The sequence below is a fragment of the Centrocercus urophasianus genome, unplaced genomic scaffold, assembly GCF_019232065.1.
Source record: "Centrocercus urophasianus isolate 14NV4802_14NV808 unplaced genomic scaffold, USGS_Curo_1.0 seq_14, whole genome shotgun sequence".
Taxonomy (NCBI): domain Eukaryota; kingdom Metazoa; phylum Chordata; class Aves; order Galliformes; family Phasianidae; genus Centrocercus; species Centrocercus urophasianus.
The window spans coordinates 31,090,404-31,158,361 of NW_024884586.1; the positions used below are offsets into that span (position 1 = coordinate 31,090,404).

Here is a 67,958-nt window from a genome sequence, read left to right on the forward strand (position 1 = left end):
TTCCTGCTGCCCACAGGAGGTCACTGGAGAGCAGGCAGAATCCACTTCCCTGTCCCAGGTCTGCCTGTAGGGCTAGGCTTTGTCCTGTCTCCTTGGGGGGGATTGTGGGTGTGGGGAGAACAGGGACCTTTCCTCTATACTCTTCCCCTTTCCTAACCTTCAGGGAAGAGCTGGCCCTGTCAGTCTGGAGCGTGTCCTGCCTAGATCTCAAGTGACTTCTGCTTTTCTGCTGTCCTTCAGGATGATCCAGCGGCACCAGCTGGTGCAGTCTGTGCTGCAGGAGCTGCAGGAAGCCACCGAATGCTTTGGTCTGGAGGGCCTTGCCAGTGCTGCACTGGAGGCAGAGAGGACCCTGTCATCTTTCTCCCTGCCTGGCTATTGCAGGAGGCAATTTCAAGAGGAGCTAGAAGTTGATCGAGTAGCCAGGAGCCTGTACCCAGAGGATGCTCCAAGTAACATGCTGCCTCTGGTTTGCAAAGGTGAGGGGAACCGCCTCTTTGAGGCAGCCAGTGTACTGCTCTGGGGCAACCCCAGCCTCAGCCTGGAGCTGCAGGTGCGCACAGTGGTGGAGATGCTGCTGCACAAGCAGTACTACCTGAATGGCATGATTGACTCCAAGGTGATGCTGCAGGCTGCCCGCTACTCACTCTGCACGGAGGAGACACCAGAGATGACCAGCCTCCCCATGGCTATCCTGGAGGCTATCTTCGATGCAGATATCAAAGCTACCTGTTTTCCTGGCACCTTTGCCAATATGTGGCATGTCTATGCTCTTGCCTCAGTGCTGCAGTGTAACATCTACTCAATCTATCCCATGAGCAACCTGAAGATCCGGCCATATTTCAACCGGCTCATCCGGCCCAGGAAGTGTGGCCCTCAGACCTCCACTCTCCACATCATGTGGTCAGGGCAGCAGCTCTCCAGGCAGGTCTTCAAAGCACAGTACTTTGTGGCTGTAGTTGGTCTGGAGGAGCTGGAACCTACCATACCTTCATCAGAGCCTCCTGTCCAGCCCATGAAGACTCTGGAGCTGCTGAATAGTGACCCCCAGCTGACCTACTCCAACCTGCGTGACAGGTACAGCATCACCAAGAGCACCTTCTACCGCTGGAAGCGCCAGTCTCGGGAACACCGGCAGAAAGCGGCTGCCAGGTTTGCAGCTAAACACTTCCTCCAGTCCTGCTTTCAAGAGGGCAACGTTGTCCCGCTCCAGCACTTCCGACAAATGTTTCCGGAAATCTCCCGATCCACATATTATGCCTGGAAGCATGAGATGCAGAGCATGGTCAATGGTGATACCTCTGATCTGACTGAGGCCCATGGGTTGCGGGAGCTTCACAGGGAGGTTCCAAAGAAGGCTGATGTTAATGAGCCAACAAAGGCAGAGGCAAGTTTAAGGCCCCCGAGTCCTTCCCTAGACCCAGTCCAAGCAGGGATCTTCATGCGAGGAGCCAAATCTTACCTGGAGAAATGCATCTCCATGAACACTCTGGTGCCTTACAGGTGCTTCAAGCACAGCTTCCCTGGCATCTCCAGGTCCACTTACTACAATTGGCGAAGAAAAGCAATCAAAGAGAACCCCAACTTCAAACCCCCCCAGCCTCCCTTGAATAACCAGAAACCTTTACCCATGGAAAAGCCACTTCTGCAGCTGAAACCAAGCAGCTTGCCTGCTAGGAAGAAGCTGAATGGAGATCAGCCGGCAGCCAGGAGTCTCCTGCAGCTCAAGCCCTCTCTGTGCTGGAGGAAGCGGCTGCGAGATGTGGCCCGGAGACAGGTCCAGCAGTGGCAGCTGCCATTCAGCAAGTTTTGCCTACGCTATCCAACACTCTCCTCCACAACCTACTGGTTTTGGAAGGGTAGCAGCCGAGCATCTGGGCAGCATCGCCTTTGCAGCTCCAATCGGCCTTTGAACAGGATTACTTCCCTGGCACTGCAGAGATCTGAGCCAAGTGTCAAGCCCCAGCTCCACATGGAAGTAGCAACCAAGCATCTGGACAAGTCAGCACCAGCCACTCCATACAATGCCACCATTTCAGGCTACCCTGTGTCAGAGAGAGCCAACAGTCAGATGTTTGTGATGGATGTGATTGCCACCACCCAGTTCAAGGCACAAGCCAAGCTGTTCCTGCAGCAGCGCTTTGAGTCGAAGACCTTCCCCACCTACAAGGAGTTCAGTGCCCGCTTCCCCCTCACAGCCCGCTCCACCTACTACATGTGGAAGCGTGCCCTGCATGATGGGCTGACCCTTGTGGATGCATGAGGTCCACCTGGCTGTGGTTCTCCATTGATGTGCCCTGTGACCTGCTGGTGGGGTGTCCTCCAAGCCAGGGCCCAGGTCAAACTTTTGGTTTGTTTTTTTCTGTTTGTAGTCTCTTTTTTTTTTTTTTTTTTCTCTCTATGTGATTGAATCAGGTATGAGAATGCCTACACAGTGCCCGCTCCTGGAGATGGAAGGAGTGGGAGGCAGGTACTGACTGCCCTAAAGGAGAGGGGCGGAAGGGTTTTGCCTTCTTTGCACTCAGGGATCAAGTAGGGGTCATAGGATTCTGTCAGGCTTCCAGTGTATGCTTGAGGTAGAGGGTTTGAAGGCCTCTCTGTCCTGGGAATTTGTGTGAAGGAGTGATGGGGACATGCAGAACTCAGCATAGAGGTGCCCAGCATCCCCTTGGCGAGAAGGAGGGGCTGGAGGAGTGCTCAGCACTGAGGTATAAATCTCTGATCTGTGCTCCTCCTTGTTAAGGAGGTTGAAGGCTTTATATGATGCTGCTTGGGCTTTGTGGCTTTTAATGCTTGTCCTGGCTGCCCTGATTTCCCCTAGAGGAAACAGAGGCAGGTAGAGGGGAGGGGGGGTTGTTTTGTGTCCCTGATGCAATCTATGTTGGGAACATGTTGGGCTCCCTTAGCAAGCCAGAAGCTGGCATCTTCTGTAGGCACTGAAGCATCTTGACAGGACTTTTCTGGTCTTGTAGCAATTACCTCTTTCGTGGTCCTTAACTCTCTCAGAGCTGCCTTATCCTCTGTGTCTCTTCCCTAGTGCCTGTGTGAAGGTGTCTGCCTGCTGTAGGGCAGAGACCAGGTGCTGCAGGCCCTAAGTCTTTGCTTTCCCTGAATCATGCTACAAGTCCAGTGTGGCGTGGCTGTCACTTTACAGCATGCCTGTGGCAGTCATGGCTGTACACACCCAAATTGTAAGAATTAAAAGCAATAAAAACTTCCATTCCCAGTCCTGTGTGGTTCTTCCCTTGTGCATAGGGGATCAGAATGGTCCTGTGGGCACCCTTAGGAGGCCCTAGTGATGTGATGGAACAGTGCTGAACGCCAGCAGGATCTCACCACCATTGATACACCCCTAGAAAATGTTCTTTGTGAGGAGAATGAATACTGTGTGTGGTCTCATAGGAGGGATCTGGGGGTGGTGGGTGCTGCAGGAAGAGCCATGCACTGTGGGAAGGCCCCTGCACTGGGGTGCAGGGAGATGCTGAGCAATGCTTGGTGCCACTGCAGAGAGCTCTGAGCTCTGTGTGTCAGGAAGTAATTGGAGTAATTAGCTGCCAGTGATTTCTCACCAGTGAACTCCTCCAAGGGAGTAAGCTGGTAATTACTCTAGAATGATTATCTGTGTCTCTGAACTGCTGGGGACTTGAGGTAACTGTTCTCCATGGCAGCAGTAAGCTGTGAAGGTGCACAAGGCCTCTAGAGCAAAGCTGTGCCTTCATTCTACTGGACCTAGGTGACAAAGGATGGTTTATGTGACCACCAAGCTCAGGTCCATCAGGGGGCTCTGAGCTGTGGACAGCAGCAGGGATGGGGCTGGGATTTGCATTCAGTATACTGTGTATTTGCTGGGGGAGAGCAGGAGAGCCTGTAGGGACTTCCCAGCCCTCCGCAGAGTGGAGGGATGGTTCATCTTTGTTATCATTGTCTGACTCCTCTCAAAAGGGGATTTTGCACACGCATTGTAATCTACTATTTTCTTGCAAAATGCTTGAGGAGATCCAGGTATTATGCTTTCTTTGTCCTTAGCTGGGTGCCTGGATGGGGAGTCATGTAAAAATAACATTCTTCCAAGAGTTTTACATGTGCACTTATACATGTTACACAGTGGGAAGATGGGGGGTATTCCATGCTTTAGTATCACAAACTGGGACCAAGGTGATTCTTCAGCAGTCAGCACTCTGAGCTTTCCCTTTGCAGGGGGCTGCAAGCTGTGCTGCTCAAGGCAGACACCTTCTGTTCTCTTTCCAGCAGCCTTCACAGATACTTCCCTCCCTCCAGTGCTGAGACAGCAGCTCCTGCATGGCATGATGGTGGTAGAGTGGTAGAACTTGCAGGCTACCTGCTGTTCTCATGCCTAAATGACAGTAGGACATGAATCAAGGCAGTCCTAGTGGCTCTGCCCCGTGTTGCCATGTGCTGTGCAATACATTTCTCCTTCTGCCAACACAGAGAGGTGTTTAGTTCCAGTGTCACTGAGATCCCTTGCAGGTGGACACTTGAAGCACCAACCAAGGCCAAGGTGGAAATGAAAACAGTAAAAGGAGATTGAAATGCAGAGGCTGGGGGCCACGAAGCTTATGGGGAGCAGCCCCTGCCCATGCACAGTTCACATCTGTTATGCTGTGTCAGACTGAGGTAGTGAGGCACTGCCTGGGTCACAGCTATGTTACCAGGGCCAGAGTTTGGCAGGGGTGCTTGGAGTACGGGGACAGTGATGCCATCCTGCCGTTCCCTCCTGTCCTCAGGTGGGTAAGAGCATCATCCCACCTGGTGACAACACAAGCAGATGGAGCAAAGGCAGATGCTGGCTGATGGAGGCAGAAGATCATCCCTGCAGTAAAACTGAATGGGTTACAAGGTGAGTGCTCCTGTTAAACCGGGATGTTAAGTGTGGCAGTTAGCAGGGCAATAAGTCTGCCTCATAAACCATGCTACTCCAAATGACTTAATGAGCGGTAATGGCCTGCAGCTGGGAAGAGCTGGTCTGGGTGCCATTCCTTGGCAGTGCAGGAGCTCTGCTGTTGTGGCTGTGGTGGCCAGTAGTCTCCGCCTGGAAGCTGTCCTTCCCCTGGGCTCAAAAATTAGCAGTCTTGAAATTTAGCTTGCAGCTAGTTAGCAGTTGGCTTTCCAGATGCGTTTTTCGTGATAGAAGTGATCTTTACAAAAGCTCCTGGATCCCCGGTGGTCCCCCTTACCTTCCCATTAGCAGAGCTGCCTTAGGCAGTCCTGCAGTGGGGCTTTGCTTGCCCCAGGCTCCTGCAGCTCCTGGGGGCATGAACAACTCCTGGGCCTCACTGGAACCACTGGGAAGACATGCAGCCACAGGACAGAGAAGTCAGTGCTGCCATTCAGATCCGAGCCGGCAAACACAAAACCAATTAATTATTGAGAAAATGTATGTGGGGAAGGGAGGACAAGATGAGGAGAAAAGGAGATTATCTGGATCTCCATTCAACTCCTTTGCATTTCCCACTGCTCAATCCCATCCCAGTACTGCTGCTCTGGTCTGCTGAGTTGTTTTACTTCTATTCTGTATTTCCAGATCCTCCTGATTTTGTCTCATTAGCAAATGTCACCAGTGCATCCCTCCTTCCTATGCTGATTTGCTAATGTAAATGTGGTAGAAGATCAATCCTCATGCTATTCCTTAAGGACTTTGTCCTCGGGACACACAGATCTTCTGCAATGTTAGTAACCCTTTAAAACCCATCATAGCTGTTTTGGACCAGTTATGCTTGACAGTGGTACCCGGTACAGTACCTTTCAGCCAGAATCCAGGTGCTGCATTCCCTGCTGTTACTTTGCTACACAACAAGAATGCTGATGTGTCATATTGTTTTAGCACAATCAACATCTGGAAAACATGAGTTTTGGAAAAGAACTCCATGAGAGTCCTGCAGAGTGGTGCCCGACCATTCCCAAGCATCCCCCCACCTCGGCATGATGGGGACATGGGGGCAGAAGCAGAGTGGGACAGCTCAGCCCCATGGCACGTTCCTGTGTTGAGGATAGTGGAGGAGGGGTAATGAGCACCCTGCTTTCAGAGTTGATGCTGCAGTGGTGGCCCTTGACTGGCTTTTCTCCTGAAAATCTTCCCCTAGGTCACAGAGAGGTGGCATGGCTGTGGGTGCCCTGCTGCAGGCTGTTTGTGGGAAGACAAGGGGAGAGGGGAGGCTGCCTCAGGGATGTGCTGAGATGCATTGTTTTCCTTGATTATTTTTTTAGCAGGAATAGAAAACGCATCCAATCTCAATTAGCTATTTCCACACTGAATTGATGTGAAGGAAGAACACTGGCTGTGCCGTTAAAAGAGGAGAAGAATGGATTGTGCTTGTTTTCCTCCAGCTCCTTCCTTGCCATCCCCAGAGGACACACGTGGAGTGGCAGTAGCGATTTTGCCAAGATGATCAGTTCCTCCTAGGAAGGGGCTCTGTCTGCCCATACACACAGGTGGGGCAGATGGACACCCTGCACTGTGCCCTCTCTGGCCTTGTGTCACCAGCCCAGGGCAAGGGTTAGAGGTGCTGGTAGGACCACGGTGCTGAGATGGGCATTTTTGAGCAGTGGGCCTGGGGGGCTGCAGGATCCTGCCCATGCAGTAGGTTGGGGCTGGGGGTGCAGAACCTGCAGCAGAACCTGCAGCCTCTGTGGGGAAGGCTTAGTTGCAAATAGGTGTCATAATTTAGATTAATGCCCCATGGGGTCAGGACAGCTATGGAACTCTGCCATGGAGCTGAGGATGCCGAGGGGTACTGGGGGAGAACAGGAGGGAATAATCTCTTCTGTGCCTACTGATTGGGTTTGATTTTTTTAAAATTTTTCTTAGCTCAGTCACATTTCTGAACCTCTCCTGTTCCCTGACTGCTGTGTTCACTGCCTTTCTGCTTGTGCTCCAGCAGCTGCAGCAGACGCTGGGTGTCTGTGATAAGTTATTCAGCAGCAGTCTCTGTGCTGGTCCTCAGATTTCAATTTCCACGTTTCCCTTCAGGCTGTTTCCAACTAATTTCTCCATTTGCATAATACCTCCCTTAGGGATGTGCTTGCTCGGCCCCTTTTCCCCTCTTTACAAGTTCATCAGAGATTCAGGCTATTAGTGGAAAACACTTTAATTCTGTTGGTCCTCCAGCCCAGTCCTTTCCCCTGTGCCTCCAATTAAAGAAGGGGCAGGAATGAGACATGGAAAAGGTTGGGAATGGTCCTGCAGGGACCAGGAGCTGGACCCAGAGGTGTGCAGGGAGATCTTCCTTGAACACATTTTATTTGAAGCTTTTCCTCCAGGCAGAACAGCCTGAACAGCAATCTTCCAGCCTCTCTCTACCCAATTCTTGTCCCCCCTCATGGCTAACAGCCCATGCCATCGCAGCACAGGCTGCTGGCTGTGATGCACACTGCAGCACGGCTCCCCCCCACACTGCCCAGCCATCAGCTGGATGCTCATCTCCATGGGGAGCCACAGAACACCTTCAGCTGTTGGCCATCTCAGCACTCCCACAGAAGCCTGCAGAGCTCACCTCTTCCCTCTGCAGACCTGCGTTAGCGCAAAGTGTTGTTTTGCCTGCTCTTTTATTAGCTCTTCCACATTATAAAACATAATGGGAACTTTCAGAACTGCTTCTGAACAGGTCTCTGATGTGCTTCTCTCCTTTATGGCTCGAGTACAACAGGAATTGCAGATACTAACATGCTTCTTTAGGATGAAATGTACATGTGAGGAGCACACTGTGCTACTTGCAGAGCCAGCGGCAGAGGGGTGAGAGGGCACCAGGGAAGGGGTGAGGAAAGGCCTTTGAACCGAGCGCTTTGGGGCAGTCACTGCCTTAGTGTCCATCCCTGAAGCACTTGGTGTGTCACTAACATACAAATTGACAGAAGTCAGTTGTAGTCATGGATGTACCGTACTTCCTAGTCAGCAGAGGCCTCTGGACAGATGGAGATGCCCCTCTCCAAGATGTGGGAAGGAGTATGTTGGGGTCTCCCCATTTCCTGTGCTCCCCTCAGGCCTCCGCCTCTCTGGATCCTTGCTTCCAGCACCCACCTGAGCTCTGCATGTCATGCCAGTCTTGTGCTCTCCACTCCTGGTGTGCAAACCCCCAGCTCAGTGTTGAGAGTTAAGATCTTCCCCCCACACCCCGCAGTCTTGTTGTGGGCAGCAGTTTCCACTTCAAATATCTCCAGATCACCATGGGATGCCAGCCCTTCTGGAGCTCTGAACTACAGTTACTGGTACAATCATTGTGAATACTGGAAAACCTTGTGGATTTTGCTACCATCTTTGGTGATCAGGTCGACTGTCTGCAAGCACCAGCTTGCATTTCTTCTTGGTTCTCATCTGGAGCAGGCTAGCTACTGTATGTCCATCTGGAAAGGATGCAGAGAGCACCCCAGAGCATGCCTTTTGGTCATGTTCATGCTGCACCCTCTTCCTTTGCTGCAGCTGGAGGGCCAGGTGCCACTCATGACACTGACAGGAGATTGTTGTCCCCATCATAGGAGTCCTGAATCCACACCAGGGCCCCAAATGCCCAAAAGAAAGAGCAGTCGTTCCTCTTTGCCTGTCCCCTTCATGGGCAAAGCCTGGGCATCGGAGGTGGCTGTCCCCACTGCAAGGTTGGGAGAGCAAGTGGTGGCCCTGGAGCAGAACGGTGGCAGTAGCCAGCAGCAGCTTTTACACATGTTCCAGTGTGGTCCTCCTGGCCTCAGCGGTCAGGTCACTACTCAGTTCCCTGCTGTCAGATGGTGTCACCCCACAGTACCAGGGAGGACACAGAACAGTTGAAGCTGGAAAAGGACTTCCAGGGGGCATCTGGTCCAAGCCCTGCTCAAGCAGGACCTCCTAGGAGCTGCTTGCCCACAGCCACGTCCAGGTAGCTTTTGAGTATCTCCAAGGATCTGCTGTGTGTCTGAAAAGGGAAAGAGCTGGCACGGGGTATCCAAGGTCCTGCTATGCCAGAAGCCCTTGCAAGCACTGGCACCCTGTGCTCCACAGGAAGGCTTGATCCCAGGAGGACTGGTGGCTGGGGACCATGCTGGTGTGCAGGCAGCAGTTACACGTGGCCCCCCTTGGAGAGATATGCGATAAGTGCCACCACCACCCCGACGTACACGCCTGTACCGATGGTTATAGAGAGCGCGGCAAGGAAGAGAGCTCGGCGGGAAGCTGAGCTGGCCAAGTGGAAATCTCCTTTGGAGACAGCCTTGCTGGTCTGGAAGGAGAAGAAGCACACACTACTGTACCTTCTCACCTGTGTGCAACAGGCAGCCACACGCAGAGGTATGGATGTGCACGAGCTGGAGCATGCCTCATTCAACTGCTGAAGCTAAAAGTGGGATGTACAGGCACCCAAAAACATGCCAAATTAGAGGTCCATATTCTGCTATTCAAAGCAAGGAGTCTCAGATAAGTGGCCTCACTGTTGTCCCCTCTGCAGATGTCCCTCTCTGTATGAACCTGAGAAGAGCCCTAGGCTAGTGCTGTGTTTTTTGATACTTAAATTTATCGTGGAGTGCATTCTAATGTGGTTATGTCACTGTGCTTTGCGAACAGATTTTGTTGCCTTGAGTGGGCTAAGTGGGAAGTCTGCTGATGCTCTGCATTTTTGCTGATCACTCTGTATTTAAAAAGATCTCAGGACGAATACTGTGACTATGTAGGAGCTGTGGCTTATGTGCTTTCTAAGTGTACAGCTGAATCAGCTGGCTACCTTATCCCAGGAGTGCTAGGAGAGCATCAAACTGAGGGAACAATAGGCCATTTAGAATCATAGAATCATTAAGGTTGGAAAAGGCCACTAAGATCATCCAGTCCAACCAGAAGCTCATCCTCACCATGCCCACTAACCATGTCCCTTGTGCCACATGGACACGTTTCTTGAATACTTTATGTTTAATGACATTTAAAAGATTTTGTTTGATTCTGAATCTGAAGATTTTGAATCTTCAGCTGAAACTTATTGATAAAGAAGGGCCAGTGAAGCCAGCAATGAAGGTGATGTGAGTGCTAGCTCACCGGCTGGCAACTTCCAGCTGCCCTGTATGCTCAGGGTGCACTCAGAGCTGCTGTCAGCATTGCTCATGGCTGGTGCTCTAGTTGATCTGTTAAAATCAGGGTAGACACTGTGCATACATACAGCCAAAAAGATACTCTTTGCCCCACAGAGTGAGCCCAAGTGGTAATTATAGCAGAGCTACGTTTGAATTGTATGAAGCACATTATCACATGGAGAATGCAGCATGCCATGCTGTACCATGCGCAGAAACATGAAATCAGCCACTTTGCAGGTCCCAGTCCTCTTACTGGCTCTGTTCTAGATGCTACTGTTACACACTTACAAAGCTTTCCAGCTTCACACAGCCTGGTGCAAGCACACAGAATTTAATGTGTGAGGAGCAGAAACAAAGGTATGGTGATATGGGGACCAGAGTCTCCAGCATGTCTGGTCTGCAGAGCATGAGTAGCAGGTGGGATCACAGAGCAGGGTCTCATTACTGCTGGAGAATGGGAGGGCAAATGGAAAATGCCATGTTCCTTTGCTTTGCTGTAGGGTGAAACCCAGGAGCAACAGGAACCCCAGTTCCCTGAATTGCACCTGAATGCCCAGGAGAGCAGTTCAGCTGCCAGCAGCTGAAGGACTTGCACTTTCACAGCAGCTATACAGACATCCAGCAGCAAGAAGCACCCCTTGCCCCGGCCCTCAGGGGTCTGGGCACAGAGACGGGCAACAGGATGACCTGCGCCCTGCAGGACCCTTTGCTGCAGGGCTGAGCACATGCAAGAGAGCAAAGAAGCCCACGGCCGGGAATCTCTTACCCCTTGGGAGAAGTAGAATGCAGCAATTCCCAAGGGCCAGAAGCAGCACAGCATGGAGAACAGGGCCAGGCCAAGGTGGTCTCGGGGGGGGAGCATCAGGAATTGGTCCTCACTTTCACTGTCACTAGAGGAGTCGCTCTGCAAAGATAAACAAAGTCAGGGCCTGCAGGGAGCTGCACCCGCACCTCCATGAGCTGACCCGCAGCCCAGCTGGCCCAGCCACTGCTCCCAATGACCCCACGTGCCCTGCAGCCCTGTCCTTCCTCCCAGCTCCTGCTCAGTCCTGCTCCAGGTCCTCACATACCTCCCAGCTCCACATCCAAGGCCTGAGTTTCAGAAATCTTCTGGCAGCTCAGCCGGGTTTGGTGAGGAAAGTCGTGGCTCAGCACATTCAGGCACTTCGGCTCCCTGCCAGAACACTGCTGAGCTCACCGGCTAGGGTCTAGGATTTCCCTGCGAGATATTCTTACACTGAGATATCTGGAGCTTTGGCGGAGCTGGCCGTTTGTCAGCTTAAACAAACTTAAACAAAGTGCCTTAACCCCATTAGGGACCGGCAGATCGATATCCTGCTAAACTAATTTAGAGATTGAAGGAAAGCGGTTGAATTGGAGCCTCCATCACGGTGGCAGTGTGTTCTGCCCTCTTAGCAATCCCATTTCTCACGTCACTGCCATCAGCTTGCCTGTGTTTGGCCACGGCCTGCCCAGCTGAGGTGTTTGGCAGCAATGTGTGCTTTGGGAAGCCACGGAGAGGTGGGGAGAGCCGGGGAAGTCATACTACAGGCCCTCAGGGTAGCAGCAGAGCTGTGCCAGCAGATGGGCACTGGCTCCAGCATGCTCTGGGGACCTGCCAGGTCCTGGGTAACGTGCAGAATGAGGCTGCTTTGCCAGCTTTATTCTTTCCCTGCAAGATCCATCCTGCTCTGATATATTAAGCTTTCTTGCACTGACATCATGCATGTGAATGTCGCTGTTATGCAACAGCAGCGCTGTTTCCCATTACATTCAGCAACACGGTGGCCACAGATTGCCCTTGTCAAAGGGTTCCTGTCACCATAAGCTGCAGAGATGGCCCCGGCTTCCAGGCTGCCAGCAGAAAAGCTGGTGACCTTCTGAGGTCCATGCTTAGGGGAAAGAGCGTGAATTTTAAGCAGAAAGAAGAAATTCTGGGTGCACAGAGAATGAGGGGAAAGGAGAGAGTGGGGTCTGGGAGGGCAGGCAAGCACAGCCCAGTCACCACGGGAGGTATGTTATACCAACCCTCCGCACAAAGCTCACCTCGTACTCCTGGAGCTCCTCCTCCTCCACCTCATAGGACACTGTTTGGATGCGGATGTCACTCTCTACCAGGCAGGACCCTTGTACATCATGCCCATCAGGACTGTCAGACAGAACCTCTTTACCTTCTGTAAAAGTGGTCTCACAGCTCTCTGTCTTGCTGTCCTTTGCCTTGAGAGCAGTCTCATCTTTCACAAGGATGAAATTGGGGCCGTACAAGGCTTCCACAGCCAGCTGCAGGGAGCTGGCATCCAGCAGCTGGTGAGTCCTGGCTCCGCCAGTGTTTTGGAAGATGTAGGAGTACAGTTTCCCTTGGCAGTGGTGGCCGGGGTAGTCTTGGCTGTGGTGCTGGTGGTAAGAATAGCTGCTGTGGAGGTGCCCGTTAGCCTTGGCCAACAGTGGGTCCTGGAGCTCACGCACACTCTCCATGCTGTTGGCAGGGTAAGAGCAATCCTGTGGGAGCAGAGAGGAGAGGGGAGGGCGTAACCTCCGCACGGCAAGGCAGTGGGGAAGCCATTGCCCGTGCAGAGCCAATGTCAAGATGAGCAAGGCAAGAGGGAATAGGATTTGCCAGTGTGAGGGAAAAGAAGAGCCCTCCCCCACTTCCCACAGCTTGAACGCCCTCCCACCAAAATGAAATCTTCTCGTCCCTCCCAGCTGGTAGAAAGATAAGGATCCAGCCATGCAGCAAAGTGATCTGGTTCAGGCTGGATTAAGATTGCTGTGTCCATAACATATCTCGATATGGCCACGTGCAGCCTGATGGGAGCAGTCCCTCTGCATCTTTAGAGCTGGCTCATAATCCATACTGCTACAAAGCATGTTCAGATAGTGGTTTCATGGACACGGGACAGTCTCTAGGGGCTCTCTTGTGGCTGGGCTAAGGCTGGGGTGTGGGGAGGCAACAGCTGAGGAAAGCCAGGAGCCTTTGGCTACCGGTGCCAACACGGGTTTCTTCCTCAGGAAAATTCCAATCCTTACTCTCTTCCTCCATTTCAGAGTGCTGAAACACTCTGCTGCCTTCTTTTTTTTTTTTCACATGAAATTTTCTGAGATGAAACATTTCAACCCTATTTCTTCAAAGGAGCGCTTACTGTTTTGGCTTTCCAGCCCACCTCAGCACATAGAAAATGTGTAGTGAAATATCAGAATCCCCCAGGAGAGAGGAATGATCGCTTTGCGCTGCTCAGTATCCATGTGCTCTCTTTTCCAGCCCTCCCTGCATGCTCCCAGCTGCTGGAGCGTGCCACCCTCCTGCCTTGCAGCCCCAAATGTCACTCTGCTCCCCAGAGACCTCTGCAGCTGCTTCCTCTGCTGGATGCTGCAAAGCAGAGCACACTGCTACCTGCCATAGGGCTCCCTGTGGTGCCCTACCGATGGCAGGAGCATTGCTTTGGCTTCGAATCAATCCTCAGAAAGAAAATATAAATGAAGAAGTTGAAGTTGAGGACTCCAGGGAGCAAAAAGCCCAACTGCTTCCCACAAGGCCCTGTTCACTCGGCCAAATTCTGCCGTACTGCACAGTTTTTAGTGCCACAGCCCGTTGTAAATGTCCCTGTTGATGGGCTTTGTGTTGGCAGCAGTTGGCACATTTTAGAAAGCTGTTTAGGAAAATGAAGCCATTCAAAAGTACTCCCACATTGCTAAAACACTGCACGAGTGCTCTCTACACCTCCCTCCCCAAAATCATTGTCTGCTTTCTTTGCCCTCCCACCTTGCCAATAAGGTACTCAATGGCTCACGCAGCAGATGGCCAGGAAGTATTTCCACAATATTTAAGGGTGATGCACGTTGGTATCACAGAAATTTTCATTTCCTGCACAGACCAAAATAATTATGCTCACCTCAATATGCAAATCAGATTTATAACAACATCATAGAATGGCTTCAGTTGGAAGGGACCTTAAAGAACCAACACCTTGATGTGGGCAGGGTTGTCATCTGCTAAATCAGAAACTAAATCAGGTTGCCCAGAGCCCCATCCAATATGGCCTTGAATTCCTCCAGGGATGGAGGAATTTTTCGTTATAAAATAAACAATTAGGACTGACCAGTCTCTACATCACCTGAGTGTAGCAGCCCAACTAGGACCCCAACTCCAGCAAAGCTGCTGATTGTGGTGAGGCTTCAGCATCTCCAAGAATGTTTCTGGCTGCACTACCAGATGTGGATGCACTACCTCCCTGGGAGGGAGCCGGCAAGGGGATGCTGCAGGTGTGGAGGTTGCTGCTTATCACAGGCGAGACCATCAGCACTGATTTTGAGGAGGGAGAGAGGACTGCTTACAGAACTGGGTAGTGTGCACAGTGTGAGTGAGGGACAGAAAGAAGGGAAAGGGGCTGTGAGGAATTAAGAACCCGATAGCCAGCCTGGGAGGGAGCAGGGAGTGTTTGGGATGGGAGCTCTGAAAAACAAGCAGAGATTGGACACAGTGAAGCCACCAGTAACTCACAGCAAAACCTCAGAAAAAAAAAAAAAAAAAAAAAAAAGCCATGAGAAATGATGGGGCAGAGCAGGAAGAGCACCCCTACACAGCTGGTGGATCTCTGCTGCTGGGCAGAGATCTGCTCACATAGGGCATCTCAGGGGGTGGGGCCAGATGATGAGACATGGGCTGGCTGACTTGAGTCACATCTAAGAGCATCCCAGGATTGTAGAGTGACCTGCACTAAACTCCTTTCCTTGTTGTCTTTCACTCTGAGGAGTATACGATGATTTAGAGCCTAGTGGAGATCAGGGCTACAAAAACACTACAGGTAGGAATTGCAGGAAGAGGGAGGCACAGCGCCAGCTACGCCAGCAGGACTGGAAAGATCTTTCCCAAGCCCTATGTGGTTTATTGGGATAGTACATAAGATTTAGCCACACTAGGACTTCACAGAGTAAGCCTGGTAATAGTTATCTAGGCTTGGGGGAAGAGGAATGAAGCAGGCTGATGAAAGCAAATAAGATGTAAAAGCCCAACTTGGAAAGAGCAGACATTCTCTGTCCTCATTACAAGCATGACAGTGTAGCGTGGAGACCAATTAGCCCTATGTTGCTGGCAGCAGGCAGCAGCAGTGGGATACTATCAGGCACAAGGTGCCCAAATATAGGTGTACACATGGCATAGGGGCATAATACCCTGGGGAACACAGCGCCCCATGCCTCAGCCCTGCACGCTCTCTATAGTCAGGCTGAGCACTGTGGCCAAGACAATGAGTGCTGTCCCTGCAAGCTGCCTCCTCACCCTGAGCACCACAAACATGTTTCCAGAGAAGCTGTGGGAGCCCATCCCTGGGGGCACTTGAGGCCAGGCTGTATGGGGCTCTGGGCAGCCTGACCTGGTTGGGGCAGCCCATGCCTTGGGACCAAGGTGACTTTGAAGTCCCTTCAACCCAAGCCTTTTTGTGATTCTATAAACCATTGCGCTGGGTTCTCCCTAGCTCTCTTGGTTTCCCTGCAGAGCAGGAAAACTGCTTTGAGTACTGCGGTCTTTTCCAACCAGGTATAGAAGGAACCAAAATAAGGCACGACAATGAAAACATACCAAATTGGGATCCGTGCATGACGCAGACCACCTCCGCAGCCCATCCCCTTGGCTGCCCCAGGTTGGCAGTGCAGCACCCGCTGAGACCCTCGCACAGATGCTGCCTGCGATTAGTCCAGTTAATGATGAATTAAGTGGTTGTTCCAGGAATCAATCATCAGCTAATTGCCTTGTCAAGCAAACACTCTGCCCTACTCCTTGGGCTCATTAGAAGGCCGTGATTGCGCTATGCGTCCTCACGTTCCCGAGTGAGAAGGGCAGCCTAGCCTGGCCTAGGGCACCGGGCAGGTCAGAGCGCTCAGGAAAAATGGGGAGAAACAGCAAATCGGGTGGCTCAGCTGCAGCGATTCCCCCCGGCCGCCGTGGGTAGAGGTGGCCGCTAGGTGTCCCAGGCGGTCCACGCAGCGCGGGGGCTGCGGGGTCCCCAGGTGTCCCCGTGAGCCGGGAGCGAGCTGGGGAGGGGCAGGGGGTTGGAGGAGGGCGGCGGCGATGATACGCCTGGCTGTGTGGGTGGTGAGGTGTAAAATTAGCACGTTTGGGCCCTCTCGGTGTCCCCTTTTTTAGCTGGAGAGATGCAAACGAATAAACAACGCTGCGAGCGGGAGATCCTGCAAGATGGCAAGGGAGATGGGGGGATACAGGGGATGCCCCGCTGCTGGAGGCAATGGGGTGCCATGGGGCAGCCGCCTGCTTTGTGCCTGGATGGGGCCAGGATGAGGCTAGGAGAGCTCTCGAGGTGCCGACAGCTGCGTTGGGACCTTCATCTCAGCTCCCAGGACTGAAACGCTTGCCCCCAGCCAATCTTTGCCCCCAGCAGCAAGCCCTAGTGAGCCAGTGGGAGTGAGCTGTGCCAATTGGAAGTGATGGACAGCTCTCACCAGACGCTTCTACACCTAAGGACATACTGTTTGGCTGCTGTCCTCTGGAGGGACGCATATTGGCACCCCTCCCTCAGTCTAATGTCTGCTTAGATATGTCCGTGAGAGCAGTTGCTCAGAATTAGAACTGTGAGCATGGTGCTCTGGCCCAGACAAGCTCTCTGCCCAGATACCTGCATGCACTGTGAGCCCCAGCCACAGAGCATCTCACAGAGTTCCCTGAGGATGTGCTTATTGCCAAGATGTTCTCACTGCTGCAGGAAGGAGAGCAAAAGCTCATGCATGTGGGTTGTAATTTTACTCATGGCTGGTTTCTCTGTGCTAGTGGTTCCAGTCTTCAGTTTCACATAGATTTTCTCCATTGCTGTTTATTCCTAGCACTGAACAGAACATGACTGCCACCCCACATGGCTCCAACTCTTCTTTCAGCTTTCTCATTTCACTCATATCCTCTGCTCCAGACCTATCATATTCACCTCAAGGCTCTCCCTCTGTCTGTGAGCTCCCCAGGGCTATGGCACCCTGACCACGTCCTGTCACTCAGCTCGGGTTGACCTGCAAAGGAGACCCCACTTTTACCCAGGCAAGAGCCAGCTGAGGGCAGAATAAGGACACAACAGGCAGCTAGTGGTTGTCACCAGTGAGGACAGGGAAACATCCACCCCTTCCAGAGGGTTTGAGATGGGATGAAGCCATGTGCTCTCTCCATGTCCCCCTGCTATCCGACAAGGCTGGCAACGTACATCAGTTATTAGGAACTGCTCATTTGTCTCTATTTAAAACACATACGTACAAATGATTCATGAGCTCCTTGAAGGTTGGCGCTGCTATCACCTCTCTTCCTCACGTTGCCTGTTTATGTTATCCTCTATCTGCTTTCATTCAGCTCAGGGGGATTTCCTTCTCCTGGGGCATCACTCTTCTCCTCGCAGCTCAGACGTTTCACTTATTTGCCAATAATCTGCTCTCCCTTAGACTGTGGACATGGCACATGTCTCCTTCACTTTTCCAAACCCAGTTTCCCACCATGGCCTGTGAATAGCATACTGATGTCCAGCACACGAGCACATTGCGCAGACTTCAGCTGGTACCCCGGCCAATAGGTGCCGTGCAAGCCAAATGGTGCTAATATCTGCTACTGCCAAAGAAATGGAGGCATCGGGTGGGGATCTGCCCCCCCTGCTTAGGAGGCTCCCACTGGTGGCAGCTACACAGTTTTTCAATGTCTCTGTTAAGCACTCTGCTCCAGGCTCACCGGAGCACTCGGACTGCTTTGCTGCCTTCTTCACTTCATTGACAAACAGCAGCAGTAAGGACTATTGAGAGGAAACCTATAAAGGGCTTTCCCCCCTCTCAGCACCGTGTTTTGGCTTTTCAGCCAAAAACACCAATCCTTTGCCCATCACTAATTCTACAGACAGAGAGAAGCTGACTCAAAGTCCAGCCTAAAAAGACCCTCTCGGAGCAGTGGGCAGAGGAGTGCCATGAGCAGTGCTGCCAGGCCTGGTTGCAAGGGCCCCAGGGCAGGGAGGGGATCTGCATCAAGCAAAGGCAGGGATACGCTGTGCAAATTCACCGTGCTGGAGCTGCAGCAAATTACTCACTCTTTAATAACGGTGTTTATTACCTGCCTCTGATGGTGGTTCAGGGAGCTGAAGCGAAGCCGATTCAGCTCCCCAAAGCTTTCCATCTGCCAGCCATTTTCATGACAACAGAAACTTTTGCTGGAGAAAAGCAGTCGGTGCCTTTTTGATTGGGTAATTCCTTCTCCTGACAGCCCAGAGTAACCAGCCTCGTCCCCGGGAGGCTGGGGCTGCGTGCCCTGTGCCTGCAGGCAGCCTCAGACCCTGCTCTCCTGGCCGCCCTCGTTGTTTGCCCAGTGCTGCCTTCCACTCGGAGTCTTCCCGTGGAAAAGGGTTCTCCCGGGGTGGTGCAAAGGAAATTTGCTTCTCGGAGGCAAAACAAGCAACCCAGTACAGCGCGTCGGTGCAGAGCAGCGTGGGTCCTGTGCAACCTGCAGCAGCTTTGGAGAACGCATCACCATCGTAGCGATGGTCAGCTCCAGAGAGCACTTCTCTTTCAAACTCCGAGCTGCAGACGCGAGCCCGGCAGGGCTGCCCCGGAGACACGCGCGGAGGCTCAGCCCGTACGGGTCGTGTTCCGCGCAGTTCCGCACTGCCTCGGCCCTTCAGCGCCGAGCTCCTCGCTGCCGCCGCCCTGCACACTCCAGGGCGGCCCGGGCAGCTCGGACAGCCCAGCAGAAGGGAAGCCCCAAACTTCGGAGACCCGCCGGCTGCCTCCCATTCCTGCGGCAGCCCCAGGTGCCTCTGCAGCCCCTTGGCCGTAGACAGCCTCAGAAACTTTTACCAAAACCCTTCCCTTTCGTCCACCCCGGCACCTATGAACGGTAATATCCCCCCGGGCGCCGCCACCCTCTCTCTCCGAGTCGCAGCCCTAACAGCCCCTAACACATTTTCCCAGCCCGAGGCGCTCCCCAGAGCAAACCGCATCCCCCCCACCCTGAGTAGGCTCCCTTACCTCGGCTCAGCCGCCAAGTTGAAGCGGCGGCGGAGCGGCGGCGGGCATGGCTGCGGCGGGGCCGCCCGGGGCCCGGCGGGGCTGAGAGGGCTGCGGGAGCGGCGCGGCGGAGCCCCGGGTGGCGGGCGGCGGCGGGCGGTGCAGCAGCGCGGCGGGCGCTGTGCGGCAGCGGAGCCCCCGGCTGCGGCTGCACCGTGCTCCGCCGCTCTCGGCCGTGCCTTTTCTGGCTCCCGGCAGCCGCTACCGAGATCTGCGCGTCGCCAGCGCTCCTTTTCTGAGCTCCTCTCCTCGGCGTGGCTTCTCCCGCTGGGTTAGAGAGAGAAGAGGAAAGTCGCTGCCTTCTCTGCTCCCTGCCTTTGGCACCGCGCAGCCCCTGCCGCTCCCCTGATCGGCCGGAGGGAGCCCCCTGCAAGAGCTTAAAGGGAGAAGGGAATGGGATTTGTCGCTCTGCCTTCAGCCAAGTACGATCCTGCCTTCCTCTGCAGGGACCCCGGGCAGCGGCAGGATTGGCCTCACGTTCGCTGGGCAGCGCTCTGGTTGAGGGGAGTGAGTCCAGATTCACACCAGTACGACACGAGATGGCACCGACTCTGCGAGTCTTCCACTCCCCTACTCTGTCCAGGCGATGCTCCAGCAGCTCCTCAAGCTCTGCGCTCCCCACCTGCTCCTGAACTCCCCAGAGCTCAGCTCCTCCCCCGGCTCAGCAGGAGCACACGAGGATGAAGAATGGCTCATCCAGGGCTAGGGATTGGGGCACCTCATCGACTCAGGCTCCCAGTGGGGTACGCATCTGTCTAGATGCTACATGGCACTGTATCATATAGGTTGGCAGCAGGACCAGGCTCTGGTCCTCACATCGAGGACTAGCGACAAGTGTTGCAGCTGGCTGCAAGCTCTCTGCAGGCAAAGCGTTTGTCCCAGGCAGCGCTGGGGAAGATTTGAGCCCAGATACCCAGCCAAAGGCAGGTGGTCCCAGCCACAGGAAAAGGATGGCAGCTGGAGCACAGAGTGCCTGCTGTTAATTTAGCAGTCCCCAGAGAAAAGTGTCCCTGTTGGCCAGACCCAGCTGGCATAGCTTGGGGAGTGGTTAGGGGGGGTCCCACACAGCCTTCAGACCCTGAGAAGGAAACAGTGTTCATGCTTCCAGAGTGTGGGACAAATGAGAAGGGGCTTGAGATTCCACAAAGGAGGTTGAGGGGAAAGCAGTCCTACAGCATCTCTGTAGGCAAAGGTCTGCCAGGCCAGGTGGTAGTGTGGGACTCGCTGCTTGTGGGCAAGATTTGGTGGCAGTGGCTTCCTCCAGGAGCTGCTGGTGCCAGTGGGCATGCACACAGCTGCAGGCAGCCCTATCATCTGCCTCCACTGTCAGCCCCTGCACAGCCACATTCAGCCAGCATCTGCTAATTAGAGATGGCCAGGAAGGAAGAACCTCATCACGCATGGCCAGCCCTTCAGCAAGGCCTGAGGGGCTCTGATGCTGCTGGGAAAAGGGTCTGCGTGCTGGAGGGTAGCTGGAATGGTAAACTCAGGAGTGTAAGAACCACCTCAATCCTTGGCTTGCCAAGGCCCAGAGAACTGCTGAGGGGCCTAGATGCCCAGCAGGAGCTGGGCATAGCTGATGGCTGCCAGTGCTGCCTCTGCTGGCGTATGGCATCTCTGCCCCCACGAGAGGCTTCAGCAGTGCCATCCTTCACAAAGGCCGTGTGCAATCACTGGATTAAAATGCAGCGCTGCAGTTCCTCAGCCGGGTGGGGGATTAGCCCTTGCCAACTTTGCGGGCGGTACTTAGCAGCAGAGCTGCTTCTCCTGGCTGCGCGGTGATAAGGCAACATTAGCATCGCAAATCTAAACCTCGCTGACCTCAGGCAGCTCCAAGAGAAACATAGACACTCACAGATATGGGATGTACATGCTTGTGCTAAGGGAGACGTGGTATAAAACAGCCTGGGGGTCAGCTCTCCAGCCTGTGTCACAGCGGGGAAGCGTCCCTGGGAGGTGACAGGAGTGCCATCCTGCCTGTAAAGGCTACATGACCAACAGTCAGCATTGAGCCAGGGCACCCCAGGACAGTGAGGGCAAGCTACCTGTCAGGCCCCTCACCACCCAACAGGGCCAGGGTTCGAGGCAGATGCAGCAACAGTATCCAGAGCTCTTGCCCTGCTGAGCATCACTTTGTATTTATGCTTCCAGTGGGGAGAAGGAAAGAAAAACAGGTATACGAGTGGCCCCGTGCTCTCAGCTGCAGGTGGCAAGGGAGTCCTCTGGTGAGAACGGATCCAGCAGAAGGAAATAAGATGTCATTACATTAAATATTAGCTGATGTGCTCTCACATTGGGCTTGTTATACCAGCTAAGTGATGCTTCTTTTAAAAAAATAATTAGAAAAAAAATGTTGCCGTAGACATAGAATACGAGAGTAAAAGGCTGTGGTAGCGTTCCAGAGATGCTGTGCACAGGAAGGTGGGCCTTTGTTTTTGATTACATTCTATCAAACATTATAAGCTCACTGCCAACGTGTCCTGAGCTTCACAGGCTTCATCTAGCTACAGACATAGCAACAGATAAATATGCCATGACAAATTTGGTAACAGTACTTTATTGACGGCCAAAAACCAGATCACTGCATGCTGCAAGCCTGAACTCCTGCCAGCAGCCACAAGAGGAGCACCGAGATGAAAGATTTACCGCCAGGAATGGACCGAATCTACTAAAACCTGAAATAATTGGAAGATCTCCATGAAGGTGAGGGCTCAGCTGCGGTGCATCCTCAGAAAGCAGTGAAAGCAAGCAAGAGGAGATGAAAGGCAAACACAGCACTCAAGAGGGGCAGCGGGGCCACAGTGGGGACGGGAGGAGTCTGTAGGAGCCGAGCGCTGTGATCTTACGGCCGCACCACAGAGATGGGGGAACGCGACAGAGATTAGCTGATATTTGTGGCTGTTAAAAATGATCGGCTTAGTGAAAGCTGGAATCGAGAGAGGAGCTTTGGAGGGATCAGCCAAACCTAATTAATTGGGCAGCGTGGTGGGAGAGGAAATTAAGTGTGGACAAGTAGAAGGAGAAGCATATTGGAAGGAACGACTTCATCTCTTCATAATTGCTCGTGGTTTCTAAATTAACTGGAAGCATTAAGGGAAGAAAGATGTGGGTGGGTCTGTGGACAATAGAGTGAAAACCATCTGGTTAATGTACAGTGGTGAGGGGAAAAAATCCACATATGTTGTCAGTTTGCTTTCATAAAGGGGTACAGAAAATAATAAAAATATTACTGTATGTGTTGGTAGTGACTCAGCTGTTATGGACGAGTCCAGGTTTTCAATTAGAAGACAAATTCTGATCACTTATAATGAAAAACACAGAAAAGCGTTTTTAAAAAGCCTACTGTAGTGGTGAAGCTCTGGGCCCTGGGGTGCAGAATGAAGTCTGTGGTGTTCCCAGGCATCTCAGAGGGCTCAGGAAGGCAGATATAAGCTACAGGTCCCCCCCCCCCCACCCAAAACATAACAGCCAGAACGAAGGTGTGTCATGCCTCTAATACTATTAGCACCTGATCGCTTGGATACCCCAGTTAAAGCCCAGGAAAAGCTTGTGTCTGCGATCTGTTTGAACACCTTCCTTCTGGGATTAGTGTCATTCTCCTCCTTCTTGCTAAGCAGAAATGACAGCTGCTGCCAGAAGCACTTGAATGCATCGGAGCCTGAGGGGACGTCCCTTTGTCCCCAGCCCCCACGGTGTCTCTGGGACAGGCCTCAGCTCCACAGCTGCTGCAGGGCCCGTGGCAGAAAATGGATGGAGCAGGGAGGCTGCTTTCAGAAAGCCATTCAGAGCACCTGAATCCTGCGGTAATTATGCTCTTGATTTGCATATCATGAATAGCCATTCAGCAGTACCTTCCTTTCCCTCAGCTCAGCTAGGAAGCCCTGCTAGATGCCTGAAGCATGTGACAGTGATGGCAATTCCCATTCTCAAGGATGGTTGCTTGGATCTCTTCCCATATGGGATATGGAGGTCCTTGAGGGAAAGGGTAGGTCCTTATTGAGGAGCTGTTCCTTTGAAGAATTGGATGATCATTGTGGATCCCTTCCAGCTCGGGGTATTTGATGATTCTTATGAGGGTGAGAGACTTCTGTGAATCCCAAACATCCTCTTAGGAGCTGTCCTGAACTGAAGCCACCCAGGGGGAGTCTGAAGAGTGAAGAACAGCATCCTCAGTGCTGGGACATGGTTTAGAGCAATGAGGAAGAGGCAGGGAGCTGTGGGTATGGGCGCGTGCATTCTGGGCAGGGGTGTGTGCAGGAGGACATCTGGAGGAGAAGAGCATAGACAGGGGAACCCTGCATGCAGGCCTGCTGCTCTGCATCGCTTTGGCAAAGCAAAGCAGCTCTAAACCCAGAATAACGAATGGACCATATGCTCCAGTGCTTTCACTGGCAGACAGAGCCTTATGGTGAATCAGGACATAAAAGGTAATATCCTCTTGAAAAAAGGAAGCTGGGAGTGTGTGTCTGCTTGTTAACCATGCAGGGAGGTCATATGGGAAGGGACTCACTGGGGGCTTTCTCCAGCTGAATGCTCACCCAACACTTTTGACCTTGCTGGTTTTAGCCAGATTGAACTGGCCCATAAAGAGGCTGTGTCAGGTGTGGGTGGGTGCGTCCCAGCCACAGGACATGGGAAGGACCCACAGTGGACATAGGTTCCTCAATCTGCAGTAGCCCCTGTGCCACAACATGAGCACAGAGGGCTGCATCCAGCCACAGCTAAATCTGAGACCACCTGTGGTTGCGGTCACCTGCTGGAAAGCAGCTTCCCCACCGACTAATTGCTGAACAAACTGTCTTTGCACTCTGACAGACGGAGCCCCGGGGAGCACCTAGCTCAGATATTGGCAGGAGGCAAAGTCTCTGGAAATGAGGCTTTACAGCACTGTCGAAGCCTGAGATGAAAGGGAAGTAGCAGGGTTGGAAATAAGACATCCAGCGGCAGCAGTGTGAGCACTGCAGGGAGCACCCTGTTTGTGCTGGCACAGGGTGGCGGGGCCTCATCCCCACCCATGTGGTCTGGGGCCTCATGCAGACCCCCAGCATCCTGCTGCCCTGTCCCAGGGCTCACACTCGAGGGTTGGGATCAAGCCTTTTGCAGGGCGAGGTGCCCACCGCATACCCCTGTGCTCGATGACCTGCAGCTCTGGGGCTTTTCTCTTTGTCTCTTTCCCAGTGTCAAGCTCCCAGGCAAACCAGCAGTGGAAATTTTAAGAAAATTCAGCTCAGCAAGCAGCAACAGAAAGGGTCTTGTCCCCCAGACACTTTAAAAATATTGGAATTCACTTGAATAAGCAAAAAAATGGCTGAACTGTCACGCATGAGGCACATGAATCATCTTCAGGGAGGAAAGCGATCCTGGCAATGTCTGGGCTTGAAGTAACAGTAGTTAACATTATAATGACTCATAGCACATATGCGTCACATCGTTTTTCATTAGGAGCAGGATCCTGGTGTCCTGTGACTAACTGGGAGCTGGAACAGTAGTCCTAAAGCATGGGGCCAGGAGCCGGCTCTCCCAAATGTTTTGGTTCAGTGCCAAAAGCATTATCGGCTGTCAGATATTAAATAATAGTAATTCTCAGATCAAACGCTTCATTCAAATGACAAAATGAGATTGGCTTTGGAGCTGCCTTCCCCAGGGAGCGCCATGACTTTAATAGGGAGAAAATGGATAAATTGAGGGCAAGCACCTACAGAGAGGCCCTTCTTCTGCTCTCTGCTCCTTAAAGTCAACCCCTGGCTCTGCAGCCCATCTCTGATCTCCAGACAAGGTCAACATTTCCATTTTTGTCTCCCTACAGAAGGACCTTCAATTTCTTTGCAGTAACCTCATGGACCCCTCAGCATCCTCACAGCAAATCTGACTGGTGTAAACCCTCTCCAAAATGCTGCAGCTCCTGCAGCCCAGCCCCTTGCTGAACCTCACCTCAAAAAGCCCATGTCCCACCAAACCTCTTAGTTCAATGGCACGTGCCCATCTAGGCTGTTCGGGGCAAGCAAGGGAGCTGGAGCCTCTCCTGGGGAGGACAGTGAATGCCCACATGTGGGTGGCTCTGGTACGTGTTAAAGCTTATAACATTAGCTTAAATCTGCTCTTTGTAACCAAATCATCCTCCAGCATAATGGCAGCATTGGACCTAGGCAAGAGCAGAGTAGCCAAAGAGATGTGCTGAAGTTAATGCATCAGTCTGGAGGATGAGAAAATGCAACATCTGGAAGATAACCCGCTGTGCTTTACCTGCCTCTTAGTTGGAATAGAACAAACCAGCCAAAGAGATTTTTTGTCAGACTTTACAAAATATGCCACCTGTGGGCTAAAGGAAACAAGAGAAAATGCATCTCAAAGGGTAGCATTTGTACCAAGTGACGAATTACCAAAAGTAAGTGCTTATAATTGAAGCTCTCTCTCCAGTCCTTGCAGCAGGACCAGCATGGTGCTCTTCTGACTGAAGACTGAGTGACCACAGAGGGCACTTACGCACCATCAGAAAATGGCCAACAGTTAACAGATGCTCACATCAGATGCTGAAATACCTTACAGAGAACAGGATAATGGGAGGACAGGGCTTTCAGACCTTCGGAGGCAAGACTGCCTGGAGCTAGAAACAAAAATACAGTAGCAATGGGATGCACTGGTCATGTTAATTACCATCCTCTCCTTGCACCTGGGATACCTCAGAGCTCAACCAGTGACAAGTTCAGCATCTGCAGCCATTCTGGATCCATTCTGGCTCAGATGGGCTCTCTGAGCTCTCACAAGCAGGCAGGGAGGGGCAGGGAGGCTTACTCAAAGAAAACATAGCCAATGTGTTTGTTTTCTTGTGGATACTCAACTACAGCAGCCAACTGTACATGAAGTCTGTGCAGCCACTTGTTTTTCACTTAGGTCTGTTCTCGGGGTTATAGGTTTAGCTGTAGCAATAATGGACTCAACCTCCAACGAGGGATCATTTATGAACAGGAAAATATTTCAAGTTTTCTTAAAGCAGGGCTGTGATATAAATGGGAACAGCTTGCAGGAGTCCAGCCATAATCCATTGGCTCAAGATACTGTTATCTGTGAGGTACTCTGCCAGGGCAATCCTCTCATTTCTCTTCTTTCTGGAACAGTGCCCAGTTGATGGTGGTCAGGTGGTTGGTGTGTTTTACTTACAGCAAGATGGGGATGGTCCAGCATGACCTACCACAGCTCTCTCAGCACCCCAGAGCTCCTATAATTTTAAGAACAGGCTCCTGTTCCACACATGTAAGCTTTGCTAAGGTGCCTTGACTGGCCTTTTCACAGCCAGGAATCACCCCCAGCCCTGCACACACAAAGCGTGAGGGATCCTGCAGCAGTCCTTCCAGTCCTGCAGGCCTTGTGGCAGGGTTACCAACGTATATCCCAATTCTGTCCCCAGTTGAGCAATTTGTACAGGCTTTACATCTTATTGACTGCATCCCACAATGACCTTGCAAGAGCAGCAAACACCCACACGGCCATTAGGTTCAATTATTGTAATTCCCTCTCCACAGGGCTCCTCCACCATGCTTTACAGGTTATTCTGAAAGCAGCAGCATGTTGCTTGCTGGCTTGAGCCGCATTGATCATATTATCTTCACTTCTGCCATGAAAGCAGTGGATTGACCAACTTGGCTTCACCAGTCCTTAAAGTCATTGCTAGTATTTTCCTGATTGCTTTAAAGTCCCTTTCTCCCTTCTTTGTAAACAATGGAAGTGCCTGCCAGACCGACACCTGGGCTACAGCAAGGGGTCTTCACTGGGGGGAAGCCAGGCCCCATTGGAGGCAAGCACAAGAGATGAAGCCTGGGTGAAGGTGCCGTCACTGCCATCACACTTGATTTGTAGGGAGAGGGACATCACAAAAATACTGCTGCCCCACCAGAAGATTTTTAGTATTCTGCTCACCATCCCATTTTTCCCTCCTGCTCTGCACCAACTTCCTTTAATTTGCTCATTAAAGGGAGCTGGGTTATTAAAACAAATTGTGGCATTTTCGTGAAAAAGCTGGAAGGGCTGAAATTGCCCTGACACTAATGGGTACAGCCCTGGCTCAAGTGAGTTATCGGCAAGCTGCCCGCTGACTCCTGTGGAGCCAAGATTTTACTTCAGACGGAGCCTATCTTTCAATTAAAGGTATTACTTCTAATATTCATTAAAATTCTGTTTAATCCAGGCTCTGCAAGGGGCAAACCATGGAATTCATTAAGAGTTTTGTAAAAAGCCACTGCAAAAGACCACAGTTGGGAAAAGTGGCTCCCAGGGGGAGAGGAGCAGGGCAAGAGCATGCCTTCACCTGGGGAAAAACCAGCACCTGCAGCTCTTTGATGGAGCGTGGGATGGTTTTTAGCACCTCTCTATTTAGCCTATTGATAAGGGTGGGTAGGCAGCAGAAGGGAGTCTGCTCCTTTCCTATTGTGGTGCTCTGGCTTCTGATCTTGCGGTGAGAGAGCACCCAGGTGTGGTATCATGCTACTCAGATACCCACATAACTCTGATGAGAAACAACAAATTGAGGGTTTGTGTTCCACCCGTATCAGACCTACCACCATTTGCATTCATTGCACACTTGTGCAAAACCCTGTTGGCTGCTGTTGATTTACCACTGATGGTGCATATGACAGAGGTCTTGTGGGCTTCAAAATCAATCTGGAGGCCATGCTCTGTGAGCTGTTGAGTGAGCACTCTGCTAAGTTGCCCAGAGGTCTGCATCTACCCGTCCCAAGATGCTGCTGTCAACAAGCAGCCAGCTGCCTTGCAGCTCTGACATTAGCGGTAGGGATAAAAGCGCTGCAGATCACTGAAAACAAAACGGCTCAGAGGCTGGAGGAGAAAGGAAATAGCAGGATCTCCAGGTGGAGGCTGCAAACAGCACTCAGGAGAGCTGGTACCTCTGCTGGGACTGAGAAGGGTTTGCAGATGTGGACAAAAAGCCAGAGGCTTGTTTCAAGCAGGAAGTAGTGCTCTGAGTTCTTGCATTGCTTTATGATCCACAAATGTGAGCTGAGATAGCTTGGGTCTGTGTTTTACTTCTCTCTAGTTTCAGTGCAGCCATCTTCTTTTCTCTGTCAGTATTTGCAAATGCAGTTATTCTGTACCAAAATATTTCTTCATCAAATAAGCGTTAGTGCATTTTTCCCAGGCTGCTGCCTTAGGTAGTGGCTTGACCTCTGTGAGAAGATGCATCTGCTAGGCAAATGACTTCTGCCTGTCTCTGTGTTTCTCTGCATCTGCTAATTTATTTATTTTTAATTTTATTTCCAAACGCCATCCCACAGGGTTGGATGACTCCTAAATCCCTGTCCCTGTTCTGTGCATTTGGCATTCTGCAGCCCAGGTTTAAGGCTGTGAGGCTGCTGCTGCCTGCAGCCAGAAGGCAGCCTGCCAGGAACCCCATCCCCTGTCCTCTCAAACATCAGCTGCCTTTCCCAGCAGTAAAATACTGCTGTATGAAATACACTGGGTTCCGAGATCAATAACCTATCAGTACTCTGAACTCATGGGAAGAGCCAGCTCCTGCCTCTGCCAGCTAATTCTCTGAGAACCTTTCTTCTTTCCCACGTTGTCCAGTCAGACCTTTTTGTTCTCTCTTCCTCCATTTTTGCTCTGTTGCTTTCAAAGTCTGCCCCTGCTCCTTCTTTTGTATGTTTGTTGTTTCATTTTCTTAAACTGTGCACATATTTATCTTCTTTCTCTCCATCTCTTCTCTTTTTCTTCTTCCAGCCTCTCCCCTCTGCTTCCTCATTCTATCTCCTTCTATCTCCTGGCAAATGGTATACTGTCATTTGCAACTGTAATGATGATGAAATACCTGAGATGTGGAAATAGCAGGCATCATTTCCCTCTCTGCCCTTTCCCTCCTCCCCTCACACACGAGGCATATTTCATTTCTCCTATTCTGCATCCACAGCAGTGGAGAACTGGCATGCCTGGGGAGCATCGGCGTGGTGCCAGCAGATGTGGAAGTGATGAAGGATGGCAGGAAGGTCCAGTTCCCCTGGCTGATCTCCTTCGGAGACCCATTGCACTGCAGATGGAGAAAGGTGAGGGCTGGCTCTCGGAGTGCTTCCCACCCAGCTATCTCTGAGTGCTGTACTGCAATAGGCAAATCGCTTTATCTCTGTGGCACAGATGGAGGAGCTGAAACAAATCACTGTGCTCCACGATGAGTGAGAGGGATACAAGTAGAGTGTCCCTGCTCTTTGTGCTTTGAAGGGAAATATCTCTGAAGAGGACTAGCCTCAGGGACCAGCCATACTTGTGCTTGAATTTCCTGGTGGGAACAAAGGTAACAAAGCTTTTTGCTGCAAATCTGGAGTCTGCAATGTAAAATTTAGACAGAAGTTTGATGTTCCTCTGCTTCCAATTTATTCTTCACATGGCAGGAGACAGACTAGCAGTGACTGTACGCAGGGAGCAGGGCCTCTGCCACAGCACACTGAGGAAGACAAGGGGAGCAGTTCCATAATAGGGAAGGTGATGGAGCATAGCTGCACACAATCACAGGACAGTGATGGTGGGTACAAACATGGCATGGCAAAGTCCATGGGAGATCGGCACAACTCACAGACCCCCAGATGGAAACTTTCCCACCTTCACATTATTCTGTCATTGGGAGCAGTTGTCCTACTGAAAGTTTGCCCCTACAGCCCCTGGACTGCCTTGGCCCAGCATCACACCTTGGCCTGAGCTATAGTGTCCCCAGAGCCACCAGCTCTGCTTCAGCTTACTCTGTTTGCCCTCACTTTAAGTGAATGCCTTTTACTTGTCTCTCCTGTTGAAATGCCTGTGCTGTTCCTACATCGTCTGTGTCATTCTTGGTGATCTCAGTAAAACAAGACAGGCAGCCAACTGTTGACTGCACATTAGCTGTGCTGGGGATGCTTTTCCAGTGGTGAAAGCTGTTTCTATAAGATTATGAGAAATTAGTCAAGCGTTCATGAACAGATGCTTTTCCTTCTGAAGAATGCAGGGCTTGCTTCATCATTGAAACAAGCCTTTCCAGTAAGCCACTGCTAGCTATTAAGGTGCTGATGTGATGTGACAAAACATGTGCCATTTGTCTTCAGACAAATTTCCACACTGGACATGACGAGGTGAGGTTTGCTGTGCTGGTGGGCTTCTTTGGTAGAAGAGGCAACTGAGCCAGAAAGTGAATTCTGGGATGAGAAGGAAACCCGTGTCCCTGGCCCATGAGGCCACTGCACACTTCTCATTTCAATGCCTTTCAAAACAAATTCAGATGTGAACTTAGTGATGGACTTCACGGGGCACAGAAGACAATTACATGGAACAGAAATAGCCTACATACACAGCGGGAAGAGCTCTTGGATTCAGAGCCCTTATTATAGATCAGAGTTCATAAGATTCAAAGTCTGTATAGAACAAAGTCTGTGTTGCCTCTGGATTTCCTCTGAATCATGGCTTGGCAAGTAGAAAAAGACCTGTCTGTCATAGAAATAGATTTATTTAACCCTTGGTAGTCCTGAGGGAACTGTGTAGTAGAAAGAGGGCTGCCTGAAGCTGGGGCCACATTAAAGTGGTCAGATTGGTTCAGAGATTTTGTTTTGTTTGTTTGTTTGCTTTTTCACTTCTGGATTCTGCAGCAGCAGATGTCTTGATGGGGATCAGTGGGAAAGCTTCAGAGCTGGCTGCACTAATTGTTTCTTGGCCCTGAAAACTCATCCCCAGTCATCTTCAGAAAATGAAGTCATTTCGTTCTGTCCACAGGCATCATCTTTCTCACTGGTTTCCCTCGTATGCTGGTGAGACAGACTTCAGGAGCAAAGGACTTCATCTGTGATGACACAATCTGAAAGCCATTTCTGATCAAAGCCATTGCTTTTCCAACAGCAGGATTCCTTTGAGTTATTGGGAAGCTTCCCATGCTGTGAAAATGTACATGACTAAGTTGCTCTTCACTGCACCACTTTCTGCCTGACAGAGGTAGGGGGTACTTACTTCATCTGCTTTCCTGATTCTGTCTCTGTCCCCAGAGCAGGAGCCTTGCTTTCCTGAGATCATGTCACCAGGTGTATGGGAACTGCTGGGTCACAGCCTGAACCTCTGATTGATCACGTGAGGCGAGCCATGAGTCAGCCAGAGGAGCACAGGTGAAGGCAATTCACCTGTGCTGCCGGAAGAGGTGGCTCCACCCCTCCTAGACCTATTTAAGAGCTGGCTATCAGTGGGGAAGGATCTCATCTGGAGATCCCTTCTTCTGGTGCTTTCTGTAGGTAAGCCTTCCATTTATTCTCCTTATTGTTCTAGTCTATTTTGCCTAACTCTCTTGTGATTATAACATCTTAATATCCATTGATTATACACCAGGGCACTCAGAATCATGTCCTGGACCTGTTTTCCATGTGTAGTTTGTAACCGAGATCATTGCACCGTTGTGATACCTCTTAACCAGCCATCCTGGCAGCTGAAGAAATAGTTCCTCCTCTGCTCTCCCACTGGATGAAATTTACGTTTGTTGTTTCCTCTTTGCTTTATTTCTTTGGAGGCTTTTGCACACTTTGCTGCCCAGGCCCAGTAGCCCATTGGTGCTGCGATACACATCTGAGGCACCTGAAGATTAGAGCCTTTTCAAGCCACCAGTTTTCTGCTGAACATGTCCCCAGCTTCACCGACAAAACCGCAAATGCCACGACTGAGTTTCATCTCTCTGCCACCCAACCTTAGACAACAGCGTGGGATTTGTGCTCCTGAGTGTGAGAATGTGCCTGTTATCAGTGGCTGACAGGCCATCATGTAAACATTGCTGTCAAAGCAACGAACCGGCAGTGAGCATTTCCATGAACCCCTGCCTGTCTGCAAACAGCAGCAAAAGTGCAGCTCCTGCTCACAAAAGAGAATCTCCAGGTGCTGTTGGGCACTATGGTCCCCTGACCTGGGATGGGATGCAGGGCCCAGCTGTGCAGTGTTTCGTGGAGGATGAGCAGCTCCTGAGATGGGTCTGCACACTGCCATGTGTGGGAGGAGGCCCTGGTATGTATCTAATGACTTTTTTGATTGCTGAGGTTAATTGTAGAGATGGTCAGTGTGCTGTGGCTGCCAATGAAAATATTTACCTTTATTCCATAGAACTGTAACACAGCTCCCTTCATGTCTCCTCTCTCAAGTGTGCAGCCCAGGCTCTTGCCTCAGTGCTGAGTGACTAAGAAACCCTATGCAGCGTCCAGGGTCCTCAATATTTGCACTGGCATCTTGCTGCTTTCCTCTTCATCCTTTTGAAGATTTCTTTTTAAAATTCAGCACCACCATTCTTGGCACACTGTTTTTGTCAGTGAACTGTGGCCCCAGTCACTCCAGATGAGGATGTCACTGCTAGCAGCAGCTGACAGGCCATCAAAACCCAATGCTTCTGGGCTAACGTGTGGGGGGATGCCAGCTGTGATTCTGAGGAGCAGCCCGTGTGCATTATTTAGAGCAAAGTCAGGGCAAACACCTCCCTTGTGTGCCCTAAAGTCTGCTGGTCTAAAATGCAATTGTTTAAAATGTCAGGAGCACCTCTGCAAGGAAGCGCTGAGCATAAGAACACACGTTTGGGAAACATATGTGTTTTATCTCTTCTTAGGGGCTTGTCTCATGGATGATGGGCAGTCTGCATCAGTTGGTGTCTGTTTTCTGCAGGCTGAACCAGTTCACAGCTGTTTGATCACTTCTCATAACATCCGTGGGGATTCCATCTGATACACAGCCCATAGCCAGAGTCCCTTAGTGTTAGCCCATCCCTTGGCATTTCAAGTTCTTTCTCACCAGAGGAGCCTAAATTTCCAGGGGACTTAAATGCTCCATTTCCTTCACAGGCATTTTTACTCTAATAATGCGTCACTAAAAGTAATGAAAAGACTGGAAAAAAAGGCCTAAGTCTTTCTTGTGACGCAAATAGTCACAGCCAGAAATTAAGGATGGGTTTTAGGATTTTAGTACCTTACTTTCTCCTCCAGGAAGACACTTCATCCCTTAGAGGAGCTTTGGTGAAATGCCAACAAGTACTAAAGGACCAGAGATGATGCAAGACCCCTTTTTTGAATGAGTCCCCTGGCTGGAATTTCAGAACAGAAATTGGGAGCCTTTCTGATCCAAGAACTTAGATTGTTGTCAGCCTGCATTTTCCATTCAGGTGGTGCTGTGCTGTGGAGGGGCTGGGGGAACAGAAGTCTGTCTTTCTAGTGGGAAAGGAAGTCCTGTTAATCCCATTCAGACTCAAAGACCACCATCAGAGGAAGGCCAAGAGCTCACTAGAGAATTGTTCTGCATATCTGCATTTTTATTGCATTAATTTCCCTGCTGCTCAGCCAGAGCAAACTGAGGATGAGGCAGCTGTGGCTAGGTAGGGGCACTACATGGTCTTGTGTGCACATCTGCAAAGGCCTCATCGGCTCCCACCCAAACCCTTTCCCACCAACAGACTCCAGGTGGCTTTGGCCAGTAAAATGAGTGCTTAAGAGTGTTTTCACAGCCAAGGCTGTGCCCCTGCATGCTGCTGAGTTGGTGACATCCCCACAATTGGCACCTCAGCCCTCATCTGCAATCACAGAAAAAATAATTGGATGGATTGAAGTGCAGCACCCTTTTACTTCACAGATAGGAAATTTCATATCTGCCCTGATTAGTGGCTGAGAGATACCAGCTCTCTCCGCAGCTGACCATGAAGGCAATTTCATTTCACTATATCTATTTGCTGATATAGGACAGAGTTTGAGGGGCTGAACACTGTTGGCTATGTTAATAATCTGCCTCTGGCCGCCTCCTGCCCCAGGGTTCTGCCTGCACCCCTCCATCTCTGCTCCTCTGTCCTGAGTACAAAACACTTAGATGGGTGAAGAAGTTTATGGTGGCATACAGATGTGTTTAAGCCAGCAGCAACCTGACTGTCAATGAGACGCCTCCACATCCAGTGCAGCACTGTTGTGAAGTCTTTGGTGCCTCATCTCAGCGCAACATAACATCTTTACCAGAAGCATTGCTTAAATTCCTTGAGACTGGCCTTCTGGTTTCTGGTTGTCTAGCCTAGCACCAGGCAAACCCCAGAGCTGGGGCATGAACGCACGTGGCAATGAGGCCACATGCTCTGGATCTTCTCTGTCTTCAGTGGTGGTTAGAGGCACCATCAAGTCCATGTCCCCACCAGGGGAGATTTGGGGCAGGCTGTGTGCTGCTCATCTCCCAAAATACCAAGGCACGGATGGTGGAAAGCACCAGGTTGTCTGGTGGCACAAACGCTCAGCACAAGACAGTGCCCTAAGGCCTCACAGCTTCATCACTAAGCTGATGATGTTTGGCAGCCCTCTCGGGGCCCTGCATCCCCAGACAGGTCTCCATGAGCAGAGGGAGGTGTGGTGACCAGTGTTAAGTCCTCTGTGTCAAGCCAGACAGATTTCCCCCTGCTACAAAACTGATGCTTTTAGATCAATAGCCTCACCTTCTAAAATGTTCCAGAAGAGCCTGTAAAGATTTTTAATCTATTCTAAATGTCAGAACAAACAGCATTTCCTTCTGAAAGGCTTTGCAGGAAACCACACTGGCACAGCTTGGCCTCTGCCCAGGGTCAGGCATCTCCACAGCACCTGCACTGTGCCCAGCTCCGGCCCCACTGCTACCAGCCCACCAGCCCCTGCAGGGATCTGCAGACTGCTCAACTCACATCTGCCAGCTGCTTTTGCATCTCTTACCTTTGCAGATGTATTTTTCTTCCTGTTCCCTCTGTCAGGCCCCTCCTCCAGGCTGTGGGAGCAAAAGTGGTGGAGACAGGAAAACGCTGATTTCATGGAAATAGGTCAGCACTGAAAAACTGGCTGGCATGGGAAGGGGTGGGAGATCCTGAGGTGTCTAGGTGTGCCAGAGCAGGTCACCGAGCTGCTTAAGCAAGGAAATGACAGAGAGGTTCCTGGTTGACACAGGCTTTAGTGACCCTCCTGCTTCAAGGGCATATCTTGTAAAGGTCTGTGTTACCAAGCTTGAAATAAGCCCAAATATCCTGGCCCTGCTTCCTATGGGCAGTATTGAGAACTGCACAAGCCCTTCTCATAGCATGGTCGGGGTAGCCATGCTATGCCACAGCAGTTGCCCATGGCAGAGCTGCTGTGGGAGAGGTCTCCAAGGAGCTGTGGAGCACTGCCCTCATAAATGGCAGTTTCCTCACGACATCTAATCTTGCTGCCGAGAAGCACACTCACTTGTCACTACAGCAGGCAGGGATGCAGCATCCTGTGCCTGTGCTTGTTTGTTCCTCTTCTATCTGGAAATAAAGCACTTAGTATCTCCAAGAGTCTCTTTCGGAGACTTGATCATACCAGAAATATCTGTTTCTCTTCCATGCACTGCATGAGCTATTTAAGGACTGCTCTGTCATATTTGTAGTTCCTTTCCCCATCATCATAAGCTGAAAATGATCAGGGCCTCAATTCTCCCCTGCAGCTGAGCTATGGCTTAATCTATCTCGCGCATGGCAAGCTGGTCTTAAGAGTATAAATGTTCAGGTTTCCAAAGTCTGCAGTTAACACGTTTTGTCTGAAAATGTACTAGTGCTTTTTTTTTTTTTTTGTGAAAAACTTTGTAACATTTTGTTTAGATGTTTTCTAATAATGCATTCTGGCTTTGTTTCAAGGTGACAGCTGCATATCAAAGCTGACCTGCTTCTTAGTTTCTTTTCTTTTTTTTTTTTTTAACTGCAAAATACAAAACATTTGGGTTTTGGATTGAGTTTTAAATTTTTTACTTTGTGAAAACCTTCCCTCAGTTTTCTGTTTGTTTGAAAGGGGAAGGTCTGCCCCTTCCTCCTGTGTGTGGGGAAGGGTAGGGATGGTGAGCACATGATGGAGCCTGCTCTTCCCACAGTGCTGAGCACCCCAGGACTCCCCCTCACTTTTCGCTTGGATGCTCACCCTCCATCAGCCGCCTGAGCCCTCTCCCTCCCTGAGATTTGTCTCCCGTGCCCCATTCCCCTATTACAAATGCTGTCATCAAGGACACACGTACTTCTCCTGCCCCCACACCTTGCTTTCTGTTAAAGGCAAAGATTAATTTCTGACTTCATTGGTTGGAAAAGTACCAAGAAGGGAAAAATAGAGCAGGCTGCGGGGAAAAAGAAGCAGAAGAGGGCAACCAGCGCTGGTATCTCCTCAGCATCAGCTCTGCTACTCCAGAGGGTGCCTTCCCAACAAGGCAGGACTTGCACAGGACTGGCTGGGGAGTACCCAAGTAATTGCCCTGTGAGGTACAACGCCCCACCTTGTGCTCTGGCCTGGCTGAGGGTGAGCTGAAGCATCTTCCCTCCCCTTTTCCTCCCAGCACACACCATCCCCAAACACAAAGAAACCTTTGTTTCCCTCCATTGGCTTCCCCACCTGGATGCCACCACCAATTGCTATGGAAACCTGGGGGATGCGGAGAAGGGCTGCCTTCCACTCTGCTGTTGTAGGAAGGGGCCATGCAGAATGGGGATGATGTGGTGAGGGCGGGTGCCCATGCTGAGGTGACCTGGAACCAAGCAGCATTGCAGGAGCAGAGGATGAGCACTGGCTCTTTCTCCTCATCTCATTGTTTTGAAGGTGCTGGTTATTGCCTCCCACTACCCCTCTCACTGTTCCTCCATCAGAAGGGACAAGAGCTCCAGGCAGAGAAGCAGACCCTTCATCAGCTGGGGACTGTTGCCATAATTCAGCTTTGCCAGCCTTTCTTACCTCAAAAGTGCATAGAGGCTTTTCTTTTACATGCAGCTCAAAGACTCTTCTGTTTCACTTTCTTGTGAGGACTATCAAAGCTCTTGTGTGTGTGTGTGTGTATATATATATATATATATATATATATATTTAGCTGCTTTTGAGAGGGGTACCAGCACAGGTGAACTGCCCTCACTAGACATGGGTTCTACCTCTGAGCAACACAGATTGAAAGGCAACAGGGGGAGAAAGTCCCCTAATTAGAGACGTAGTGGCCCCTTCTGTTCTCTCCCCATAGAGCCCCAGCAGGCCAGGAGCATCCGTCTGGGCACCAAAATCAGCTGTTGTCACCCATACTTCCTTGGGCCAAGCTCATACACTTCTAGCAGTTCCACAGACACTTGGGAAAAACTTTCAAGCTACATTCTTACCACACTTTCCTCTCGGTATCTCTTGACTGTAAATGTAGGCAAGCTCCTGCTGCAGGATGCGCTCTTATCTCTGTATTACAGGTCATGAAGTGACATGAGCAAAGGTTGAGTGCAAACCAGAGATACTAAGACAAGGTTATCTGTGTAGGCAGTCTCTGAAACAGGGCAGCGACAGTCCCAGGCATATGCTGGGATTGTCAGCCAGAAACATATCAGAGAGACACGTGTCCAAATGTTTCCTCCCACTTCTCTCCCACTCTCTTTCCTCTGGAGTGAATTCATAGAGTGAATCCCTTCCAGTGCTGCCAGCTCTGTCCAGGATGCATGTGAGGCTGCTTGCAGTCAAAATAGCCAGCTCTGAGCTGACTCTATTAATGGAGGGAGACCTAGATATGCTTCTTGCCTGAGACAGGACTTAGTTAGGCTGCTATAATTAACGACTGTGGCTCCCCTAAGAAAGATTCCAGCTGCTTTGCTCGGCAGCCTGCTCCATCAATTTTGCTCTCACATACCGGACACGCACCAAAACCCATTGCTGTGAGGAAAAGAAAAAAGATGCATAAATCAGATGCATATGGGAAACAGGAGCAGGAGCAGAGGAGGTGAGACTCCAAAGAAAGTGATACTAATCAGCAGAATAGAACTGATTCTCAGGTTCCCCCGTGTCAGAGAAGCTTGCAGAGTCACATGCAGCAAACCTGGCAGACCTCGGCAAAAGGCCAGAAGCATAAGCCATGTCCTCAACTTGTGTTAAGGCGAACAATTACCTTTGCTGAACTATTTCATTTGGAATACTTCATTTCCCTCCTCAGGGGAAGCTCAGTGGAGATATGCCCCAGAGCTCCACGTCAGCCACACTGTATCCTTTCCCATGTTCTCTCCCCAGACCATTCTCCCTTTCTGCTGTTTCAGAAAGCCTGTGGTTTCACACAGGTCACTCATCCGCTTGTCCTCCTGCCCCTGTTGTTCCCATAGCTGCTCACTCAGGCTGGATACTCTCTGAGCTGCTTGGGGTTATTCACCCTTCTCCCACATCAGGTCTGTTCTCTCTTTCCTCTGCCATCATGTTGGAGTTCTCTTTGATTTGCAGACACAATTTTCTCCAATGTAATTCAGCTCTACCCTGTGAATTGGCTTTTCACTGATACATTTTTGCTTTGCTCAAAGAGGATTAAGTAACTTCTTTCACCACAGCAGTCCTATTTCTGTCCTGTACCTGTTATCTGGGAACCTAGGGCAGCAGCAGCAGGAACAGTGTTTTATTAGTGGGCTGTGGGATCTGCCACACAGCCCTACCGCTCCCCACAAAGCTTACGCAGGTGTTTGCAGATAGAGTTCTGCTAACAATAGCATCTTCCCATTATTTCCACCAAAGACAGCTACTGCATTCTCTTTTCCAAATGCTATCAGCTCTTCCCTGCCCCTCAGTGAAAAGTTTCTATATTTAACACATCTACCAAGTCTGAAGTTTCTACAGGTGTGTATGGGTAAGCACAGAGCAGGGGAAGCCTGCAGCAAGTGCTGCTGGGACACACCAGCCAGGGCATGGACACCCTCACCCAGACACAGCGTAGGATGCTGGCAAGGAGAACCAACCCTGTGTGTCAAAACAGAGGCTGCATGGCCCCGTGCCCCTGCTCAGCTTTGTCGCATGCAATCAGTGCTGTGGCAGACTGCAGCAAGGGAAATAGCTGTGCTGGAGGAGCTCTGCCTTGCCTGCTCTGAGGATCACCTCTGCCTACATGCTAATTCCCGAATGAACGGAGTTTATCATCCTCTGCTTTAGCATCTGTGAAAGACCAGTGGGGCAAATACAGAAGGAGAGCTCCACTACATCCTGCACATGGATGACTCAATCACACCAGGCTAGAACAGGGCAAGACACAAGCTTTATCTCTCAGTAACCAAGATTAGACTGTGAATAAGAGGAATTAGCTAAAGGTCAAGCCAGCTAGAACAAGAATAATGAACACAGGCTTAAGGAACAGCTGTGTGCAATTTCTCAAAGTACAGCAAATTCTCTTTCTTTGACTCAGTAGCAGGGGGAGGCAGAGCAGTTCTGGCCAAGGGACTGCAAGCCCCATCGTCCAGCAAGACCTCACCTTCTGTGCACACCAAGTCCCCCACAAAGCTGTAAGCATTGCCTTTGATCCCAGCTGACAGTCACAACCTCCCAGAGCAGTCTGTGTTGTCGTTGCAAGAAGGTCCCTTGCTCCTCAGGTTAAGGTGATGCACCCTAGGCCTCCAGGCCCAGTGGACAAAGGCTTCTCCTCAGAATCTTTGACCTTGTAATTAACACCTGGCCTGTCCGACTGGGAGGAGCTGGAACACACCAACCTTTGGAACCTTTGGAAAGTTCAATTAACTTCAAGGGCCTTTTCTGGGAGCGTTGGTTGAGGAAACAAAGAGCTCTGAGAAGTGCTGGAGCATTGTCATCAAATCGTTCTGAACATCACTATTTTTAGCACGGTGAGAAGGAGAGAAGGGAGCTGAAGAGGATAGGCTGGAGCCCCAGCGCATGGGATGGTGGCAGCAGGAGGGCCTCTCTTAGCATACACATGCCTCAGCCCCATGCCTGACCAGAGGAGGGAAGGAGCTGTGGTGGTGGTGATAACACACTTTTAAATTTTATTTATTTTTTTTAAGAGAGGAAGCTCCATTTTCATCACCCCACCCCCATGGTCAGAAATTGAGACCCACAGATAGAGCTGGAGATAATGGCAGGTTGCCATGGAAATGTGCATTTAGTCTCACTGTTTCCATGGCAACTGAAAGACATACCATTCTGTTCCTCTGAAGGATGCCAAAGGTAAATGAGCACTGATTAAAACAGGGGCACAAACTTGGGCTCTAATCAACCACAAAGAGTAGGGCCATAAACTCTTATTGCTCAAGCAGGAAATATTAAGAGCTTTATAGTGATGGGAAGGCCAGAGGCAGGGAGCCCTGCACACAAACTACTCCCTGCAGAGCCAGGAATTACAGCCCTGCTGTATTGGCCCAGCTCAATGCCATGCCCAGCTTCAGCTGCCTAACTATGGTCTTTCTGTTTGTAGTGGGATGCTAAAACCACCCCAAATCCATGGTCTGCCAGGCTGTTTCCTGGCTGGATATCTGCACAAATCAAAGCCAGTAACAATCTAATCCTGGAAGTCAAGCAGAGCAAGCATACTTCTCAGAATCCAGCAAGAGCCAAACCACACCATTAATCCTATGTGCCTAGCCCCTGATGGTGCTTGATTGAAAGACTCATCCTCTTCTAAAACAAAACAAAACCAAAAAACAACAGCAATAAAAAGATTACTCAAATGGAAGCTGTGTCTCCTTGAATCCTGGTCCTTCTTCCATGCTGGCTGACATTCAAATCAAACAAGCCATTAGGCAAAGTAACCCCTTTCTCTACTGCCAATCCATCAAGGAGCTGTTGATCTGGCCTGTTCCAGAGGACAGTGGATGTCCTGAGAGCCCCTGCTGGTGTGTGTGGAAGAACAGGCAGAGAATGAGGCATCAGAATGTTGCGTATCCTATTACACACAGCTAATGAACCCAACTGCTGCGTTTGCGAATGGAAGCAGCATGCAGTTCAGTCCTCAAGCACACGATGTAACAACACAGCCTGGGAATACAGAGAGCTTGCCCTCAATTTAGAGAACTCCTCTGGCCAATCCCAACTAAGGGTGTGAATAGGGGGTTTATACCACTCCAGTTTCTACTCCATGCTGCCAGTGGAAGTTCAGAATGCTTGCAAAGCTGAAGGCAGTTGTGATACAAAAGTATTGCCTTCATAGCGTGGGACACAGACAAGAGAAGACTTCTGCTTGCCTGTCACTGCCTTTGAGTGAATCCTCCGCCATGCACTGGATTCAGGCAAGTCCTAAGAAAGCAGGAAATTATACTACCGTGTAGAGGAAGCAGAAGCCCAGTGGGGTGCCTCTGAGAGGGAACTGGCTCTTCTGCCCTAGCCATCTTCCTGACTCATCCCACAGGTCAGTACAGATGTAGAATATTACAAGGAAGACTTGAATTTAGTTAAATTTTACACAAGAATATGTGGGGGTTGTTCTCTTAATACCGGCCCTTGGCTGATTGTCTAGGTGCCACCCAGACCAAATGCTCTGTTTAGCAAGCAATACCTACAGCAGCCCACTCAAAGCAAGCACCGTATCGCCACGCGTATCCCTAAAGCACTATTTCTCCACCTCTCTCTGGAAGAGGTGCAAGTTGCCCCAGTTAATAAGTGGCAGAAGCTAACAAGTTTTAAGAATGGAGTTGGAATGCTGTTCTTAGAACATGCTGGTTATCTACCAAGTCCCTGAAGAGCCAAAAAGCCCTGACCAAAGCAAGGATTTCTATGACATCTGTCTCTATCCACCTGTCACTGGCACTGATGATTGTGCCCTTTCCCTTGAAGTTTTATCTTAACGTAGGTTTCCATAACTATCTTTCTTGATCATTCCTTGTCAGGTGGGCGAACCGAGAGAGAATCCTTCATGTGAGAGCAGAGAAAAGATTTTCCACTGCAGCTTCTCATTTGCAATGAATTTGAATTTGCCAGCATCTTCAGCTCCACACTGCTGTCCTAATCTCACAGTTTCAGTACAAGGGCTGCAACACATTCCCACATTACAGGCACGCAGTCCCTCACTCTCCCGGCAGAACTCTAGTCCTCTGCATCCTTTACTTTGTACAGTGGTGAAATCTTCCCCCCACTAAGAGTAGCCCATGTACAAACCTTAACTTTTTTTTCTTTTTAAATTTCTGCCAGAGCCAGAATCCAGCCTTTATTGCCTATATAGGCAAAATTCACCAAGGTCACCTTAATTCCAATTCTGCAATATGACCCCCTTGCCAGCTTCCTAGACACAGAAGTTTCCAATTTATAATGTACTGACATGGGTTCCTTTCAGATATACTTTTTTAAGACAACATGGTTATAGAGATAACAAAGCCTTTAGCATCCATTCCATACTGGGTACAGTAAAACTAGTAGTTTTGGCCAGTAGATTTTAGGTGCTGACAGGAAGCAGAACTAGCAGGTCAAGAGCAATGCACTGTACAGATGAAGCCTCTCCAGCTTTGAGCAACTTCTCTGACATAAAGACTGAGTCTGGAGTTAAGACAAAATCAGCTCTAGCCTGCCTCCACAGAAACTTTTGTTCTTGCATAGGTCCTGCAAGGAGCACATTCAACCTTACTCAAGCTGCAAGTCTTGTCCAGAACAGCCAATCCTAAAGAGTAAGGGGTCCACCTAGTGCAGTTACAGCAGTACTACCAAAAGTGCAGACAGCAAGGCATGCATGCAAGCTTCCCCTGAGCCCAGCAACAGGCTGCTGGTGACACTAGTATGAACACAACATTTCATTTATGGTTGGACCAGATAATCTGGGAGGTCTTTTCCAACCTTGGTGATTCTATGATTCACCCTTCATACAGTCCCTGCAATGAAGGAGGCAAGTTATCTGAAAGTGGTTGCACTCCATGCAGACAGCACTCGCTTGATTTACTTGAACAGTGGAGAGTGGGCAAGTGGCACCTGGTTAGGTTCTGTAGACAGAGCCTGTACACATTTACTAAGTACAGTAAGCCAGGTGGAATACTTACAGGGGCTAAAGAAAGGTTTTCATTTACAAAAACAAAAACCAACCCTTGCTATTTGCTGGTTCCCTCTTTTCCCTTCACTACTCCTGCACTTACATTTCCCATTGAAAAGTGCCAAAAGAGACTTGACCAAGGTCCAATTGTATGAAACAGACCAAGAGCTAGATTACATACCTTCTACTTCAGAAAGCAATTTTTCATTGCTCTGCTATCCCACCTGAAAAAATATATATATCTAATGTCTTCTACCTACACATGTTTTTAGGTCTTCTATCTTTTGAAGGCATTTTTGGCAGACATTCAATTCAAGACCTAGGAGATTGTGGTATCCTGCAGGGATTTAGGCAAGTCTTTTCATCGTATCCTTTGGCTCACTACAGCACTACATCCAGCTCTGTTTGATAGGGACATAAGCATGTTGACTGCAGGGAACAAATCAAAAGCACCAGACCAAAGGAACTGCTGCTCTAAAACCCACCCGTATTCCTCAAGTGACAAAACTGCATAGTTTATGGATGAAGCAAACATTGTCTGGCTATAAACTAAGCATGAGAAATCAGCAGGCGGACACAGAGTATATGTATGTGCTGCTGACTAGCTTAGAAAGGAATTCTGTAAGCTTAACAACAAGAAGAATGCCTATGGCATTGGGTCCTCAAAACCTCATGGTTTGCTTTAAGCAGTTCCCCTGAAACCAAAGTCAAGCAGTCCTCCCAGACTCACGAGAATGATTCAAGTCTTCGACAATTTGGTTTTGATCAGATAAAACACAAGAGAGGGAACAAAAATAGTTGTTCCACCTCTCACCCAGAAGCACGTGAATCACGTGATTTAAAGATTTAAAAGAAGCACGTGATTTAAAAGACATCCCGTGGGAGACAAACATACAGAAAACTAATCAAAACGATGTTATCTTGGAAACCTCTATTTTTCCCTTTTTTTTTTTTTTGGAAATTTCAGAAAGGAAAAGAGTTGTTTAACTCTTTCATAACACCAGACAGGATAAATGGTGAGGCAAATTATTCTTAGTTAAGTCACAATGACTTAAGGTCACTCATCAATATTCCAGAACTTTGCCTTTGTCACCTAAACTTCCTTTCCTGTTAGGAAGACAGTGGATTCACTACGAAACTTAAGAGATTGTATGATATAAAAAGCCAAGACATGTTTAGGAACAACCTAAAACAGCACTGGGGATAGAAGGCTGTGTATTTTATTTATATAGATATGCACATACCATTTTTTTTTTTTTCTAAAATAAAACAAATAGCTATTAATTCTTCCTACCTCAGTCTTTGAGCTTCACTTACTTTGAACAAGTCAAAACTTTCATCACAGGGACTGAGAGCAAAACTACTATGGGCTCCTGGGACTGAGACCAGCTTGAAAAAGCTAAGTGTCCAGAAAAGCCCACAGAACACTGAACAGCCAGCAACACTGGTAGGTATAAATCCAATTCAGATGAAAAAAAATTGGTAAACAGTCCTAGCTGGAATGAACCCAGATTCCACCCACCACAAATGCATGAGTAATACCAAACAACCTCAAATACATATGGTTTTTTTTTTAGTAAGAACTCTCAATAAACACACACATATATACAGCCATCTCTTGTAGAGACAAGTGGTTCCACATTCTGGAGAAGGCAGGGTGAGTCTGCGCCACTGAGCAGGTGATTCACAAAGCACTGAAGATGCTTCTGTTTGCGTGATTATGGCTACTTCATATTTCTGAGAGGAAGGCCGAAAAGTCTTGGAAACAGGCTCAATTCAGACACATACAGCTGGTGTCATCTGTAACTGCTATGTTACAGGGTTAGGAAGATGAGAAGGATCAACAGGGAAAAGATCAAACAAAACCCTCTGAAGACTACCAGGGAACATCTGCAGCCAGCAGTCATCCATAAGAAGTCCAATCAGAATTTGACAGAAAAGGAAGTCCCACAGGAGCATCCCTTCTCTGCCTGAGGATTGCTCACCACCTGGAATGAGCTGCGAATCAGCTCCTGGCTGAAGTCTACCATGGAACCTTTCACAAAGGCCAGGCTGTCCACATCCACAACTACACGGGCACCACCTTGTTCAAAAACCCTGCAGAAAAGCAGCATATTTAAACATCAGTTGTGCTACAGATACAACCAAGAAGCACAGCCTGAGCACCTCCCTCATCTTGCAGTCTTTGTCCTTCCAAGATTTTGTACCACACACACACCCATCTTGCCCCCTTTGCACAGAACAGCCCCTCTGTCCTTGCCTGTCATCAGGATTTATAACCGTGTCCAAAGAAAACTTGTACTGGAACCCCGAGCAACCACCTCCTTCCACCTGCAGCCTGAGAAACTCTGATCCTTCTGCAATCTCCAGCAGCCTCTACAAAACAGAAAAGATTAAAAACAAACAAACAAAGGCTCAAACCATGTTGAACGAACAGGCAAATGCTGCAACACCTCCACTGTGCACTCACGGCAGGCCGGACGCTTCGGGAAGCCCTCTTGGGGCCATACCTTCACGCAGCTCTCGCTGAGGTAGACCTGTCCCTCGTTGGAGTCGCTCTCCGTCGGGCCCGGCTGGGAGGAGGACGATGCCCACCGCAGCGAGCGGCCCAGCGCGCAGACAGGGGCCGGCGGGGGGCCGAGCGGCGCTCGTCCTCTGTGCGACGAAGCAGAACACCAACTGCTTCAGGGAGAAGGAGGGGAAGAAAGGGCGAGCCTCAGCGGGGCCACGCCGAGCCCCCGGCCCCGCACTCGCCACTCCCTGTCACAGAGAGAGGCGCTGCCGAGTCGGTACCTGACCCGACCGCCCCGCGCCATCCACCAACAGCGCCTCAGCGCCGCCATCTTGCCTCTCGCTCCCTCCTCAGCGCCCCGCCCCATCCCGCCCGCCCATTGCCTGTCCGGCGCCGTTATTTCCGGCGCGAGGCGCCGTGGCGCGTACCGAGGCGGAAGCGTTCGGTGGGGCGGGTTGCTAGGCGACGTGCGGGTGGGTCGAGTGAGCAGTGGCGGCCGCCGGGGTCTGGCTGTGTCCCGACCTCGGCTGCGGGGGAGCGGTGGCCCACACATAGGGAAGACGTAGACACCGCTGTGTCAGCCCTGTTCTAGGTTTGGGAACGTGCTGTGGCTGAAAGCACGTAATTTGTATTTGTCCTTGAAAGTGTTTGCTTTTGAAAGCAGCAAAGAAAAATAACTTTGTAAATAATGCAGCGCTTTTCAGCAGAGTGTGTTTGCGGTGGACTTAGCTGTGAGGGTTATTTGCACTGAGCAGTGCCCTGAGACCCTGACAGGGATCAAGATGTCATTGCAGGGGGAATTACGCAAACAGAAGAACAAACACAGGGCCTGCTCTGAAGGATTTCTTATGATTTTTCCCGATAACTGACTTTTCTGTTTTACTTTCTTTATCAGGGAGGAATCTCTGAGTCTCTAAGCTCAGCGCTCCCTGCAGAGGCCAGTTTTCCTTTGGGTTGGGATTCATGACCCTGGTACTGCAAACACAGACATGCTCAGCTTTCTGCATGCGCCGCAGCTCCGCGCGGCCCCCTCCCACTCCTCACGTCTCTGTGAGAACAGGATCCAGCAGGATTGGGCAGATGTGCAGCCTTCATCCCCGCACTGGGTGCGTATGGCGCAGTTCTCAGACGCAGTCTCCATGGTTTCACCACCGAGCCTGCGTTAGCACCAGCACTTGCCATCTCCCAGGCCCCCTCTGCTCATATCTCCTGCCTCGCATTTCTGCGTGTGTAGGTGTTTAATGATTCTTCAATTAACTCTTCACAATCAAAGCAGGGAACTCATGCTTAATGAAAGGTTACGTGCATTTTGTTAAAGGTGCTTTTTCTCTTCAAAAACTTGTATCAAGGGCTTTGTGGAGGATGAATCTTCACTCACCTGATCGAGTCCAGAACTTGGCTGCCAGCCTGAAGCTGAGTGGCTCTGCCTCGTTTCTCTCCCTTAAACCTGATCATTTGACATGTGACACTGGTCCGGCCTGTTGCTCAAAGGTGTGCCTACAGTTAAAGGGTTGCTTATCATTTACTCACGTGCTTCGGCTGGAGGAATTCCAGGCTGCAATCCTGTTCCCTCACCTCCAGTCAGGTTTGTGGAGAGTCATACAGTGGCATGACAGAGGAAAACCAGTCATCCCAGTAGGAGGGGATCATTTAAAGTCAGCACAGCTCAGGACTTGGTGACTATTAGCTTTCTCACACATCTCAATCGGAACAAGGCAGTACCTAGAACAGCTTGACCTCCTTGCAGCACAGTGGAGGCAGAGGAAGTACTTAAATCCAAGATGACATCTGCTTGACAAAGTTATTGTCCATTAAGCATGTAGTAGGCAGCTCCATACAGAGATTTAACAACTGCAGGAAGCAAAAGTATTTTCTTTGGCATAGGCATAGGAATCAAGCACGTGGTGGAGTGCTTGGAGTAGTAAACATGTAGTTAATATTATGTGTATAAATCCTAAAAGGCTCACTCCCACATTATGTGTATAAATCCTAAAAGGCTCACTCCCACAGTGAATGTGGCTGCCAGGCTGAGGGGGCAGTGCTTTAAAGAACTGCAACCACATGCTTTTGCTTATGTATACCACCTTGCACATGTAAATAAAGACTGGTTTGAGCTGTTTAGTTTTTCTCACTCTTGGATTAACTCTGATAATGTTCGCATAAAACCAGGAAAGTATCACAGGTGGGGTCCCAGAGGAGCTGGTGCTCATCCAGTTAGCTGCAAACAGCTGGATCCTCAGATTAGGCGTATTGGAACAGTTGATGCTTTTAAACACATATAGGGGGTGTTTTTTGAGTTATTATCAGTGCATCTCTGCATTTGGAGGAATGAATCAAGAGCTCCTGGGAAAAAAAGGGAGAAGGATGGTTCTACTTCTCACACTGCACTGGCTTTTCTCTCTCTTGCAGGATTTATTGTGCTGAATGCTGGCATTTCATGGCCTCATGTTGCATCTATATTCACTGCAATCTCTTTTTGGATATTTGATGTAGCCCGCTCCCTTAAAAAAAAAAACACTTGTACTTTCTACATGCCCTCAGTTTTACCATCGTTAGATGTCTGAAATGGTACAAGTATTTTCAAGGCATTTCTGGATGTTGTTGCATTACTTTAGATTGAGAAAATGAGAGAGTTGGCCTCAATCCGAGTTAATTTAGTCTGATTAATAATCCATTGCTCTGGCGAGTGATTCATGTGCTGGAGGCAAATGTTCGGAGTAGCCAGGCCATGTAAGGAAGGAGAACAGCTGTTTCTTTCCACCTCTCTATTACCAGTGATCGTTTTTTCTTTCCGCCATCTATGTAGACAGGGGGTGTTTTTGTCTCATCCAGAATTAAAATCCATGTTTTCTCCCTTCCTAGGCTGTGGCTTTGTTGGTCTTGTGGGTCTTGATAACTTGATATAATCTGATTGTACTTTTTTTCCCCCTCCTCATTCTGCACACTGTATGTTTTGGGGAGTTCCTTAAGCTCTCTTTAAGCCTGCTGAACTGATGAGGTCTGCCTGCAAGCTGGGTTCTCTAAGTATTCCGCTTGTTTCTACAGCGTGTGTGTTTAAGGCATTTTATCTCAGTGGAAAACTGGGCTCGTTTGAGTGATTCAGAAACTGATGACAAGAAACCACTGCCATGGCTGTTGAATGTGAGTGTCCCGTGGTGCACTCATTGTGAATGCTGGTGATCTGCAACAAAAGGAGCATGTACTGGCTGAGAGAGCAGGAGAAACTGATGCATGATGATGATGATGTGGATTTTCTCTAGAATACCGTTTCTGTATTCACTGCCACTACAGTGCCTGAAGGTCTGTGTGTTTACCAAGCTGCAAGTGCAGTGCTGTTACAGGAATTTACATTCATTGGGCGTAGCTGCTCATCAAGCGGAACTTCAGATTTTTTCCTCGGGTAATGGAGTTGGTGGGATATGTAAGTGCAGAACGCAAGCACCAGTCTCGGATGAAAGTATCTTTTCATTTTCTCAGTGAAACGGTGGCTCCAGAGTGACCCAGAGGCCCACGGATTGTACCAGCTGTCACAAGGGGCACGTCCCTGACAGCAAGGTCTGCCAGCGGCTGTCTGTTCTGCTGAACGCTGCCTCGGGGAGTCTGAGCAGCAGCAGCGCCGCCGCCGCGGAACCGCCGCGGAACCGCCTGCCAGCCCACCTGCAGCCCACGGCCCGGCCCCGCGGGCGGAGCGGCGCTCAGCTGACCGCCGGCACGGGGCGGGGCGGCCTCGCCGCTCTCATGTGACGCCGCCGCCGCCGCCGCCACCGCCTCCGCAGCGCAGCGCAGTGCCGCCATGGTGCCGCCGCCTCTCGTGCTGCTACTGGCGCTCGCTGCCGCCGCCCTGGCCGAGCCGCTCCGCTTCGTGGACTGCGGTGAGTGTCCCACGAGGCGCGGGGGCCCGGTTCCTTGGCCGAGCGGGAGTTGCCCTCCGGGGTCCTGGCACCGGTAACCCCTCGCTCGTCCTTCTAGGTTCCAAAGACGGAAGCATTCAAGAGGTGAACGTGAGCCCCTGTCCCACGCAGCCCTGCCAGCTCGTCAAAGGGACCTCGTACAGCATCAACGTCACTTTCTCCAGCAGTAAGCATCGGCTCCGTGGGGCCTGGGGTGCTGGTGGGATCCTGTGAGGAGGGATGAGGTGGGCAGAGGGGGTGACAGCGTTAAGTCTGTGCCTTTGTGTCTGGGAATAACTGGGCAGAGTGGCTGAAGGGTGCCACGGAATGGGAAGAGGTAGCCAAGGAGGAGAACTGCTTAGTGTGCTCTCTGCAGCCTTCAGGCAGACTGTCCTCCAGATACACAATCATAGAATCATAGAATGGCCTGGGTTGAAAAGGACCACAATGATCATCTGGTTTCAATATGTCCAAGGGAGGTCACAAAGTGGAAGTGTTTCCCTGCTCTGGTGCTGCACTCACTCTTCCCATGTCCTGCAGAGATCGAGAGCCAAGGCAGTAAGGCAAAGGTGTATGGCGAGATGCTGCATGTGGACATACCCTTCCCCATCCCCGAGCCTGATGGATGCAAGTCTGGGATCCAGTGCCCCATCCAGAAGGGCCACTCATACAGCTACCTGAACAAGCTCCCTGTGAAGAGCGAGTACCCCAGTGTAAGTAAACAGGAACCCCACCTGCGCTTCGCGGCTGCCCTCCTTCCTGGGGCAAACCCACAGCCCATCTGTAAAGAAGAATGCTTCATCTCGCAGTATGGGGAAGAGGTCAGAAGGATCTTCAGCTGCTTCTCACTTCTGCTGTGAGTGGGATTCTGTCCACAGTTCCTGTTTTGGGACAAACACGTGAAAGGAAGCAGCCTGACTCCAGCTGCTAAGAAACTGCTTCAGCTATCCCCATGTGTGTTCCTTGTGTGCTGTGCCTGCATGCAGCCCCACTGCCAAGGCTCTGCTCCCGGCCAAGCACTCAGATTTGGGGCAGTTGGCTCCAGGTGCCATTCAGCGGGGACGTGCTGGCTGTTTCCTCTGCACTCTCAGATGGGGGTTCTCAATGTAGCATGTAGAAGTCTCCGTGTTACACAGCAGTGCCCTCCAGCCACACAATACTGCAGGAGTCACCGCAGGTGGCCCAGCTCCTTCTTCCCACAGGATCACCAGGACCCCTCTGCTTCACAAACGACTGAAGCTGCCTGTTGTCTTTGCTTTGGTCTCTCCTAACTATTCTTACTTCATTGTTCTCTTGCAGATTAAGCTGATAGTGAAATGGGAGTTGGTGGATGACCAGGATCAGATGTTGTTTTGCTGGAAGATACCAGTGCAGATCACCAGCTGAGGAGCTCTGCCATGAGTTCGGCTCGGGGAAGAGAGAAACAGAGAAAATAACACAAGCCAAAATCTTTTATATAAGTATTTCTTACTGCTTCCTTCAGAACTCTGCAGCCTCTGGGCAGCCAGTACTTTGTTCCTGCAAGGCCAGCTGTGGGCAGAAGGCTCTCGCCCCTCTCCACGATCCCTCTGGCATGTTCCCACAGCAGCTCATGGGGGAGCAGTGTCTGCTGCTGTCAGCAAGAGAGACTGAGCATTAGGACATTGTCTTCCACATGCTCTGTGGAGGCACTTTAGATGTTTGAAACAGAGCTGTCTGTCCTCACAAAGAGATTTCTCTGCAGTGAACCTGGCTAGTTTCTAAGCTGCTACCTGATAACCCCTCAGTGCCTCTTGTAGAATGCTGGCTCCATCCACCCTCCTGTGCTTTTTCTGCCCTGCTGTGACTGGGATGCTCCTAGGAACTGCGTTTTCCATCCTTGCACCTGAAGAAGAGGGGAGGAAGCTTTCCTGAGCTGGCAGCAGATTCTGTCCTGGGCCCCTGCTGGAGCCTGCAGGACTGCAGCTGGGAAAAGTCCTTTTTGTGGATGCAAAGCCAAATGGCATTCAGTGTTTCTGCAGGGATGATTCTTTCTCTAACCAATGGTTTGCACTATCAACTAACTTGGAGCTGCTGGGAGCTCCTGAACCTCTTTTTATAACTTTCCTTTTAATAAAGGCTAGACAAAACCAGCTTGCGTTGTCTTCTGGGAGTAGATGGCTGGAGGACAAGCAGAGTGTCTGGGCATCTTCTGGCTGGGTGTAGTCATCCAGCTGTTTTTTTTTGGCTGAAGCTGCAGGTAGTGGCTTGCTGGTCTCAGTGTAGGTGAGTTGTGAGCAACCATGCATCTTTGCTGCTGAATGCTGGGGTGTCTACCTGGCAGCATCAGGCTCTGCATCAGCTCTGCTGGTCCTGCACTGTTCTGGAGCAGTACACCTTACGGAGATGGCTGTACAGAACACATCTTTGCTTACTGCAGTGTGAGGCAAAAGCATTCCCAGCAGGGGCTCTGGGGTAGGAAAAGCAACTCCCGGACCTGTTCAGGGGTTCCAGCCAGCCACAAGGATTGTTGAACTGCAAGCAAAGGGTGTGTGAAGGAAGCAGGGTGTTAGCAGCCATATGTGCTGTGTAGCCCCCAGGGGCAGGAGTTGGCTCCAGTTGGGGCAGGTAAGTGGGTATTTGGGCTGGCATGGTTTTCCTCTGTCCCAGGAGTGGGGAGGCTGGTGGTATCCCTTGGCAGAGGGAAGACAAGCACAATTCCGACCCAGCCCCAGTGTCATGAGCCACAGGGCCCAAAATAAATGTTTTATTTAACAACATGAGAGAAGTTTCCAGCAGACTCGGTTAAAAAAAAGTCACCAACTTTACAGAAACTAAGCTGGAACCCTGCCCACTCCCCCCAGCCAGCGCGGGGCACAAAGGCACAGCGCAGGGGTAGGGAGGCGCCTGGGACGGCTGCAGGGTGAGCCGGCTGTGGGACCCCCATCCTCTCCACCACACCTTGAGGTTGGGCAGCAGCTTTAGGGAGCCGGGGTTGCTCCCCCAGGGCTGTGTCCTGGGGCAGGCTGCATGGTGCAGTGAGGCTCGCCGCTAGGTCAGTGCAGCAGTGATGCTCGTCGTGGGGAGGTGAACCCAGTCTCTCTGCAGGGTGCAGGGAGGAGCTGGGGCTGCACGGCAAGAGAAAGTGTCCTGCGAGCCCCCGTGGTATGTGGCACTGCGGCAGGTGCTGGGGGCCGGGCTGGGGAGGGCTCTGCTGTGGCAGAACGAGGAGCTGGAGGTGAGGATGGGGGTACAGAGGCTGGGAGCTCAGCCCTGGCACTCACAGCCAGGAAAAGGTGGCAGGGGAGTTGTGCGCTTTGGAGGTGAAGGGACAAAGGGTATAGAAGCAGCCACAGCCCCGGGGACCCTCTTCCACACCACCAGGTCCCGGAGAAGCGTGCCACCAGAGGGGGGTATCCCCCACTGCCACTCCCTTAGAGCTATGCTGCTGCCGGGCTCTGGGCTGTCTGAGGCACACAGTGGTGGGGCTGGGCCAGTGCCACATAGCCTGGCAAGCAGTGGCAGCGGTAGGAGCCTTCTGTGTTCTCACAGGTGCCGCCCTGGCATAGGGGCACTGGGACATCCACATCCTCACACTCATTGATGTCTGCAAGAAGGAAAAGAGGGGGTGAGATGGTGGCACAGCAAGCAGCCCCAGCATGTCCCTGTAGCCCAGGGGAGCCCTCCTTTGTTCAGGCTCCTCAAGCTCGCTTGTGTCCCCCTGCACATCCAGGCTGCCCACTGTGCCCCCCCAGCCTCTGTCACACTGGGTTGCACTTGACTCCTTTGCTTTGATGCTGCATTCAGCACATCTGCAGAACCCCCCCAGGTATGGCATCCAGCCACAGGCTGGAGTCCCAGAACAGGCCCTTCCCATGCTCTTCAGCTGGTGACACCCTGGGGGAGCAGAGCAGCTTCTCACTGACAAGTCATGATAGCCTAATATCTGGGAGAAAGGCCACCTCCAGCCTTAGAATATGTCCTTTTCCAGTCTGACAAGGTCAGGAGGCAGATGATGCCGGCCCTGAGAGGCTGATTATCACCTCCAAGACCAGAACACAAAGGAACCTCATGCTATGCAAACAAGGGCTTGTTTTATTAACCTGCAAACTGTGCCAAAGAGCTCATGTGGGAGCCCTGCAGGCAGCCCTGTGCTGCAGCTCTGCTAAATGCAGCAGCCCTGAACCACCCCAAACTGTGGAGAGGCAGCAGTGGGGCTTTGTCACTCTGACCATTGTGCTGAGCCTGAGCCCAAGCCCCTTGACCACAGACTCCAGCCTCGTCAGGGGCACCCAAGGGTGAACAGCAGCAGAGCAGTGTTAGCAGTGCACACAGAGGCCTGGGCTGGGCAGGGACAGAAAGAGCAACAAGAAAAGGCGCCATAAATACATTAACAGGAAACAATGGGGAATGTAAGTCTGGGCCTTATCAGAGGAGGAAACAAAAGCCAGACAATGACGAGCTGGCTGGTGTAGCCAATGCAGGCCTTGTTCCAGCCACCATAAAAATGCTCCTTCTGTCCAGATTCAGTATGGATGTTTCAAGTGTTTAAAGGAGCTCTGGGAGCTCCACATCTCACTTAGCTTGACAGTCAGCTAAGTAAAGCTGCTGCAGCTCATCTGCAAATACTTGGTACTCCAGCACTGAGAAGTCAGAGTTCCCTCTGAGGCAGAGGATCAAGGAGGTCCCTGAGGAATACAGTGCCTCCACAAATAGAGAAGGGGGATCTGGAATTACAGACTGCTCACTTAAAGCAGGTTTCTGGATGATTAGGTCACTGCCCTCCTTCCCCCGAAGGATATAGGGGCTGTTAAATAGCTGGAACAGATCTTTTCAGGCCTGATTATGTCAAACAATCTGGTTCCCCTTACTGACCCGATAAGCAATCTGTGCGATAAGGGGGGAACAGTGGGTATAACTCTTGGCCAGGATAAGGATTTCAACACGCTCTCACATGACATGCTAAAGTGGACTGAGGAAATATGGGCTAGATGAAACCGCGGCAATTGCACAATGGGTCACTAAGCTGCACCCAAGAGATAATGATGAATTCTTGGCTGTTAAAATGACAGCCATTCAAAATGTTGCCTGTGAAATCGATCCTGACCCCTGCTCCAGCCAATGCTGTCATCTGTGTGGACAAAGGAAGACTCTTTGTGCTCATAAGACCTATGTGACGCCAAACTGTGAGTGCTCTGATCCCTCGGAGAAGTCAAATTCACTGATGACAAGTGCAAAGCATTGCAGCTGAGGAAAAGCAAACTGCACAAATGCAGAAGGGGGAGCAAGAGGCTAGGCAGCTCTGGGGAAGGAGAGGCCACAGGTGTTGTGTGAAGCAGTTGCACTACACTGTCATGCAGAAAGGATGCTGGGGAGTGGAGTAAGTACCCTGTCTAAGGAAAGAGCATCTTCATCTGTTCTGTTGGGTGCCTGGGGCTGGCCTGTGGAGTTGCACTTTTGAAAGAACGGATACAGAGTGGGGATGTAGAGCAGATGATGAGAGAAACTTTAGAGGCCTTCACTTGTAGGACAGGCTGGAAAGTCACGGTGAGTTCAGAGGATAGAAAACAGAAGCACAAAACCATCTGTGCGCAGGAGTGCTACACTAAGAAGGCAGTGACCAGCTGTTCCCTGATGCCCCCAGGTGCTGTGACGCAACATTCCCAGCTCCAAGGCCACAAAGCACCCAGGAGAGCAGGGAAGCCTCTGACAACCATCCCAGGCAGCACCACCAGAGAGCGGCAACAGATAAGGGAAGCCTGGGCCACCATGTCGCTCACGGGACTAAAAGCCACTTACCCACACAGGCCATGAGGGTCATGTCCAGCTGGTAACCATCGAAGCAGTCACAGGTGTAGCCCTCTGGGACGCGCACGCAACGTCCGTTCTCACAGCCATTGAGGATGCCACATTCCTCAGCCTGCAGTCCCTCAAAGCCCTCGTAAAGACCTGGAGGGTGGCAAGGATATGTCAGAGTGGGAAGACTACTTGTCCGACCACAGAGGGGACATCTGGCATGTGGTGAAATGGTCCTGGTGGGGCTGGGAAAACTGAGAGCATCCAGAAGCATAGCCAGGGAGAGAGTTTGCTGGAAGCCTGGAGCACTCCAGCTGGGGTGGATACGGGCTGGGTCAGAAAGCACCTATTTGTGTAACCCAGTACTCACCGGGTTGGCTGGGCAGGTAGCGGGGTGGGGGCCGCCCTGGGCCATGGTGGAAAGGGCTGCCGCGAAACTCGCTGCTCGGTTCTCTCCGAGGGAAAGCCGCATCAGGGTTTCCATACTCTGACTCCAGGTAGTTGTAGTAGGGGCCCATGTCTGGGTTGGGAAGGCCGTAGTGGGGATCTTCCAAGCCTGGTCCATACTCATACCTAGGTCTTTCTCGGACTTCAGACCCTCTGTCACTGTCTTCACTGGCTCCATTACAGAGGAAAGCAAAATCAGCTGTGTTGAGAGAAAAGTAGTGTCAAAGCTCAGCAGGGCTGCTATGGCAGCTAGAGGGTGCACCCACAGTGGGCCAGCAAAGACTCAGAAGGCTCAAGATGCAGCTCCATTTTTTGCTGATAGAAACCCATCTTGGAGGAGATCAACTTCTTTTTGGGGAAAGCAAGTCCTTGAGCAATGAGAACCCAAATCCCCACCGTGCTCCCATCTCAGGCTGAGTGCCTCTCCTCTCCTAGACTGAGCAGGCCTGGTGCTTGCAAGACCTGAGGGAAGCAGTATGAAGGATGGAGCAACTCCTCCCTCCATCACCTCAGACCACTTCAAAACAGCTGGAAGGTACATTCTGCCCCATGGTGCTGCCCAGCCCTGGACAGGCAGGTAGCTCATTTGGGCTGGCTTCAGCAACAAGGATGGCAAGCGGAGACCTGGTTGCAGCCACGAAATAGCATGGCATAGCATGGCACGCACAGCTCCCCTGAGAAGTGCTTCCCTCACCACCCTTCTCACCAGAGGACCTGTGTGGACAGAGCGCACAGTTCTGGCCCCAGGCTTCACCAAGGCGGCAGCAGCATTCGGTGTAGGTTGTCTGCTCGCCGTGCAGCAGGTCTTGGCAGATGTAGTCAGAGACAGTTTGCCAGCAGACGTCCAGGTGGATCTCATACTCCTCCAGGGCATCTGCAGGTGACATGAGCAAAGAATGCTGCGGAAATCATTCAGAATAGAGCCACTTGTTGTCCTGGCAGAGATGATCATGCACCCCAGCCCCAGTCCCTCCTGCACCCTCAGGGATGACCCTGCTGCAGGTGGGATGGTCCAAGACATGCCAGAGCTTACCTGCCCTGCCAGAGAAGTTCACACAGCGGTTGCCAGTGGCATCCAACACAAGTGGGAGGCTGCAAAAGCAGTGGTAGGAGCCGACCGTGTTCAGACACTCGCCATTGATGCAGTACACCTCGTTCTGGCACTCATCCTGATCTGCCCACATGCAGGATGGAACAGTGTCTCAGGCTGGCAGGCAGGGGCAGCAGGGCTCATTCCCTTCCCAAATGCATCCTGCCACCTCTCCCATTCCCTGGAGGATCACAGTTGAGCTTCTTGGCCAGATCTGGCCCTGCAAGGACAGCTCTGCTGTATCTCCACTCAGTGGTGGCGCTGCTGCTCTTTGAGGTCATCTTACCTATGCATTCAAGCCTGCCAGCATCATAGAAGTAGCCTGTACGGCAGAAGCACTTGTAGCCTGGCACCGTGTTCAGACACTGTCCATTGCGGCAGAACTCAGAGCCGAAGGTCTCGCACTCATCCATGTCTGAGAGGAGCAGAGAGAGGAGAGAGCACGTCTCAGAGGTTTCTCTGACAGGATGTCAGCATACCGCACCGCAACCCCAGGGAGATATTTCTGGGGCTCAATCTCCATGCAGGTCATTGTACAGTGCCTTCCCTCTCCCCACTGGGAGAAAAGAGAGAAAATGGTGCCTGCTAGTACCTGTGAAGGAGACTTTTCCTGAGAGTGGATCTTCTTGAGGAACATAGCCCTTCCCAAGAGGGCAGATCTCTTGATACTCCACTGGCCAGGAGGCAGATGCCAAGGTGGGAAGAAAGCAAACAGCTCTTTAGCGCAACCAACCCACTGGGCAGAGAATGGGGCCTGTTGGGAGTGCTGTGGTCACCGTCCTACCTGTACCCAAGATGGGGCAGGGGAAGGTCTCACAGTTGTCACCCCAGGCTGCCCCCACGGTGCAGCAACACTCCTGCTTTGTCACGTTCTTGGCCAGGACACTGTCACACAGGCGAACGTCACTGATGTGGTAGTAACACTGCTTGCGCTCCATGCTGTCAGAGGGTTGGTCCGTGTGTCCTTCAGGGCCCTCTAGAAAATAGTGGAGCAGGAACAGGATGGAGCCCTTGATGCCGCAGCACAATACCTTCCAGCCACAAGGTCCCAGAGCAGGCCCATCAGTGGCCTTCTCATTTTCACAATCCTTGGCTCTCCCCAGAAGGCGGCTTTCCCATACCTGCACGGGCTCTTACAGCCCAGGCACCTCCTGCAACCTTCTCAGCTCTCCCCACCCCAGCCAGCACCGCCACATCCCTGCCCTAGTTGCTTCTCACCCACGGCTGCCCGTGGCCGGCACTGCCCTGCCTCTGTGTCGTATTCCTCATGGTCGCTGGGGCACAGGCACAGGAACGATCCCTCCACATTTTCACAGAGTGCGGTCCCACACACGGCCACCATCAGCTCACACTCGTTCACATCTGCAGAACAAGGGCAGTGATGGGTAGCAGACCACAGGTGGGAGGTCAGAGCATGCTTGGGAGCCCTGCCTCAGCATGGGCAGGCTCTGTGGGTCCACAGCAGCAGAGCACCCTTTGGTGAGGTTGGAAGTTGCTGGGGGAGAGCTGGAAGCTCTCTTGGCACCGTGGCTCAAAGCAAAGATGGGAAGAGCTTCCTGCCCTGCTCTCAGGGGATCCAAGCAGCCAAGAGCTCCAGCTGCTGCGAGCAACAGCACCACAGGATCAGTTTAGTTTGAGGGGGGTCAAACCTCCATCAGATTAAGGTCTCTATCTAGGCCAACCTCCTGCTCAAAACAGGGTCACGTACGGATCTAACCACGTGTCAAGGGTCTGCTGTGCTAAGGGAACAGCACAGGAGGGTTGTTTTTTTTTCCTCCAGAAGGACTCTCCTATCTGTGTCTGAAGTTCTCAATGCATGGATGTAGACCCCGCTCATGCTCTGGGAGTCATCACAAAGCAGGGTCACTGCCACACCAGTCATGCATTGGCTGATGGGTCTTCTTCACTACTAATAGAGAGATAACAGGGGACAGGGGTCCCAGAAAGTAACTCACCAACACAATAGTGGCCAGAGGGCGAGCTCTCATAGCCACGGTCACAGAGGCAGCGGAAGGAACCATCCGAGTTCTCACAGAAGCCATGGCTCCCGCACAGCGTCTCATTGGCGCACTCATCTATGTCTGCAGCGGCAGGAATTGCAGCAATTACCCTGAGCCTAATCGATGCCCTCAGCCCAGCCCCTTCTGCTCTGACCCCGAAGCCTGGAGATCAGGGCAAGCATCACCTTGATGTGAAGGACTGGATATGGCTCATCCCCTGACTATGAGTCTGAGGGTTAGAGGGACAGGAGCAATGACACAAGCATAAAGGGCTGAGGATGAGCATCCCGCAACCCTCCTGCTGCTGAACTGGGCAGATTTCCCTGCAATGCACAGAGCCCAGAGCCCACTGGTCCCACTCACTGGTCCTGAGCAGAACACTGAACCCAGAAGCAGCTCCTCCTTGCTGCAGCCTTCCCTGAGCTGGGGGAGACAGGGAAACTGCAGAACTCCTCTTGCACTTTTCCTTTTGCCTGATACTGGAGCTGGAAATGCTAAACTCAGCCATGCCTAGTACAGCGAAGCAGAAGCTTTCCCTTCATCCAGTGCTGCCACGCACTGGGAGCTCCAGTCCAGCCCCGAGCCTGGGATGGCTGTAACCTGCCCAGGACTCTCCCCAAGCGGAAGACAGCACAATGTAGTGTCTGTTCCAGATGCCAGGAAGAGATGTCTAGACACAAGCAGGCAGCTCAGCCAAGAAAACAAACTCCCGGCATTATCTGCCTCCCCACTGGCCACACACTTCCTCTTCCTCCTTCTTCTTCTCTACATCCCTGGCAAAGATGTTCCATAGGCATGTTGTCCCTGCCAGGAAGGGGATGGGGACACAGGCTGAACTCACCAATGCAGTCACCCAGGGGTGTCCAGTGGAAGCCAGGCTGGCAACCCATGATACAACGGTAGGAGCCCAGGCTGTTCTGGCACCTCCATGTGCCACAGATGGCATCCCCATATTCCTTACATTCATCCACATCTGCAGGGAGAGCGGCAAAGGGACAGGGATGGTCAACTGGGGTCCTGCTTGCTCAGGGCACAGCCTAGGTCAGGCTCAGTTTGCCAGATCCTCAGCCTTGCTGGTCCTCCTTGCAAGTCACCAGCGAATTTGGGTGCTGGGAAGCTCTCAAGATGATCTCCCCAGCAATGAGCTCTCACCTACACAGTCATCGGTCTCCTGGGAGTGTTTGAACCCATTTTCACACAGACACCTATAGGAGCCTTCTGTGTTCAGGCACTGGCCTTGTGAGCACCGGGATTTCTCTGTGCATTCATCCACATCTGCAAAATCAGGCCCAAATCATCAAGCTGGATATTGTAGCAAGTGAGGGAGGAAGGTGCAGGACCCGAGCTATGTCTCTACCACCCACCAGCTCACCTTGGCAGTTGACTCCTCCAGCTGAACTGGAGAAGCCAGGTGCACAGATGCAGAAGTAGGATCCATGGCTGTTGAGACACTCGCCATTGGGGCTGCAGATCTCACTGTTTAGGCACTCATTCACATCTGCAATGGGAGCAGAATCAGAGACTCACCCAGCCCTGAACCACATGGATCTCCTCTCCATGGTCTCTTACAGGGCTCCAGGTCCCTGACTTTCTTGGAGAGAGAGACCTTCCCCATCCACAGTGATCCTGCATTTGGCTACCATCTTATGGGTGTGCCATGTGTGGTGGCATCACCCGCTTTGGCACAGGCATTCTCCCTGTCAAGAAAGAAGGGGATCCATAGGGAGTATGCATGCCCTAGACCCCAAGGGTTGCAGGTATGGGGTTTGTACCTTGGCACACGGTGCCATTGATGAGCTCGAAGCCAGCCTGGCAGCGGCACTCGTAGGAGCCCAGCGTGTTCCGGCACTCTCCTCCCAGGCACTGAATAGCAAGGTCTGCACACTCATCCACATCTGCCAAGCAGAAGGGTACAGCACAGAGTGAGGTCCCAAATATTGCCAGCACTGGAGAACATCCCCATCCAGGGCAGCTGTCACACAGCTGTCAGCCTTCAAAGTGGGACTGGGCTGCCATACTGGAGTAATCAAACACAGTGAAAAGTCAGTCCACATCCTTTACCCTCCTCTGATACAGACACAGGGCTATAGTCCCACTGTCCATCTCCTGCTCAGCACTGCATACCACCACCAAGAGGGCAGTGCAGAGCCTTTCTCTGGCCAACTGCATCTGAACAGACTTCAGGAAAGTACCCCAGCATCAGCCATGCATCCTGTGGCTCTGCTTTCCTATTTGCCAGCCTTGCTTTGATGTCCCTTTGGAAAAGTTGGCCAGACTCATGTAGAGCCATCATTCAGGACTGCTCCACTCACCTGTCCCCACATTACAGGCTCTGCAGGTGAGGTTCAAGGGCAGGAGGCAAGTCCCCACATTGAGCCCCAGTGCAGCAATGGTTCTCACTGTCATTCTGCTGGGCTGTTACCTAAAGGGATTTTGCTCTCCTTCTCAGAAACCATGTGCAAGGCAGAAAGAAGGTGGTACTTCCCTTTATAGGTACTGCACAGGCACTGGAAGGCATGCTAGTGGAAGAGGTCCTGCTCTGTTCTTCTCCCCTGCCAGGAGCTAAAGCACTGACTCTGGCAGCTTTTAAAGGCAAGGAAAGGACCTTCTCTTTGTCTCTGCAGAGCAATGAGCATGCCACAAGCGTAAATGAGCATCACTCTCTAGCATTTGAGGGTAGGAGTACCCAGTTGTTCAGTTTCAAAAGGGTGCAAGTAGCATTTCCTTTGGGAGATGAACCATAACCTAATTTATTTATCACAAAACTATCATGAAACCCTTATCATTTTTCAAATATGAAACCCATATCCACAGACAAGGCCACCAGTGAAGGCAGGAGAACATGCCATACTGCCATTGGGTCAGTGTGATCCAAACAGTATCGAACCCTGATAAGATGCCCTTGTGACATGGCTGGGGCAAGGTGGCTGAGAAGGGTGCACATGAAGTCTTGGGAAAGAGGAATAGCATGCAAAAATCAGATGGAATGCGACTTTCATTTCACTCTGGGTTCCTCAGACACCTACACAGAAGAGAAGCAGGAGAAGCTTCCCTCTTCTCTCCCACTTCTGAGTTGAACCACACGCAGCTCCTCTCTGCCCATGTTTTCAAGCTTCTATGTATTCCTCCAGCCTTAGCGAACATTCCCCAGGTCACCATTAGTCCAGGAGTCTCATCTATGAGTCCTTCCTTTCATCTCTTTCCTGAGTGAGGAAAATCTCCTTCCTGCTGCCCTAGGCGGCATCCACTTGCAGCCCCCATGCTACCTGCTGACTGGGAAGCTGAAGAGCTGTAGAAGGATCTTGATGTTAAAAAGGTCCCCATGCCCTACCAGCAACCTAGGTATGGCTATGCCTCTCCTCCTCCTGGGTATTTCTTTCCTCTGACACCCACTCATCTGTCCCAGGGAGAGGGATACCTTCACATGTGCTGCCATCTCTAGAAACGGTGTAGCCAGCATCACAAGCCATGCAGGAGTAGGAGCCCTCGGTGTTGAGGCAGAGCCTGGAGGGACAGGCAGCCTGGGCTGCGCACTCATCAATGTCTGTGTAAGCAAGTGAGGAAGAGTGAGGGCATGAAGAAACCATGACTAAGGGCAGCTGAGCTGAGGGAACTGGCCAACACAGGCTCCAGAGAGTCAGCACTCAGGTAGAAGCAAAAGGTCCCCTGTACCTTCACAACTCTTCCCATCAGGTGCCACCTCATAGCCCCGGTAGCAGGAACATCGGAAGGAGCCATCCAAGTTGATACATTGTCCATGGGCACAGGTTCTCTCCACCAGGCACTCGTCCACATCTGTGTTACACAGCAAAGGGCAACATGGCACAGCAGGATGCTCAGGTCTGTCCCCACCACCCAAGTCAGGAGGGCACTGTGCCAGACAAGTGTGTTGCATGTGCTCCTGGCTCTTTGTAAGGGTAAGAGCGCCTCTCAGAGGCAGTCTGAAATCCTTACCAATGCATCTTCCATTCCTGGGCTGATAGCCATCTGCACAGCTGACACACCTGTAGGAGCCTGGAGTATTAACACACTTCCCATGGGGACAAAGGCTGGGATCCATGCACTCATTGATATCTGCCAAGAAACACACACCTTGTGGACACCTCTAGGATGCCCCCTGCAGCTGGGTCCTCAGAGTGCCCCTCCAAGACAGGGATGCCCAAAGAGTGGTGAGAGGGATTTGCAAGGGCTCAGGCAATGCTTTTCATATTGTCTCAGGATCCTACACCCACACCTGAGGGCTGACATAATCCAGCAGCAAAACTTGCTGCCAGAGGATGTTGCCAGGGCCAGGAACGTGCATGGGCATGGAAAAGGTTCAGCCAACATCTGCATAGGGCTGCTCTGCCAGGAGACTTTCATAACTATGATTAAGAGGCAGACTCTAGTTCAGGAAGTCCTTAAGGCGTGTGCTTTCTGGAGGCCGTGCGGGGGTAGAGCATTCTATGCATACCTTGTTTCCTCAGTATTCCTAAAATATACTCCCAATAACTCTGTTGGAGACAAGCTACTGAGGAAGGGGGATCTTTGATAAGGCACAATGTGTATTCATGAGGTCAAATTCTCTGATGGGCCTGGATCATGCCAAGCGAGAGGGATGCTGTGGGGATAGGTGGACTGAGCCATTGTAGCCTGCTCTCCCTGCAGATTATTGGCCAGCAGAGGTGTCTGGTCACAGAGTTAAGCTGGCACAAAAATGCATAGGCATCTCCTTCCAGGATGGGAAGTGAGCACTGGACTGGTCCAAATGCTCTGCGGGGATTGACCCTGGAGAGGACATTGGGAGAAGTCCCCTTTGGCTGCCCAGGAAAGCTTGTCCCTCTCACAGATAGAGGAGAGGACAGGCATCCATTAGGGAAGTACAGGACTGGCAAACATGGATTGATCCATCATCCACTCCAGAAAGAGCAACCCTGCAGCAAGGTGGACAGGCAGAAGCTTCACCTTCACATTGTCCTCGGAGGCCCATGGCGAAGCCCTCCTTGCACTCGCAACGGTAGGAACCAGGGGTGTTGACACATCGCTGTCCTGGGCAGGTAGAGGGCTGCTCACATTCATCCCGATCTGGCAACACAGAAGGAGACAAGTCCTAGCCCTACAATTCTGTGTGATTCTGTGAAGTTCTGAAGCCTTCCCCTTCAGAGCTGGGTGCAGCAGAAGAATTGCTCCGTCTGCTCAAATCTGCCCAGGGAACACATGCCAGGGCTCTGCTCTAGATCCCATTTATCCCTGACTGCCCCAGCTTTGCCATGAAGCAGTGAGCAGTATATGCATGCACACTGAAGAGCACAATGGAGGAAGGATGTGGAGGCCCTAAAGAGGTGGCAGTGCACTGCCAGGTAGGCACCACTTACCCTGACAACTCTGCTTGCTCTCCAAGAAAACCAGAGCGTACCCAGAATAGCAGAGGCATGAATAGGAGCCCATGCTGTTGACACAGTGACCTTTTCCAGCGCAAGGATCTTGCAGACACTCATCTTCATCTGTGCTCAGGCAAGGAGGGAAGACAGATTGTCACCACGAGCAGCTCCTGCTGTTCCCAACCAGCCCCACTGTGCAGTGGCTGGGCAGAAGCTCAGCAGCAGAAATGCCAAAGAACCTTCCTCCAGGAGGACCACAGAGTGTACCTTGCAGGGGTCCCTGAGCAAAAGGAATGGGGAAACTGGCCCCAGCCTCAGAGCTGCTCTGGCCCCACTTGCCCTTCTCACTCTTGGCAGCAGAGGAGGTGCCAACATACCAATGCAGTGCAGACGACTGGGGTGCAGCGTATAGCCTGGGTGGCATGAGCAGCTGTATCCATCTGGGGTGAGCACACACACACCAGCTCCACAGGCAAGGGATGAAGAAGCACAGCCGCTGGCCCCTGGGTGGAGAGAGCATGCGGTTAGGGGCTGCAGTCGCCTGCAGTGCTCACCGCAGCCCCAGCCCCACAGAGGGGTGGAGATGAAGAGGGTGGGAGGCCTTGGAAGATGGGGGTGAGAGCAGGCCCCTCCCCTGCTAAGTAGGGTGCAGATGGTAGTGGGTGGCAGTGGGGAGCAAGGAGAGGGCCGCAGCATGGCCTCCCAACCCCAAACAAAAGGCTATTGAGGGAGGCGCATTCCTTAGCAAGGTGCCTCCTCCAGCCCTGCTCCCAAAGGTGCTCCAGCCCCAGGCGGCGGGCTGGGGCTGCACTCCCAGACACTTAGACAACCCTGGAACAACAGCCCTCTTGTTTTCCATGCAGTAAACAAGCCGCCCAGGCAGCCACATGCACCCCTTCCACCCAGCTTCCTGGTGACTCAGCTCACGCTGCAGCCACCAGAGCAGGCGTGTGACCCCTGACCGGGCGCTCGCTGCCCAGCGGATGAACAGCTGGAGGAAAGGGCCCTGAAAGCTGAGCTATGTGCTCCCATATAGAGTTGTCCTCAGGCCTCCCCATTCTTTGCTTGTTTCCCCGGGCTGGGACACAACAGCAGGGCTGGGATGACACTCCCAGGTGTTAGATGGCAAGAGGGCTGAGGAAGAGAAAGAGCTCCAAAATAGAGCTTAGTTCATAATGTCCCCATAAGGGCAGGCAGTAAGGTGAGGAACACACACCTGAGCCCTGCGCAGGTATCTGTGTTGGAGCAGCATCAGCCCAGGTGGTAGTAGGGCCAGGCTGGGGAGGAGCATGCCGGGACTCTTCTTCCACTGCTGAGGGGAGCGAGCAGGAAGAACAGTGGCTGAAGCAACCTCAGCATTATGTTGTTCAACCTCATCCACTCACTCCCTGCAGAACCAGCGTGGCCCGCTGGAGAGGCACCATCCCCGCATTCCTGTAGCCCTCCATCATCCACCCCTGCCCATGCCATGCAGAGGAGGTATCTCAGAGCTTCTGTGCTCTCCTTGCTGCCCCTTCTTCACCACTCCCACCCTGCCTTCCCACCAGCCAGGTATTTACCTCTGCGTGCCTCAGGCTCTGGGGTGGTATCAGCAGCATCCTGAGATTGAAACACAAGACCGCCTCTAAGCACCTGTATGTTGCTGAGATGCAGTGTCCCATGTCCACCAAGGTCTGACAGTGGGGAATGAGGTTCTACGCTTCACTCCTCAGCCTGAGATGCAACCCCAGCCTGAGCTGCAATCCCAGCCCCAGCGAATTGGAGGTAACACCGGTCAGAGTATCCAGCTGCTCCTGCTGTGAGCTAACAGCCTTTGAGCAGGTAACTGGCACAGCGCCCTCAGTCACAGCAACTCAGCCAACGTGCTACTATGGATGCACCTCAATTTGGAAAGACAAAGGTTACTCACCTGCCCAGCAGGAAAAACTTCACCTGGAAAGTGAAACAGTGCATGGTGAGTAGAGTCAAGGTGGCCAGGCACCTTCATTATACCCTGGCTGCTCAAAGATCATCCCACCCCTAAACCACTTCCTTGCAGTAATTCCTCACTCTCCCTGCACAAGTTTACCACATTCAATACTCCTGGACTCCTCTCCTGGCACTTCACAGACCCCAGGAGCTCCCACTCCAGCAGATTCTGGCACAAGCAGTTGGTCACGCTTCTCCCCAGCTGCACTGGACAAACACCGAAGGACTGCAGTGCCAGAGCTCCCACGCACACCCAAAGTCCCAGGAAAGGCATTCTGGCTGGTAAGCACCAACTGTAAGACTGCAGTCACAAGAGCCTGAAGCATTCAACCTCCTCTGCAAGTCCTGAAGAAGTTGTCTCGTGCCCCATGAATACTGCAGGGCTGAGAGCAACACCTTGTGTATTTACACAAGGGCAGAAAGCCCACATCATCTACAAGTTCACCCAAGAGTATGTAGCAGAACCTGGGAGTTTGCCCTCCCTTGCTAGAGAAACCAGGTGGAGCAGTTCTAATTACCCTCTCCTGCTGAGATGTCAGGGTGGGGCAATGCCTCCAGGACACTCCCATGCAAACTGTCCTGCAGCTGCTGTCTCCTTGTTGCCCAGTCTAATGTCCAGTTGCTGCTCTCACTGTGCTCTTCCAGGCTTAGGGGCAGCTCTTCTGCCTCCGCCTTTCTCATGGAAAGGCGGATGTCAGAGCTGGAATAGGTATAGCCGTGTCCTGCTGGGCAGATTTCCTTGAAAGCTTCTGTAGGGGAAAATTAAATAAAAGTTTTGGAGGTGGGAAAAGAGAAGCATGCAGGGATCACAAACACACATGCTCATAGCACTCAGACATGATGATGGAGCATATAGAGCAAAGGAGTGAAAACAGAGAGGTATCTATGTGAATGCAGGTACCAGTTTTTCCGATCCTAACATTTTCTGGAGGTGTCTAAGGGCTACATAATGCTAGAAACACATCTAGGCTACTAGATGTAGATCTAGACACCCACTAACCATCTCCCTAAGTACCATATCTACAAGTTTCTTTAACTTTCAGGGATGGTGACTCCACCACCTCCGTGGGCTGCCTGTTCCAATGCATTACCGTTCTTTCTGAGAAGTTATTCCTAATATCCAACCTGAGCCTTCCCTGGTGCAACTTGAGGCCATTCTCTCTCATACTATTTTTCCCCAGCCCTGAGGATTTCTGCACGTTCCCTCTATCCTTCCCCATGTGAGACAACTCATCCCCATTCCAGAAGACGTGAGGGAAGGCAAGTCAGAGAGAAGGGCTGCCAAGCAAATCCAGGCTCAGACATGGCTATGCTCTCCCTCCGGAGCAGAGCAGTTTCTTGGTCTCACCTGAGCCGGGCACAGGGCATTCCTCACAGTTCTTGCCCCAGCCCTTGCCGACGCGGCTGCAGCAGCAGATCTGCTGAGTGATTCGGTGGGAGAGGGGGAAGGAGCACACACCTTCAGCTGCTGAGCGGTAACAAAGCCCCTGCTCCATCGACACTGCTTTGTCAGCTGAAACACAAAGGCAGGTCAGTGTCTGAGGGCTGGCTCTAAGTCCAACAAAAACCTCCCCTTTGGGAATCTACCCGAGGAATCTCTGCCTCCCGAGGAATCCCCACCCCCTTGCAGGCACGTTTCCTCCAGGCTGCACCATGAACAAGAGCAGGAGGCAACGAAACATCCATGGACAAACACCACGTGAGGGCTCCCTGGACACCCATCCTGCACACAGGTGTGGGCAGTGTGCACCCTCCCACATAGGCAAAAGGCACAAAGCATGCTGCAGCCTCACTGAGCTGCGACTGCCCCTGGAGCACTTACAGATGCAGTGGCTGCGCGAGGGGTCCAACATGGTGCCAGGTCTGCAAGTACAGCGGAAGCTGCCACGGGTATTCAAACACTTGGCATCTTTGCACAAGCCCTGCATCAAGCATTCATTGATATCTGTGGGGAAGAGAGAGCACCAGCTCAACTGGCAGCTTCTGGCTGTGTAACAAGGGCTGTGAGGTGGACCTGCTTCTCCCTTCTTGCTGCTCAGCCAAGTCAGCATCCTCCATAGCCATGTTGGTGCCTCAAGGTCAGAAGAACAACAGAGGGGTGCAGAAACCAGTGCCCTATCCAGGTGCTGGCAGTGGCTCCAGCTTAGCTGGGGATATGAGATGTGG

General features: G+C 51.5%; 5 protein-coding genes across 8 annotated transcripts in view; 2 read left to right on the forward strand and 3 right to left on the reverse strand.

The window, feature by feature from the left end:
• The first annotated feature begins 241 nt into the window (after positions 1-241).
• On the forward strand, positions 242-2,263 carry VRTN (vertebrae development associated). Its single transcript, XM_042814575.1, has one exon. The coding sequence runs from the start codon at positions 242-244 to the stop codon at positions 2,261-2,263; it is 2,022 nt and encodes a 673-aa protein (XP_042670509.1).
• Positions 2,264-7,133: 4,870 nt separating this feature from the next.
• On the reverse strand, positions 7,134-19,093 carry SYNDIG1L (synapse differentiation inducing 1 like). 2 transcript variants are annotated; one of them, XM_042815001.1, is made up of 4 exons: positions 19,033-19,093; positions 12,088-12,540; positions 10,808-10,945; positions 7,134-9,203 (listed from the first exon to the last, which is right to left on the reverse strand). In XM_042815001.1, exons 2-4 carry the CDS (start codon positions 12,514-12,516, stop codon positions 9,045-9,047), a joined length of 726 nt encoding a protein of 241 aa, XP_042670935.1. In that variant the 5' UTR covers positions 12,517-12,540; positions 19,033-19,093; the 3' UTR covers positions 7,134-9,044. The 2 variants fall into 2 exon arrangements, with proteins under 2 accessions (XP_042670935.1, XP_042670934.1); XM_042815000.1 differs by lacking the exon at positions 19,033-19,093 and having other exon boundaries at positions 12,088-13,294.
• Positions 19,094-44,322: 25,229 nt separating this feature from the next.
• Positions 44,323-45,639, reverse strand: ISCA2 (iron-sulfur cluster assembly 2). The gene is made up of 4 exons (XM_042815065.1): positions 45,565-45,639; positions 45,282-45,453; positions 45,032-45,147; positions 44,323-44,868 (listed from the first exon to the last, which is right to left on the reverse strand). Exons 1-4 carry the CDS (start codon positions 45,612-45,614, stop codon positions 44,694-44,696), a joined length of 513 nt encoding a protein of 170 aa, XP_042670999.1. The 5' UTR covers positions 45,615-45,639; the 3' UTR covers positions 44,323-44,693.
• Positions 45,640-49,060: 3,421 nt separating this feature from the next.
• On the forward strand, positions 49,061-51,284 carry NPC2 (NPC intracellular cholesterol transporter 2). The gene is made up of 4 exons (XM_042814444.1): positions 49,061-49,155; positions 49,253-49,360; positions 49,714-49,886; positions 50,473-51,284. The coding sequence occupies exons 1-4, from the start codon at positions 49,077-49,079 to the stop codon at positions 50,557-50,559; spliced, it is 447 nt and encodes a 148-aa protein (XP_042670378.1). The 5' UTR covers positions 49,061-49,076; the 3' UTR covers positions 50,560-51,284.
• A 97-nt stretch (positions 51,285-51,381) lies between these two features.
• LTBP2 (latent transforming growth factor beta binding protein 2) overlaps positions 51,382-67,958 on the reverse strand; it is a 59,557-nt gene continuing 42,980 nt past the window's right edge. Inside the window, exons 10-35 of one of the 3 annotated variants that reach the window (XM_042814440.1) lie at positions 67,615-67,737; positions 67,141-67,305; positions 66,311-66,541; positions 65,734-65,756; positions 65,384-65,423; positions 65,041-65,136; positions 64,202-64,327; positions 63,819-63,947; positions 63,409-63,528; positions 62,419-62,538; positions 62,137-62,259; positions 61,883-62,008; positions 60,237-60,359; positions 59,837-59,962; positions 59,617-59,739; positions 59,306-59,437; positions 58,420-58,545; positions 57,683-57,826; positions 57,249-57,440; positions 57,057-57,137; positions 56,751-56,879; positions 56,408-56,548; positions 56,081-56,248; positions 55,298-55,573; positions 54,931-55,080; positions 51,382-52,738 (exon numbers count right to left, since the gene is read on the reverse strand). In XM_042814440.1, coding sequence (XP_042670374.1) covers positions 52,572-52,738; positions 54,931-55,080; positions 55,298-55,573; positions 56,081-56,248; positions 56,408-56,548; positions 56,751-56,879; positions 57,057-57,137; positions 57,249-57,440; positions 57,683-57,826; positions 58,420-58,545; positions 59,306-59,437; positions 59,617-59,739; positions 59,837-59,962; positions 60,237-60,359; positions 61,883-62,008; positions 62,137-62,259; positions 62,419-62,538; positions 63,409-63,528; positions 63,819-63,947; positions 64,202-64,327; positions 65,041-65,136; positions 65,384-65,423; positions 65,734-65,756; positions 66,311-66,541; positions 67,141-67,305; positions 67,615-67,737 — 3,500 coding nt within the window. In that variant the 3' untranslated portion in view covers positions 51,382-52,571. The remainder of the gene's footprint in view (positions 52,739-54,930; positions 55,081-55,297; positions 55,574-56,080; positions 56,249-56,407; positions 56,549-56,750; positions 56,880-57,056; positions 57,138-57,248; positions 57,441-57,682; positions 57,827-58,419; positions 58,546-59,305; positions 59,438-59,616; positions 59,740-59,836; positions 59,963-60,236; positions 60,360-61,882; positions 62,009-62,136; positions 62,260-62,418; positions 62,539-63,408; positions 63,529-63,818; positions 63,948-64,201; positions 64,328-65,040; positions 65,137-65,383; positions 65,424-65,733; positions 65,757-66,310; positions 66,542-67,140; positions 67,306-67,614; positions 67,738-67,958) is intronic. The other 2 variants (XM_042814441.1, XM_042814443.1) reach the window with 2 other exon arrangements.

Excerpts from the sequence above, each read along its gene's own strand:
- ISCA2 (XM_042815065.1), bottom strand. The coding sequence starts at position 45,614 with ATGGCGGCGCTGAGGCGCTGTTGGTGGATGGCGCGGGGCGGTCGGGTC. Across the intron at positions 45,148-45,281 it reads TCAGCGAGAGCTGCGTGAAG|AGGCTGCTGGAGATTGCAGA; the intron begins GTATGGCCCCAA and ends TCTGTTTTGTAG. Across the intron at positions 44,869-45,031 it reads GTTATAAATCCTGATGACAG|GGTTTTTGAACAAGGTGGTG; the intron begins GCAAGGACAGAG and ends GCTTTTCTGCAG.
- NPC2 (XM_042814444.1), top strand. The coding sequence starts at position 49,077 with ATGGTGCCGCCGCCTCTCGTGCTGCTACTGGCGCTCGCTGCCGCCGCC. Across the intron at positions 49,156-49,252 it reads GCTCCGCTTCGTGGACTGCG|GTTCCAAAGACGGAAGCATT; the intron begins GTGAGTGTCCCA and ends TCGTCCTTCTAG. Across the intron at positions 49,361-49,713 it reads CAACGTCACTTTCTCCAGCA|AGATCGAGAGCCAAGGCAGT; the intron begins GTAAGCATCGGC and ends CATGTCCTGCAG.
- VRTN (XM_042814575.1), top strand. The coding sequence starts at position 242 with ATGATCCAGCGGCACCAGCTGGTGCAGTCTGTGCTGCAGGAGCTGCAG.
- SYNDIG1L (XM_042815000.1), bottom strand. The coding sequence starts at position 12,771 with ATGGCTGGATCCTTATCTTTCTACCAGCTGGGAGGGACGAGAAGATTT. Across the intron at positions 10,946-12,087 it reads AGGAGCTCCAGGAGTACGAG|AGCGACTCCTCTAGTGACAG; the intron begins GTGAGCTTTGTG and ends TTATCTTTGCAG. Across the intron at positions 9,204-10,807 it reads CATTCTACTTCTCCCAAGGG|ACCAGCAAGGCTGTCTCCAA; the intron begins GTAAGAGATTCC and ends TTCTCCTTCCAG.